Source organism: Thermobia domestica, chromosome 1 (genome assembly GCF_964235325.1).
Source record: "Thermobia domestica chromosome 1, izTheDome1.hap1.1, whole genome shotgun sequence".
Lineage (NCBI taxonomy): Eukaryota > Metazoa > Arthropoda > Insecta > Zygentoma > Lepismatidae > Thermobia > Thermobia domestica.
Window position 1 is genome coordinate 352662461 of NC_137454.1, and position 72089 is coordinate 352734549.

A 72089-nucleotide genomic window follows, 5' to 3' on the forward strand; every position below is an offset into this window, starting at 1 on the left:
CCAGATATTGTAACATGCTAATAATGAAACTCGCAAACACAAGCTAAGTTATCAACATTTTTTCATTAAATAAAAAAATGATTCCAGTGCTCAAAACGAAAAATTCAAACCTGCGTTCATGGTGTTCAAATAGGTGGGTACACGTTTCTGAAGTTAATCCAAGATTTATCTCAAACATAGTAAACCGTGGCTTCTCCGCAGATTTGTCCAAAAATCAGTGACGACGCTAAAGGGTGCGAAGTGTCGGATCAGGCCCATATCCAGGGAGGGTCTGGAGGAGCCGCCCCCTAAAATTTTACTGGCCCTCTAAAATTTTTACGGTAGGCTTGCAAATGAACTATAATATGGTTATAAACTACAATATGGCAGATCGCCCCCCCCCCTAACTTTTAACTGCTTCCCCCTACATTTTTTGGGCTGGCTACTGGCCTGCGTCGGATTGCACCTGAGCGATTGTTTACTTCCCGACTTCACCCCCAGGCATGATGGATTGCAGTGTACAAGTAATATAGAACTATTATTTCAAGAATACAACACAATAACGGCCTAAAACAATTTCTCTCCGCTTCCACTTCCCCCTCCAAGAAATTAAAGCTAGCGTCCTTACTGCAAAAATTTTATCAGAGCGTAACTTTTTTTTTACTTTAAGAAAAGTAACATTATAGAATACTGTTTCGAAGAGAAGGATGCAAAGTGCAATAATCAAACGCTATTTACTAATATAATTGTACCAAAGGATCATAATTACAGTTCCTCATTTTTTTTATTTGTTGTTAAATTCACGCCTATGGAAGAGCAAGTGATGCCAGTAAAAACGTTAATGTCGATAGACATACATGTTTTGGAGTAACAACAAGTCGAATTGGGAATGTCTGGAATAGAATGAATAAGAATTTTTTTTGCGTACCATACATAGACATTCTTACATCCTTCAACATTCCTGAAAATATTAAGACAATTAATTTCCCTTCTCTACTAGGCATGACTATCGTAATTGATACGCTCTGCAGATGGAGGCAGAATACCTGCCATTGACAAGTCGAAATTCGAAACATATTTGAACTGAAAAGTGGAAAATGTTTTGTGGCTGATACCTACGGACATTCTTACATCCTTCTAGATTCTAGAAAGCTATGATTCATAATTTATTTCACTTATGTAGTAGACGTAACATTATTTCAAGTTACATTATTTTTAACTCGTTTTGCGAGTCATTTACAATAAGAAGAAAGTAATTCGTAATACGTAGTAACCGGCCGTTCGAACACGAAGACCGCAATTATAGTACTTAATTTTGAGAACTGGCAGTATATTTTACAATATGAAAATATGTTCTATTTTAGGGTAGGTGTGCGACTTTTATTATTAGCATGTTTACAATATGTGGCAACCCTGAAGTCACTACATTTTAACTCACGATGCCAAAGGCATTTTTGCCAAACGTTTCAGTATTCGCGCGCTACCCTAGAAAGCTGTTTCATGTTGTACGGAAAAACTTGGGCAAGTCTTTAATTTGCCTACTTGATGTCGAAACAGAACCCAACCAACTACTGCGGGGCTACCACTACTACTGCTACTATTACAACAACTACTACTACTTTTACTATGATTTCGTATAGTAAAACTGCATGATTTTAATGAAAAAAGGGTTATGAAAATTTAAAAAATAATCAATAAATTACTTTTTTGACTATTATTTTTTTCAAACTTATCTTAATGAAAAAATTTATTAAAATTTAAAAAACAATTCTTGGACCGTGTTTGACCCCGCGCCAAAAACGATTTTCATTACTAGCACGTTGCGCTAGCATGCTCATTTGCGAAGGGCGACAGCTCTTGATCTTTACTTTCTGCTATATAGCCCTATATCTCATGACTCTTGATATCCTACCTGTGTCCGCCAATAAGATCAGAGGATAGCTGAAACGTTTGGGATCCGCAAATATGCATGCCAATGCAGAACTAACTTTTTGAATTAAGATATTATTTCCATTGTTTTCTGGGTACAGTTTTACAATAAGCTGTCAAATTCAAAAATATATTTTACTTCACTTTTCATGCTTGGAATTACTTTCTAGGACATCATCTGTTTTTATTTTAATGACACATGCGTAAATAGTCACGTACAGATTGATAATATGCGAGCAAATTACTATGGCATAAGAACATTATTCTTGCAAAAACACAAACCATTCTGTGCTTTTCTTCTATGAAATGATTCCTTAACAAGCGCTACACTTTTATTTTCGTTCATAATACACAAATAACTCCTTGCCGATTGATAATATTCGTGCAAAGTGACGTGGAATGTAAATTATTATTCGCATAAATAACACTACACACCAACATCTTATAAGGTACAACAGAATAGGGTAGAGTAGGGTACTACTATCGGGTACCTTAGTGGAGTAGGTTAGGTAACGTTAATAAATCAGATTAATAACTTAGATTTATAATAGTAAACTAGGTTACTTTAGTTACTGAGTTAAAAGAGTAAGTAAAGTTATCTTAGTAGAATAGATTGGGTAAGTTGGTAAGATTATATTATGTTAGTATCACTGGTAAAAATGGGGGCTAACGCGGGAGGTTGCCGTCCCCCACCTCGAAAAATTATGTAAGGCGTCCCCCCAGTTTCTAAACATATTACAATGGGAAAAGATAGGCAGGGGGAACGGCATGATTTCATGCCGCTACCTACCTTCCTCCTACCTTTTCAGGTCTTTTCAGGTCTGGTTACTATAGTACATTGCAGGTGGAGTGCATCAGTGGGTCAATTTTTCAGAGTGGGTCAGTTGATCGTGGGTCAACATGTGACCAACTATGACCCACTGCGACCCACCACCCACCGTGACCCACTGCAACCTACCACCCATCCTGACCCACTGCGACCCGCCGACTCAGTCTGATCTACCGACTCACTCTCTGCCCTGTCGCGACAAAACGCTGTAACTTTGGCGGAGCAGTTTTGAGAAAAAGAGCCGTAAAGTCGCTACAGACCGGCTAATGTCCTACTTACATCGAAATTCTCTTTGGTATATTTTCAAAAGTATTTGACTCAGCTCAATGGTGGGCCTGGTGAACATAAGTATCGGTGGGGCAAATTCAAAAATGCTTATAGCGACAAAACAATGTAACTCAAGTTACAGCGTTTTGTCCCGACACGGCAGCTCTGCTCACTGCATTGTAGACAGTATCTTCTGAAGACTGGTAAATTTGTCTTCGTTTTACCTTCAAGACCTTCATTTCCCTTCCTTTTCCATTTGTTTTGTCTACTTACCTGAGGTGAGTATATCTAACCAAGTGAAAAAAGAACTTCAGGCACTTTTGGATATTGATATTTGTAATTGTAATAATAGCAATAGGGCTTATACTACTACTTCGCTTTCGAGACCTGTAAGTTTTTAGAGGAGCTAACTACTGGAAAAATACATTTTGGAATCACTGTAATATATAAATATTATATAAAAATTGAATGTAACTATTTGTGCCTGATCATCACGGTCAAATTGCAAAGTCAAATCAAATTACTTTTGGTATATAGTTAGGCCTTAATCCAAACTGGGATGTTATTGCTTTCATTATAATGAATAATATCCTAAGGAGGTAGTGAGGATTCGAATTTTGCGGTAAAAAAATGAGTATCTCGCAAGCAGTTAAACTTACGAAGCTGAATTTCAGTGTATTAACTCTTTATTGAAAATAAACAGAATCCGCCTTATGCAGAGTCGTTTTGACATATGATTAGTGTCATGCTAAAGAGTTGACTACTGCAGGAAACATATGTTACTCGAACTCTTTAGTATGTCACTAATCACACGTCAAAACGACTCTGCATAAGGCCCAATGTGTCCTAGCATTTTTCTCAAATTCTTCTTTATCGAGGGGGCCACTTTCTATATATGGAACATTGGTAGTGAGTTGGTTTGTAAAAATTATCGAAAACTATCAATATTAGTTTAGAAAAAAATCAGAAACAAAAAATACAGTACTTTGCTTCATATATCCATTGCTTTTTACTATAATAATTGCTGAATCATCTATGTTTATTATATGGAGCACTTACAGCACAGGACAATCAACCCATAAAGTTGTGAGAAAAATAGACATGAAATTTGTACTGTAAGCTTAATTACACGGAAATTTTAAGTTTGGATTTTACGCATAATTATATGGAACATTTTACTCCTTTTTTTTCGTGTACGTTGGTCTCTTACCTTGATTTGTTTCTTTCAAATTTCATCCTTTTTTCCACTGAAAAGTATCGATAATTCATCAAGGAAATAATTATACTATGATAATTTAATTGAAATTAATCGTAATTTTCCTCATGGCAAATAGCAGTGTGGTAATTGAAGGGGAAGAAGGAGGTAAATTCCCATTCACCTCTGAACACTTTCCAGGAGCCTCGTTCCCTTTTGCTTTCTAGAGGGGGGAGGAAACTTGGTAATGGCATCAAACCTTCATGTGTAATTACAAAAATTAAATTTATAAACAAATAAGAAATCATTAGTTTATCAGGCTTTAATTGATAATTTATGCACAAGATTCCCTATCGAAGGTGTGATAGATGAGGTTTCTGTTCTCCATGAGTCGACATTGCCAAATAGAGAGATGATACTTCTTGCTGAGTATTTCAAAACTGACCGAGAAAAAAAGGTTATCAGACTTAAGTCTAACAAACTTACTGACAAGCTGCCAACAGATTGTCGATGAGTAGTTGCATAATCGGGTAGAAGTATTATCAATTTCCACGACAGAATGCGAACGGGGATTTCCCCTTATGAATTTACAGATGACTGATATTAGAAAAAAACTAAGTGCCCAAACATTGTCTAACTTGTTGTTCATCAATGTTAATGGCCCACCGCTATACAAGCTCAAAGTAGACGAGCTAGTTATTTCTTGGCTGAAGGATGGACATCATTCCACTGCGGATGATTTACCACGACAAAGTTCTGGAGGCCAACAGGAAACAAACCCGATTTCAGATTTGTTTTAAAGTGGCAAATTACGAGTTATGGAAAATGTATACTTGTATTACTAATGGCTTATTTGTGTTATTCAACTTTGTAGCTAATTTTTAATAAGTCTCTTCTTTGCTTTAGGTAAACTATTTTGAATAAATATTCATAATAATTGCAATTATGCATATTTGTAACTTAAATTTAACATATTGTTTTAGTGTTTACACAAATTACAATTATGAGCATACTTTATGGAGATGCTCTCACAGAGGATACCCGAGCACCTTTATACACTATGAAAAACTCATTTTTTAAGTCTTTTGGAGAAAAATACTGTGAACTGAGAAACCAAACCTTTTCCATATTCTACAGGGGTATTTTCCTGTGAATAGAAGTTTCTTTTGGAATGCGTTGAGAAATTAACACTTGCAAGAATACTCTTTTAGTACGAGTATATTTTAGGCACACACTAATATCCCCCCACTTCGGACTGTTTCAATTTCCTCACTGACAAACACTTTACCATATTATATCGTAAAGGTCAGATCCACCGTTATTGTAACAGAGTGGTGCTTGAACGATTGACTAGAAATTCAAACTCCGATTAGTGACAATTTTACAGTCTTGTTTTAATACAAGTGTAAACTCTTTAGTCAGTACAGAAGAGACCGTCGATCGTCTTCAGAGTTGATGACGATGGATTTTGGTGAGTCAGAATATGTCACAGTGGATGAGAGTGGTTGGTGATGGGTCACGGTGGGTCAGAGTGGGTCATGGTGGATGGTGGGTAAGAGTGGGTCAGAGTGGGTCATGGTGGATCGTGGGTCAGAGTGGGCCATGGTGGGTGGTGGCTCAGTGGGTCAAATTTTCACTGACCCACGCCAACTCTGGTGCAGTGGCGTATTGAGGAGTGTGGCTATTGTGCTCAAGACCCCGGAAATAAATTTGTTATATGCTAAACTTCATTAAAATTTTTCGTTAAAAAGCAAAAATATAAGTGCTAATTCACATGTTGTGCACAGTCCTCCGGAAACAAAATACTAAATACTAAACTGGTACGTTGTATTTTATTGTATTGTGTTAAAAGTATCTAATGTTGTATTTAGAAGTACCTTAATGTGGGCTTCGCAGTGATACGAGTTCCGGTAGCACTTGAATGATTAACTATACATCAATAAACATAAAACATAATCTCTCTATACACTGTACAAAAGTACTACGCCTTAAGATTCTCTTAAGTTTTCTTAGATTTTCACCAGACCAACAATATAGTTTTGTTGAAAATGAACTCGAGGTGTTTTCAGTTTCCTCAAATAACAATAGACACTTCTTCCGTCTAATTTATGCGCATCTTTACGTTTCGTTCGAACAGCCTGTTGTCACACATTGTCATTTTACAAATTATTCAATCATCATTCAATTGTCTTAATCAGCCGTCTCTCTTAGCCAAAAAAGCATAATCATGGATGTTAAACTGAAATATTTCTAGTTTTCCTTTTTTGTAAGGGTAATCAGAAAGTAAGGTTACAACGTGTGTATTGAGACGTGTATATATTAGTTCATACAACCAATACAGTCAACAGATAGTGCATACATTGGGTTATTTTTCGTCAGTCTCCACATCGGTTGAGGTGCTTATCGCATATGAAGATTCCCTCCTGATAAAAATCCTGTTCTTGCATTTTCAGCCACGTTTTCACGGAGTGTTTCGCCTCCCCGTCTGAAGTGAAGCGAGGGCGTCCCAGATGCTCCTTCAAGTGTGGAAACAGGTGAAAGTCACTTGGAGCAAGGTCCGGGCTGTAAAGAGTGTGGTTGATGATGTCCCAGTGAATTTGCTTGAACAGCGTGGTGGTCCCCTGGGATGTATGCAGGTGCACGTTGTTGTGAAGGAAGATGCCGTAAACTTTTGATACCATTCTGCGACATGCTGACGAAACATTAGAATCTCTCCGTAAACCTCAAGCAGATGCTGGTGAATTTCAGCCACGGTTACATCTTTCGCCCAGAGAAACCAAATGACTGAGCGGGCTTCTTCGCGAGACCAGTTTTCCAATCAAGTCGCCATTTGTACTTACCTACAACTACTGCCGTAAATGGCGGCTGGCTGAAAATCTGCACAGTTGCCACCTCAATATATTACAATTACCACACATTCCTCATTCCTCTGTAATCGACGAAACTCCAGAAATATCGGCATTGTAACCTTAGTTTTTGATCCTCCCTCGTATCTTTACTAATAACGAAGATGGCCTATGGCCCCGGAGTTTTTATACATCAGACGTAGCTATCCCAATGATCGCCTTGAATATCACCTCATTTTATATAGTAATATACATGGTTATTAAAATAATGGAAACACTTGGAATTGAAAGCATATCATATACTTGGGATGGCAACGGTCAGTGACCAACCGCAGCCCAAGTCAACGTTGAGCTAATTTCAAACTACGGGCCATGTTTATGTGCTCATCAGCCAACGAATTCCCACGTCCGGTTTTGTAACTAAAATGTAAATAGCAGTGTTATCATCTTGTTTACTTTCTCTTGTAGATCAAATTTCAAATGGTTTGAAAGTTATTTACAGAACGTTTGAATTGTACTCTGTATATTATAACCTACGAAACTAATGTTAAAGTACAAGTACCTCGGCGTTGTTTAATAATTCGTTTCTAACAATATTATTAAACTGCTTAAAATAGTGAATTTCTACTTCTTTTTAACAAGACCTTGCAGTTCCTTTTGGAAAGTGGTTCAGTCCTAGAGTGTTCTCTTCTGGTGCATGGGGTCCCGGGTTCAAACCCTACTCCTGCCAATTGAACTTTGTGGTGGAAAAACACCGTATGGGTTTCCTCGGGGTACTCCCGTTTCCTCCTACTTTCTTCATTTCATTCATTTCTCATAATCACTGTCTCCTTTAGCCTAACCGGCATAACCGTGGGACGTAAAACTCAAAGATTCCATTCCAAAAGTTTGGTATGTACATTTTCATTGTTGACATGTATTTACGCTGATTAGATTTAGAGCTATAAAGATGTCTTCTAACTTTTGATTAATTGTCTAAACCAGCGATGACTAATTTCAAACGGCCAGAAGAAATAAGGAGAAATACTTAAGGAACATTTGCCCTTCCTCCTGTCGCTGAGCCAGGTTTTGCTGTATGTGCGTAACTCATACATTTTCTGAATCTTCGCTGTATTATCCTTATCCTTCTTGTTTCATATGTCTAGGGCAGGGTCTGTCAACTTGAGGTTCGAGAAAATAAGCGGAAAACATAAATGTAATTAGAAAATAATATTGGAAAATATTTTTAAATAGCTATTATTTTAAATTTTCTTCTGATAGGCATATTTTTATTTTCCTGGTTACTGTTAAGAACAACAAAATTATGAATCCACTAAACATTTTCAACAGGTGCAGACTTGTTTAAAAACAATTTTAATGAAAGAGTTATGGTATGAAACTAATGAGAACTCGATATTGAAATAGCAGAAAAATTCAAATGCAACAAAACATGCATATTGAAGTACAATTAAAATTGAAAGCTAATGAAGTACCTGAGCATGTGTGATTTCACAAGTGCGGGAAGGTCCGGTTAAATTTTTGTCACGCACATTGCCATGTCATTTAAAATACTCAATAACTTTTTTTACCAACTGTTCAAGTTTCTTTAACCAAAAATTAGAAATCACTTTATTTTTGTATCGTATGACCCAAAATTAAGGGAGTTACGAAGTTTTGAAATTTTCAAACGACTTCCATTGTGAAACAGTATGAAGAATCGGAAACGATATGTGTAATATGAATGAACTGACCAAATTTGGTTTTAATCCATTCGTATTTAAAGAAGTTGCTGTATCCACTATATACATAAATTTGGATTCTATTATCATAGAAATAAATCTATGTCGTGAGATCTCTGCAATAGGTAGACCCATTAAAAATCTCACAGAGGCTTATTACAAACCAGAAATTATAAGGAGGGTCTCTGGCAAGAGGATGTGATAAAATGTGGCTCGTGATAGGAATCAGCTTGACAACGACTGGTCTAGGACAATTAGAGCCTAATGTATGATCAATTAAAAGTTACTTCATGATTTTTTTTCTAATAACCGATCCACTACCAATGGCATCACCTTGGAGACTGGACTTGGTAACAGAATGTTAAGAAAACACAGTGATAGTTTACAATACTAAGAAAATTCATTGGAGCATGTTTTTTCTCTTTAAAATGATAGAAATGGGTGATAGGTGATTAATCCGTTCCCGGAGGCTAAGAACTCAAACTATTTCAATAGCGAATATACTGTGTACGATTACTTTACAAGCAAATAGAACAAAACAGATGCATAAAATTACCACTGAAAACCACACGAGATGCTTTTAGTCCAGCTTCTAACAACGAACGGAACAACAAGGTGTAGGGGAAACGTACTCAAAACATATACGAGATATATAATGAGCGTTCATATTCCGGGCCAACATTTGCTCGTAGTTTCCGTTTGTATTCGAAATTGTTCAAGTTCTGGGCTGTTCGGATAACGAGGGCAATTTTGTATTATCACATTTAAAAATCAAAAGAAGAAAGGAAAACGGACGTTATTCATTCTAATTCGCGGGCCGGGTGAAACATAGTTGCAGACCATTATTTGAGAATTATTGGTCTAAACCATAGCTGTTGAACTCAAATGCATTTAAGGGTGAGTCCTCTGAGCTTGTGTGAGATAGCTGCATTCTTCATTTGTTTTGTGCCGGTGTTGTTTGGTTGATATTAAACCAAATCAAATAAATAGCTACGATTTTGTTCCATTTTTAGTTAAATAACACAATTAAATTTTTAAAGGTACTACGAGAATTAGATACATAGGTTTCCGTCATTCATGACTATTTTAACCCTCGCGTGTGAGGGATGACACTTTTCCGACCGAATGCCCCCACCGGGAAAATTCTTAAAGACATGGCAATGTGTGAATTAACGATTCCTAAGCTTGTGGTAGCTCTAAACTTACGAAAGAAAAAAAACGTCCTTTGTACACAGAGTTAACTTCGAACCTACCCAGGTGTATCATAAACATGCAATGACATGTATGTGTACAGGATATGCACTGAAAAAATGCTTTTACATGTATGAAGAAAAGTTTGTTTCTGACACTGGAAAACCATACCAGCTGTTCAATGGAAATCCTCATTAATATTTTACAAATACGTAGTATAAGATTGCCCACTGACCCACCACCCACCAAAATTCATCTTCATCAAATCAGACTCATGATCCACATCCTCTTCTCCACAGGCTAAAGAATTTACACTTGTAATAAAACAAGGCTGTAAAATTATCACTACATAATCGGAGTTTGAATTTCTACAGTCAATCAATCAAGCACCGCTCTGTTACAATACAGATGGGTTTGAAACTTGAAAGACTCAATTCAAGATAAAGTAGCCTAATGTAAAGGGGGGAAAGCAGTGTGAAATTCAACTGTCCCTTGAAAAACCAAGAAGTAAGTCCTATTGCTATTATTACAATTACAAATATTAATATTAGAAAGTGACTGAAGTTCTTTTTTCACTTAAATATACTCATCTCAGGTAAATAAATAAAAACAAATGAAAAACGAAGAAAAAATGGACGCCCTGAAAGTAAAACGTAGACAAATTTACCAGTGTTCAGAAAATGCTCTACAACGCTTTGACCAGAGTGGGTCGATGGGTCATGGTAGGTCGGTAGAACATGATGGGCCAGAGTCGGTCGACGTGAGTCTCAGTGGGTAACGTCTTGTTGGTCCAGGACCCAATTACCCACTCAGAAATCTAACCCGTTTGAAACACTGACCCACTCGCAAATCTGACCCACTTCATCCATGTATGATTGTACGAAAACAGAACTGACTTTTAATTTATACTTCCGAATAGTAAGCAATTCACAGAAGAAGCATCTAAATTTGATAGAAAAGATCCCAGTTTTGTCCATGAATGTACATATACTACCCAAAGCGACTGCTCAAATTTTGACTGCCTAAGGAGTTGGGTCGTAGTGGGTGTACTTGCACAAACTTAATTTCAAATTAGAATGTATAAGTGGGTTTAGTTTAAAAAAATGAAGCTAATTAATGATAGGTTATCTGGAAACTAAGAATAAATGAATAGCTATACGTCGACTTCATCTTATCACTTTCTCCGTTGAGGAAGCATTTCATAAAAGAGAAATAATCCCTGACTTTCTAGTCTCTGACGTCACAATAAGAAGATACTCCTGTATCTTGAAAGATAATTTTGATGAGATAAAGATCATGATAACTTTGAGTAAACAAAGTAACAACATAAAATGGCTGGCATTTAGAAAATTAAAATAAAGAATAATTTACGAAAATAAAATTTTGAAATCTATATGACTTCCTGTTTCGATTTTCCTCCAAATTCAACAGAAAAGCGATGGAAAATGATAAAATACACCCTTAAAAATTTAGTTCGTCCCCCTATAACTGGTGCCAAGTAGCAGTTTGAAATGTTTGTTGATGTATGCATTAAGATAGACTATAGTTCTATCAAACCCCACTAAATGGTTTTGTTTCTTTCCGTAGGTAGCACATTGTAGCAGCAGTTGTTCCAACTTGCCAGGACGCTGGTGGACAGCCAAAAGACAGTATGGAAGCAGACGCACATGGGCAACGGTGGACAGTGTGGTTTCTCTGGAAGGAAGGAGTGAATACTTCAGACGTCCACAACAGATTATTAGGCTATGTGGGGACACAGCACCAAGTCGCATATCCGTGTTTCGTTGGGTATCCAAATTCAAAGAAGGCAAAGACAGTGCTGCAAAGAAAAATTAGCACTGGGCGTCCTGCAACTGCACGCAGACCAAGCAATGTCGCGCGAATGAATGATCTGATAATGAGTAAGGAGAATCACGTTTGATGAACTAGAGAAAGAAATAGGTCTATCACGGGTTCCCTCTACACTATCACTCATGAGGATACGAAGCTGCACAAGGTGTTTGCACAATGGGTGCTTCATGACCTCACCGCTGCACAGAAATAAAAGCGTGTGGAGATTTGCCAGCAGTTGATGCAACAGTACAATGAAAATCCGACCGAATTCTTGGAGCGGTCTGGTCACCATCAACGAAACTTTATTCCTCTACGAGGCTCCAGAAAAGAAACGCCAGTCCATGGAATGGAGGCATATTGGAAGCCCTCGTCCCAAGAAGGCACGGATGGGACTATTCGTGCGGAAACAAATGGCGACCGTTTTCTGGGATCAGGAACGAACACTGCTGGTGGAATGGCTCCCTCCCAATACGTGCATCGACAGTGAGAGCTACTGCAGTTCACTGCATAGACTCCGCCGACGCCTCCAACAACGCCGACAAGGAAAATGGGGCCGTGGCGTTCTTCTTCAACAAGACAATACACGTCCACATGTTAGTCGCCAGACAATTACCACAGTGCATGAACTAGGGTTTAGTGTACTGCCGCATCCTCCATATTTGCTGGATCTGGCTCCTAGCGACTATGCTTTATTTGACACAATGAAAGAGAGCATGAGAGGTAAAAAGTTCAACACAAATGATGAACTCCACGCATTTCTCCAGGGCTCCTAGCGACTATGCTTTATTTGACACAATGAAAGAGAGCATGAGAGGTAAAAAGTTCAACACAAATTATGAACTCCAGTGGAAGAGAGATACCCCCAAAGAATGGTTTGCGACACAAATAAGGAAGCTTCCAGAACGGTGGCAAAGGTGAATAGTTCCATCACAACCGGAGAATTTCCATCAATTTGGAAACTTTCTCACGTTCGCCCATTGCCTAAAACTACAAATCCAACAAAAGCAGAAGATCTCCGCCCTATTAGTATACTCCCTGCACTCTCCAAAGCGTTAGAGCATATAATACATGACCAATTAACTAAGTTCCTCGAAAAATTAACATCTTAAATCCGTTTCAGTCAGGTTTCAGATCTCAGCACAGCACCTGCACTGCTCTAGTAAATATCACTGATAATATTCGTGCCGCTATGGATGAACGCCAAATTACACTGTTCTCCCTTCTAGATTTTTCTAAAGTTTTCCAAACTATGGACCATGACATACTGATTGCCAAACTGTCTTCCTTCTACAACTTTTCCCAGTCAACTTTATCTTGGTTTAGCTCCTATCTATCAAGTAGAAAAAAAAATTGTCACTAATAACATGTTCCAATACGAAACTTGTCCCCATGTTCCAATACGAAACTTGTCCCATGTGGAGTCCCACAGGGTAACGTCCTAGCATCTCTTCTGTTTTCCTTATGCATCAACGTTTTACGTGAACACATCACCCACTGTAAATATCACTTATATGCAGATGATATACAATACTATTTAACCACTAATCCCCTAAATTTAACCACCCCGATTGATCACTTAAACAGTGACATTGAAGTATCTTCACATGGGCACGTAACAATGAACTGCAAGTAAACCCAACCAAATCAAAATTTATCATGCTTGGTTCTCGTAAACTACTTCCCACAATCAATATTACAAGCCTACCGAATGTTCTTGTAAACAACGTAGCCACTCCTGTAAGCGATAGCGTCAATAGCCTAGGACTCCAGATCGACAAATTCTTAAATTGGTCAGACCATATTAATAGGGCCTAGAGTGTGCAAGAAAGCTTACGGCTCCTTTCATTCTCTTCAGCCTTTAAAAAAGCTTCTTCCGGAACCCATTAAAGCGTCCCTGGTTCAATCATTGGTAATCTCTCATTTAGATTATTGTGATGCAGTATATGTTGATTTAACCGAAAATCTGGCAAAACGTTTACAGCGCATTCAGAATACGTGTGTTCGCTTCGTATTTAATAAAAAGCGCTTCGACCATATATCCCATTGTTATCAGCAACTAGGATGGTGGAATTTAAACACCCGCCGCCGCATTCATTTTCTAACACTTTTATATAAAGTAATTAATTGTAAAAAAAAACTACATATCTATCCTCTAAGTTTAAATTTCTCGGCGATACTCACCCACTAAATACCCATTCTAAAGGAAACACAACACTCGCCATTCAAACGCACAAATCTGATATCTTTTCCAAATCTTTCACACTATTTGCCACCAAAGCTTGGAATGACACCTCTGAAAGCATCAGAAACTCTGGTTCACTGTTGACTTTTAAACGTCGGCTTAAAAAATATCTTTCTAATGAAGGTCTTCAGTAAAATAAAATAAAAATAAATAAAAAGTTACACACGAAACTATTCCTTGCGTTACCATTCAATTGTTCGTTTTTCTTTTTTTCTTTCTTTCTATTTCTTCTTATTTTCTTTTCTATTCCCTTCTGATACATGCGTATGAAATTATACATTATACACAATCACATAAGTATGTGCATCATTTTATCTATACATAGTGAATCATAGGAATGTATTTTATATGTTATATATAATCAAGATTGATTTCTTTGTTTCTCCTTGTCAGGGGTGTAGCCAAGGGGGGGCCATCGGGGCCAGGCCCCCCAAATGGTTTCCTGCCCCCCCCCTTAAATGACCAGCTTTTAAAACATCATAGTAAAATTATCTCGCTTCATTCATTTAAAAGTAACAAAGTTTATTGACAAATAATAATTTATGGTAAAATAGTATGGAGAAATATTGTTTTTCCATACCGATCGAAAAACAGTATAGTACTATCTCTTCCTTATACCGATCGAAAAATAGTATAATATCTCTTCTTTATAACGATCGAAAAATAGGATACTTTTTGTGACAGCAGATTACACAATTTTCTGCGATTTATATTTGACAGTTTGAAGACAAACGTTTTAACAAGGTACTACAAATACAGTCATAAAACAAAGGTACTAAACTGATTTGTACGTATAGTATATTTTTATATGCTTTAACAAGTGTTTTAAAAGACATAGAGGATGGAAAATTTGGTGAGAAACAATGCTTCTATTCAATTTGGATTTCATTTACTCTCTCTCTCTCTCTCTCTTTTATTTCTACTCAGTGTAATAAAATAATTATGTTTTTTAGTCACGAATAATAAATAAATATTTTTGTCAGGAAACCGTCAGGAAATTAAGTGAAATTTCAAAGAAAATCAATCTTGTGTAGATAGGTTCTGTATACAAGGTCTTAAATTTAAATATAAAGGTATCCAAGAAACGTTTTGTTGCTTTTTTACCCACCACCTTCGAACATCGATATGTCACCTAAAATGGAAGATCAAAAATAGTCCCCATCAGCATCGACCACCTTCTGAAAACGTTCTGGAAGGCCATGGAATCCATCACGGTAGAACTTGGTGGGCCGTGAAACGAAGAAAGTATCAGGTGCATTTTGGACTTTTACTAGGGATTTGAACTGGCGTCCTCTAAGATGATTGTTCAAAGAATGGAACAGGTGATAAACGAACGGTGCAATACCCGGGGAATATAGTGGTTGCAATATTGTTTCTCATCCAAGGCGAAAAATGGTGTCCTGAGTCATCATAGCCACGTGGGACTTAGCGTTGTCCCGTAAACGAGGACTCATTTGCAATATAGAAGTGATGACTCCAGAATTTTGAGTTTTTGTTGAGCACAGCTCAACTGCTGACACTACACAGTTGCATTGATATTCTGACCAGCTGGTAGCAGTTCCCGATGCACGATGCACCAAACACACAGAAGGGCCTTCTTCTGGTACAGTGCTGGTTTCGGCTGTTTTGAAATCGGTTCATGGGATGCTAACCAATGATGACGGCGCCGTGGAGCTTCGTATAGGACACACTTTTTATCACATGTCAACGCCCTGTCCAGAAATGGCTCCGAAACAGTAAATAAACACAGGCGACTGCCGCGTTACCTTCTGGTCCGGAGTCAAAATATGAGAGACCCATCGACCCAACTTGTAGTGCTTCCGAAGTTGATGGATGTGCTGCCGAATGGTTTCTCCACACACTGAATTGTAGTCCCAGTTCCTCTTTGTACATGTGTTGGTCTTCTGGCACGTGGTATTTTCGGGTGTTTCGTCATCGTCCTTAAACTTGTTAAACCATCGCTGCAATGTCTCCGTCGTCACGACACCCTCACCAAAGGCCTGGCATATCCTCTGTCCCGCTACAGCGTCGTTTGAGCTCCATTTGAACTCGTTCAGCATACATGCTCTTATGACGCTCTGTGGATGTCCCATGTTCCCTCTGTCTTTACGCAAGTTCACGGTGTGTCTGAATTGCCACAACCAGGTAGTATATTGGATATACCCACACCAACAACTGACGTTCACCTTATCTCCACTCGCACCAACTCACGATGTGATTTCCAATTGAACACAGACCTCCACGAAAAGGGAAAGAACTTTCTTGGTTACCTTGATAGTTATGCACAAAAGTATAGCGTTTGGTCCCGGGCAGTAGTTCTTGATTAAGCATAATAAAAACTATCTTGAATATAATTTATTGATAATAATAATAATAATAATAATAATAATAATAATAATAATAATAATAATAATAATAATAATAATAATAATAATAATATAATAAGAAGAAGCTAAAATGGTGTTTTTAGTTTTCCAGAAGGAAACCAAAATTTTTCTTTCTTTCAGGCCTCAAAAACACTAGCAGCAACACATTTTTTTGGCTTTGTACATTGTAGCTGGCCCCCCCTCAAATACGACTGGCACCCCCTACACAAACCTGCTGGCTACACCCCTGCTCCTTGTATAGTTTAACATGTCTTTAGCATTGTCGCTTGTTTATTTTAGTGTTTATTTTATGTGTAATAAGTTTCATTTGCACTTTTCATGTTTTATTATCTGTATTGTGTTGTATGTCGGTAACTCTTTAACGTACTTAAGTGTATATTCTTTTTATTCTCGTCGTTAAAAAAAAAAAAAAACTCTATTATGAGATCCGACTGTAATAGAAAAATGTAAATGTTGAGCGGAAGAAAAGGTTATGCCTTAACTCCGCCATTTTAAATAATAAATAAATAAATAAATAAATAAATAGACATTGCCGGGGAATACCTCTAAAATAAACTGTAATCATTTGATTAATAAGTGGCTCCTGTGAATACAAATTAATTGTAGTGCCAATCATTTCTGAACCCCCCAAGATAACAACCAATTTTTATCGCGAAATGCAGAAAAATAAGATATAATAATATATATATACGCAAACGACGTTACCACTAAAATTACTATCCTAATACTATTAAAATATAATTTCACATTGTTATCCACAAAATAATAATAATTTTTCCAGTATATTCGTTCATTTTGAACCAAAAGTCCTGTACAATAGGGTGGTTCGGAAACAATCCTTTTTTAGATTTCCGGAAAGCTATAGTGCGCAAAAGTTGCCGTTGATATGGACAAGAAAAAATCTTTTATTTATATATTTCCGGTCCCGCATCGCCGTTGAAATTTGAAAAATCATGTAAAAACAATTAATTTTCAATATTCTTTCTAAAAGGGGTGAAAAATGAAACGAAATCTTTAAGTTTAACGTCCCACGGTTAGGCTAACGGAGACGGTAATAATGAGAAATGAGTGAAATGAAGGGGGAGGAAACGGGAGAACCCCGAGAAAACCCACAAACACGGTGTTTGTCCACCACAAAGGCCACACGGCGCGAGCTGGGATTGAACCAGGGACCCCTAGCACCGGAGGTGAACGCTCTACCACTGAGCCACGGCCACTGATTTATGCGGAGCCAGCGGAGAAATCCCCCCCAGCGGTAGAGCTTTAACCTCTTGTGCATGGGATTCTTGGTTCGATCCCAGCTCGCGCCAAGTGAGTTTTATGGTGCACAAGTACCGTGTGGGGGGGTTTCTCGAGATTCTTCCACTTTCTTCATTCCACCATTTCATTCATTTCTCCTCATCACCATCTCCTTTAGATTAGCCGGCATAATCGTGGGACGTAAAATTTAAAATATTCCATTTTTCTGGTGTATGTGAAGATGTAGGCATGGATGATCTTGACAATAGAGTAGCTCTGATGAAGCCGTCTCCTAGCACTGTACTCACACACTACATGAGAAGCTCCCGTCACAAGCTTAACGCATCTTCCAACAGCATGAATATGACATGGGAGCTTCTTAAAATTCATAACTCGCTTAGTGTATGCTTATGAACTACCTTATTTCGTCATTAGTCAATGATCTTAACAAAGGATTAGAGGTATGATTACAAGTATCCCATTGTAGTATTTCGGTGTAATCTTTAGCTATAAAGTTCATGTTTGGTAGGAAAATTGTCTGTTAGGATCACTTTCAAAAGCTGCTTTCCTTGCCTTCAAAAGTCGCCTGTACCTTAGCTCTTGATTGTGGTTTCTGTCATCAACGACCATCGCCAAAAGCTAATTTTCGGAATGAGCAAAGCAAGCATTCCGTTCTATAACGCGGACTACAATTTATTTCTTCTCTTCTGGCAATATACCGCGTTTTCTGAATGGTGTTGTAAACATGTTATAGACTTTCGGTTAAATTGTTGGTCAACTTAATGGCAAACTACATCAACATATATAACTTTAAGATCAAGGTGACAATTTGACTCATTACGTGAAGGACTTTCCACACTAATGTATAGCCGCAGAACTATGTTAGCTGTAGTAAGCCATTTTGAATGTGATAAAGGGCGAGAGTCACGAACGGACAAGTATTCAGAGCAGTGCCCTAACTGGATGACTTTTGATGGGTCCAGTAAATACAGTTGGTCTTTGCTGAGTATCTGCCTGTCTACTTCAGGAATCACTCAATTGATAAGCTGAAATTCAATAACTGGTAGAGTATGTGGACACAATGCCAGAGATGGCTTCATCAGAGTTACACTATTGTCAACATCATCCATGACTACATTTTCGCATAAATCAGAAAAAAAATGAAAAATGAAATCTTAAAGTTTTACGTCCCACGATTATGCCGGCTAGTCTAAAGGAGACGGTGATGATGTTTTATTCCAACTGTACCAAAGGGCTGGATTTCTATAATGATCCTGAAACAAGGATGCATTGAATCAAATTTTACAAATCAATCCCGAAATGCAAGCTACCCAATCCCATAAATCTTTTAAAAATGAAGGAAAAACTTTCTTCACGTCCTTTTCCCTCAAAAGGATTCACATTTCTCTTTAAAAAATATAACGTGCCATGATTATGTTGTTTATGCTAGAGAACACAAGTCATTAATGAAAGTGAAGGATTGTGAAATTAAATTTTGGTCTCTAACTGGGAATCAAATCCAGAACCACGTACAATAAAAGCACATCCACTAGTCAATAGCCCAACGGAGAGGACTTTTAACAGTTCTCGGGAGGAAACGTATGGAAAATCCTCCCTGGCTAAAACTCGAAAAAATAATGTATTTGTCAACCGATAAGCATACACTTAAAACAAACACAAGCATAGTGAATCTTAACCTTAACCATTAATTTGCAAGGTATTTCGCAAATCTCTAAGCTATCAACTACGAATTAATCTTTTAATCATTGCATTGTCGTTCCTGCGTTTTACAGGCTGCTCCTGTTTTATAGTGAAATCGAATGAAACGTAATCAATTATTATATAATCTGCTTAATACACGGTAGAAGCTCACTGAATTGTCAATTGTGCTATGGTGTTCTTAAATTGGTAATTTCCATTCATAAATCACTACTCACAATACATCTGCATTACCGCAGGAATGGTTCACTACAACTACAAACTTATGGCTTTCTTCATTAAGCGTAAACAGATTTGGCTATGTATAACATCTAAACTGCAACTTTTAAAAACCGTTGGATACACTGCAGGGTGAAACTCCCAACTCCCCTGTCCCACTGCGTTTGCCAAGGAACTGATGTAAACACAAGAGGAGCGCCATCCCTCCCAAAACCGCACTGCTATCCTGGTCAGGTAATACTAAAACATGATCAATCTGATTATGTGTTTTTCAGTCTGGTGAAATCCAAGTGTATTTATGAACGTCGCGATGTGGGAATTTTGTACTCTTTACGATTCGGTTTTTGGACGTTGCAAAGTTCACGGGTCTAACCCCGTTGTCATTACTTTCCTTATGCAGACTTTCGTTCCCTATAGTCTGTTTGAAAATATCCTCTCGTCCTACCTTCGCATTGAAGTCCCCTAGTAGAATTTTCATATGATATCGCGGGAGTTTGTCAAATGTCCGTTCCACTTCTTCGTAAAAACTGTCTTTTATTTCTTCATCATTATCTTCTGTTGGGACATGTACATTTAAAACAACAATATCACACCATCGACCCTTAAGAGTAATTAAAGAATGTCTGTCAGTAACAAATTCAACCCGCTTAATTCCTGGTAATATTCGTTTGTGAACGAAAAACCCTGCTTCTAATTGTGATTTTCATTTCCTTTCCCATAAAAGACCGTAAAATTTCCGGAATTTACAGATTCATTTCCTTCCCACCTAACTTCCTGAACTCCTACTAAGTCCATCTTGTATTTTTCTAACTCACTCGTTACGGATTTTAACGCGCCTGCCCTATAAAGACTTCTAATATTCCGTGTTCCAAATCTCATGTCCAGTTTCTTTTGCTGATGTCGTGCCAAGTTATCAGTCCTTGTCCGAGGTTCTTCAGAATGTTTCTGAACAATTTTTTTTTTTTTTTTTTTTTTTTTTTCAGGATAAGGTTGTTAGCCTTACACAAATCCCCAAGTAGGAGGCCACTCCTTGTCGTCTGCCCGTGAGTGCTTATTGAGTATATTTCCTGCTATCTTCTGTATCTTGAGGCCTTCTCCTCGATCCGCAACCTAGGGACGCGGCATGCATGCCGTGGTGACAGGAACCCACGTTAATCATTTCATTTTACACGTTTATTAATTTTATCACAATAAAATAGTGCATTGCTTAAGCAAACAATTTTGTTAAGTATATTATGCACAATGAAGTATTTTGCGATGTGGTTGTACATTGACAATGCTATTATTGCAGTGTACTAACAATCATAAATTATAATCTTTTAAATTTAAAAAAGAAGTAGAAGAAACGAAATCTTTCCGTTTGACGTCCCACGCTTGTGCTGCTTAGGCTAAGAGAGACAATTAAGGCAAATGAATGATAATGAAATAATCGGCGGAATGAGAAAATGGAAGGAAACGGGAGGATCCCTAGAAAATCTATTGACTTGATGTCTTCATGGGGATCGAGCCAGGGACCCCACGCACCAGAGACAAGCTCTCTACCACTGAGCCACCGTGCCCTTTGAAGAAATGAAATTGTAGTTTTATCTCATAGTGTTATGTCCTGTAGGTAAAGAGAATGGATGCTTAATTAAAGTGAATAATTATGCTATAATTTGTGAAATTAGAATATGGATTAATCTACGGACAAACTCACTTGGCCTGAAATCAATATACGAGTCCTTTGTATTTATTTCTTATTTTCCTTTTAGTTTTTAAAGCATAAAAGAGGAGTCCGATTCTCTGAAGCTCCTTAATACACTGAGAAAAAAAAATGTAGGTGGCATACTTAAAAACGTAGGTTACATTCGTAATTCCTGTAGTTTCTGGACTTAACGTACAACCGTATATAACATCCTGCAGCAAACGTATAGCTGAAAAAGTATGTATTATACGTACTGTCTGCACAAGTGCAATGACGTCATTCGTGTGACGTTATCTGCAGTAACAAGTATATACGGAGGTAATATCTAGCTTTGTGACGTCAGGGTCGTATGTAGCATGTGGGTTAATAATGACGACATACACTGACTATCAGGACGGAGCATGATTTCAAGAAGTATGCAATATACGTTCTGTACGTATGTTTCTTGCGTTCAACCCCGAGACAGCATCTATATTGTACTTGTGCCCCATACGTACGACTAGATACAGTATACGTATTGTACGTATGTATTATACAGATTTTCCTTATGTCGCACACAGCTTGTCCAGATACAGCATACAGAATATCCGTATGCACCATACAGAGTGCATATATGTAGCTTACAGACTGTCTGCATGCAGCATATAGATTATACGTATGTCGCGTACAGGTTGGCCATATGTAATGTATAGATTGGATGTATATAGCTAATAGGTTGTCCATATGAAATATACAGATTTTACCTGTATCGAATACGTATTGCCTTCTTGTAATGTATGGATCGGACATATGCAGGATCTAGAGTGTACGTATAGTGCACCATTATTAAAGTGCTGCAACATACTGAAAAGTGCATGATACATTCTTACTGTAATGTTGTCAAATATTGTTTTACTCTGTATGAAAACAAAAATAGCTTAAAATATGGTTGATCTCCTTTGTGCCAATAATAATAAAATTAACAATACTACACTTTTCAAATCTTAGTTTGGAGCAGTGAAACTGTCCAAAGAAATGTATTTACCTGCAGGGTGTCCTATAAGTTTGGGCTTCCTGCTAATTCGTTGGAAAGCTACTGCAAAGTCAAGTGTTGAAAAGTGACACAAGCGTTAATTTTAAAATTATGGGCACAAAGCAGGGGCGGATCCAGGACGGACTTCTGGGGGGGGGCGGTCGGCGGTAATACTGCTACTTTTAAGAGCTCCAAACTTGTTATGGATGGGTTTATTTATATATAAAATAAGAAAGTTTCCTCTTGTGGGGGGGGGCGATCGCCCCGATCGCCCCCTCTGGATCCGCCCCTGGCACAAAGGAGGTTAACCATATATTAAACTATTTTCGTTTCCATACAGAGTAAATCAATATGTGATATATTACTGTAAGAATTTATCATATGGTTTGCAGTTAGTTAGTTGCAGCACCTCAATAATAATGCAAAATGCACAGCCTTATACAATCCTATATTCAAACTCAAACAAGATTTACGTACAATCATTTATTAAGCTGTTATCATCCATTGCTTGTACGATATAAAGATTATTTTACCTCATTCTTTTCCTTAATAGTATCTTCTACTAAAGTGCAGTTGTTACCACAAGAGGCCTGAATAGAATTTTCCAGAAATAACTTCTCTGTACATTTTAATTAACAGGTTTTTTTTTTTTTTTTTATTTTTTTTTTTTTTTTAATGTCGCAATAATTAAAAGTGTGGTGTCAGCCGGAAACGCATTCGCTTACAATATTATTCCTACTCAGTACTCGCCATTAAAAATGAAACACCAAGAAGGAGACTGGGTAGATGCGCCAAAGTTCCCAGGCCGATACCTAATAGTAAGTGCAGAATACTCTTAAACGTTCGCTGTATTCGCTGTGTGACAACGTGGTGACAGCGGAGGCGTTGTGCAGCCATCGACTAAACATATTTATTCTTCCCTGCTATAGACATTCTGCAAATTTGGACTTTCCTGGATGCATCCTTCTTAGTGCAACATTTTAAGGAAAGAGCAATTTAACAGTCTCATACATTGCTTAAAGAAAGAGCAATGATTCTCAGAATTACTCGGAAGATATATATACACAATAATTTAAAACGGTTATTTCAAACTTTGCAATTCAAAGCACGAAAAGAACTATAGATAAAGGAACACTGATTTTAGCCAAATAGTAATTAGTAAACTCAATCACACTCAGTACCATTAGTTGCTTGGTGTTATCCGTAAGTCAGAGATCACGGTATCTCATTTCGTGTAGATTTTTGCATTTGTTTAACGCTAAAAATGTATTTTATCGCTAATTGAACCCAGTACCATATATATACCGACAGGACGTACCTTAGTCACAAGGTGACATGAGTGAAACACTAAACTATTCGATTGACACCTGCGGCCTTGTCAACACTAGAGAAAGTTACAAAGTGATTAAGTAAATACGGAACATAGTTCATACAAAGTATAGCGATGTATGAAGTCTCCGTTTCATACGACTTGGATAAAGGATACATCTGAAATAGCAACAAAGAAATATATAATGATTTCTCTGGATAATTTGGATTAGTCCAGAATTCGAACACACACACGCTGGTAAGTCCAACATTTTTTTTTTTAACTTCTTTCTTCGGATTCCCAATAAAGTTGACTACTGAAAAGCTGAGTTATAGATTCTGTATTAAAACAACATCTTCGCTAGACATGTTCAGTATACACATTGTCTTACATACAGAACAATACATTAGTTATTAATGCATGTCTGAAATAATAGTGCTTCGTATAGAATTTTACTTCATCCAATCGCAATAGCACAAAGATAAAAAATATTGCTAGGGATAATGTTCTTATTACAGAGAAAAAGAATTAAAATGACTTAACATTAACAATCATTTTCTTTAAACAGAGATAATATTTTATTATAATTTATGGAAGAAAGAAATAATTTGTAGTACAGTATCTTTATTAGGGTTATATATTCGTACAAAATAATGTAAGTACAACTGAGTCTGTCTTCAGAAAGGGCGTACTTTTAGCCACAACCTACACTGCTTCTTTTGACTGTCTTTCAAGCAGAATCCTGGTTTGATGCACGAAATACCTGCAACAAAAATCAGAAAATATTTAAAATGTTATATTCAGTGTGCTTAATTTGGTTGTACTTAACAATACAAAGTATCTTAACATTTTTGAGATTAAATGGACAAAATCTGTTCGGTCAGGTATGGACTTTTGGGTTGCACTTAGAAAAACTATGAAGTGTTTATTGATGCTGAACAACAACTCAAAATGTATTACCATTCAAAAGTAAGTGGGTACCTCAATGGTGTTCGGGCTACCATGGGGTACCTAATGTCTGTATTTTTTAGATATATGAAAATATATGTCTCTAAAATGTAAGGAACTGACATCTGTTTACCGAAAACCTCAACTCGGTAAGCCTTATGGATATCGAGATATGGGAAAATAAAGAGCGACACTACAGAACTGTGGAGTTTGCGTACTAGATGGTGCAGTTTCGGAAACGTAATTACGAGGGCTTACAACAACCTCAAAAGTAGTTTCAATTAAATACACTACACACACGCCCTGATGGGGGTTTTCGGGTACCATGATATTCCCAGAACTCTCATTTCTAAATATTCTAAAATATGTCTTAATAACGTTTTAAAGAACGTTAGAGGTGTGTGTTTACCGAAACCGCAAGTCGGTACGCCTAACAGTTACCGAAATATGGTGAAATAAAAAGCGACACCATAGGTACGTGGAGCTTGCATATTAGACAGTACAATTTAGAAAATTAATTAAAATATGACTATCAAGATATTGTCAAATAAAGGGAGGATCCATATAGTTATGGGGTTTTCGTGTTAGGTGGTAAAATTTCCGAAACCGGTCATGTAAAGTTAATAAGCATCAGTAGCAATTTCATCTTAAAATAATTAGGTATTTCCATGGAGTTTAAGAACATCATGGGGTCTACCAAGATTAAATTTTAAAAGTTTGTAAAATATATTTTGACATTTGTAAAGAGTATTAGAAATATGTATTTACCTAAAAGTTCCAGCTAGTACATCTAGCAGCTAGAGAGACACCATACAATAAAAGCGTATTAGATCTTGAAATTTCAGAAAACAATTATTGATCCTAACAAAAGTTAAATAAGATGGTACTTATATGGGTTAAGTGAGAACCTCAGACTCGTCAGTACAATTTCGATCGAAAGATTAATTCAGCTCTAAATTTTCTTTGGACAATTCCAAGCGTTCATCGGGCTCTGAAATAAAGTGAACATTTTTTGTCAATATCTAATATAGCAAGCGAGATATAAGGAATTATGTATTTTATGACGTCGTAAAAATAGAGACCCACATGGATTTGTACTTTTGAGTATTTGCTGTAAGAAGAAGAAATTTCAGAAAACAACCGTATATACCTTAATAGACAATTAAATGGGCGGGGGCACAGTGGCTTAGTGGTAGAGTGCTTACCTCTGGTGTATTGGGTTCTTGGTTCGATCCACGGCCAAGTCAGTTTGTAGTGGACATCGTATTCGTGGGTTTTCTCGGGGTACTCTCCTCCCACCTTTGCATTCCATCAATTCTGTCAACAACATTCACTTGCTTTAATCATAATCTCCCTGAGACTAAAATGCATAATCGTGGGTCGCTACACTGAAATATTTCCTTTTATTTAATTTTAAAATTAAATAGGGAGTTAAGTATGATCGTATTTCTATGGGTTAAGTGAATACTCCAATAGTTTCTGCAAAAAAAAAAAAAAAAGATTAGTTAAATACCCTACCACTAAGCTACTGTGTCCCCGCCCACTGAATTGTCTATTAAGGTATATACAGTAGTTTTCTGAATTTTTTTCTTTCAGGAAAGACCCAAAAGTACAAATCCATAAAGATCTCTATTTTCACGTCATAAAATATATAATTCCTTATATCTTATTTACTATCTTAGATATTGACAGCGAATTTTCATTCTTTTGCACAGCTCGATGAACCCTTGGAATTGCCTGAAGAAAACCTAGGACTGAACTAATCTTTCGATCGAAATTGTACTGAGGTACTGATTTAACCCATAGAAGTACCATCTTATTTAATTTTGTTGCGACCAATAATTGTTTCCGAAATTTCAAGCTTTTATTTCACAGTGTTTCTCCAGATGTTAGATGTACTAGCTGGAAGTTTTGGGTAAATACATATTTCAAATACTGTTTACAAATGTCAGATTATATTTTCAAAAGCTTTTAAAATTTAATTTTGGTAGACTCCATGATGTTCTAACACCCCATGAAGATATCTAATTACTTTAAGATGAAATTGCTACTGGTGTTTATTAACTTTCCATGACCGATTTCGGAAATTTTAGCATCTAACACGAAAACCCCTTAACTGTGTTGGTCCTCCCTTTATTTGACAACATCTTGATAGCCATTAGTCATATTTTAATTCAATTTCCGAATTGTAGCGTCAAGTATGCAAGCCCCACATACCTATAGTTTATTCCCCCCCCCCCCTAAAAAAAATCAGTTCTTTACATTTTAGAGACATGTATTTCCATTTATCTAAAATGCAGAAATTAGGTACCGCATTGGAACCCCATTGGAGTACTCACTTACTTTTGCATAGCAAGGTAAAAACGCCAGTGGTTCTCACTTTAAGTTTGAAAACATACTATTTTGTCTCTTCTCTGAGCATCGTGAATCTGTCGGAGCTGTACCATAGTTGGAAAGACTCACTGATCCTTCCTATAGTGACCATGTAGTCAGAATTCAAAAAGGAGTAGCCCTTGAAGGAAAAACAATATTTTAAAATCCTTGCACCAGTAGTCGTCACCTTAAAATCAAAATGTTCCAGTAGTAGTCAGGATTTTCTACCAGTGTTCATCACTCAAATAACTTGACAATTTATTCAAAAACGCACTGTGTATCAGTTTAGGGTTGAGAATACAATATAAAGTAGTAAGCTTAATAACTTTGCATCACTTTTAGCACTCAAGAAAGAAAATAAAAACGTTTTTACATACTTTTTAAAGCAATTTCAGAAAGAAAAATGTTAACTGAATACAAAAGTTAACTGTATATCACTTCCACGTTAAGAGTACAATATTAAATACTATGTTTAATAACTATACGTCACTTTAAACTCTCGAGAATGAACATAAACAATTGTACATACATTTTAAAAACAATCTGAGAAACAAAATAAGTTAACTGAATTCAAAATTTAATTATACATCACCTTAAGCTTAAGAATACACTATAAAATGCTGAGATTAATAAAAAATGAAATCTTTAAGTTTAACGTCCCACGGTTATGCCGGTTAGGATAAGGAGACGGTGATAATGAGAAATGAGTGAAATGGTGGAATGAACAAAGTGGGAGGAAACGGGAGAACCCCGAGAAAACCCACGAGCAAGGTGTTTGTCCACCACAAAGTCCACACGGCGCGAGTTGGGATCGAACCAGGGACCCCAAGCACCGGAGGTGAACGCTCTACCACTGAGCCACCGCCCCCCCTGAGATTAATAACAATGCATTACTGAAGAATGAAAACAAAAATGTTTTAGCTACCTATATTGTATTTACATGTTATTTCTCATTAACATTTTTTTTTTTTTGATAACTCATGATCAAGTCTAGGGATGCGCAAGAGAAAAGATTTGAGGTTGTCTCCTCTCGAAAAGGTGCCGCGAAAGTTGTCTCGTCTCGAAAACTGGATCCGTTTCTATTGGAAAAGCTCTATCTTGTCTCGAATTTCGTAACAAAAATTGTCTCGTCTTGTCTCGTGCGCATCCCTAATCAGGTCCATAGCCAAAAACTTCATTTCGGAGGGTGCTCGATAGGGCTTTGGGATATCCGAATTTAGATATAGATAATCGATGTCGACAAACTATCGAAACTTGTTCGAAATATCGAAAAATACAGCAATATCGAAATATAAACAATATCAAAAATCGAAAATATAGAAATATGAAAGAGATCAAAAATATGGATATATCGAACAAAAATGGATATATGATCTTGGAATACGATTTGGTGGAATAATGAGGGAGAAAAATAGTCATTGATTAAATATTAAATTGAAAAGAAATAAGAGCCTGACGCTCAAATACTTATCTATCCGGCACCCATCTTGATCCCCATAAAATATCATGAAGTGCTTCATTGATTCTAAACCCAATAATAGTAATTTAACAATAAACACAATATATAATTTACTACGCACCTTGAAATGTAGAAATTAATGATTGTAATCCCCAGCTTTCCAATAGACCTTTGATTTCTCCAAATGAAGATTCGGATATCTTGTTTCTTCTCAAGCAATAATGGGTTACAATAATCAGTTGCAGTCCAAAGCCAAGTCACTAAGTTAAGCATAAAAATAAAAGAATTCATTAGTTAGATGCATACAAAATCCTACGCATGTAAATCCGAATCTACTTGTATTAAATTGTAAATTTAAACAAACTAAATTATACTACAGTTATAGTGACATCAAACATACATTAAATAAGGTATACAGGGTGTCTCAAAAGTCCCCTGACATAGGGTAACTCTGTTATTATCAGAGTTACAACAGAATGTAGGAGGGAAAAGCATATCCAATTATGATGTTTTCAATCTAAAGTGAAGGAATTTTTAAAATCGGATGACCCGTTTGCGCTGTACACTCTCTATGCGCCCAATGTGAAATGAAAATGCAACGTTGCCATTTACCTGGACCCACAACAGAAGTGAGTGAAGTTACTGTCTTTTACGCTAACATGTCGATGGCCAGCCCCCGTTTCAAACAGTAACTTCATTCACTTATGTCGTGGGTCCAGGTAAATGACAACGTTGCATTTTCATTTAAAATTGGGTGCATAAAGAGTATACAGCACATTCATCTTGTCCGATTTTTTAAAAAAGTGTTCACTTTAGATTGAAAACGTCATATTTCGAGATGTTTTTCCTCTTACATTTTGTCGTAACTCTGATAATAACAGAGTTACCCTATGTCAGGGAACGTTTGAGACATCCTGTATACATCATAAGAGGTTCCTTTCTTAATTCTACACGGATGTGGTTTCATTGAATGTGAGGTGGGTGATACACATTAGGCCTTTTGGGAGTACGTCACACGGACGACCGTAATTTTGTGTTCAAAATTTTTATGAATTGATGGGATATGTGATACATATGGCCACGGACTAGAATTTTCTCAGTATGTCAAATATGCAATCAGATTTCATGCAGCTTAATTTGGTGAAAAGCTATTGCCAATTGAACGTTACATTTACCTCTTTCTTGCAGATGTTGAACCATGCCGTTAGCACGTGAGGAATGGATCGAAATAATCAAACTGTGGGGCGGGAGGAGTATATGTGCAGTGGTTGCCGATTGCAGTCATCCACAATGTGACTCTGTGTCACATGTTTCAGTGTCACAGTAATTAACTAAATTTGAGAAGACGGGGACATTCGTGAACATACATCGTAGCGGTTCAAACTCGCGGAACCTTTTTCCTTCCCCATTTTGAACCGGTACATGAAAATGCCATTTTCTCCATGTTTGCCTGCGCCGATTTTGAAAATTCCTTCACTAATCGATTTCTCTCGTCGAGTACTACAAGAATCAGTTAAAATCTCGCGGTCCTTTTTTCTTCCCATTTTGAACCGGTACCTGAAAATGCGATTTTCTTCATGTTTGCCTGTGCCGATTTTGAAAATTCTTTCAGTAATCTATTTCTGTCGTCGAGTACTACAAGAATCAGTTAAAATCTCGCGGGCATTTTTTCCTTCCCCATTTTGAACCGGTACATGAAAATGCAATTTTCTCCATGTTTGCCTGCGCCGATTTTGAAAATTCCTTCACTAATCGATTTCTCTCGTCGAGTACTACAAGAAACAGTTAAAATCTCGCGGGCCCTTTTTTCTTCCCCATTTTGAACTGATACATGAAAATGCCATTTTCTTCATGCTTGCCTGCGCCGATTTTGACAATTCTTCACTAGTCAATTTCTCTCGTCGAGTACTACAAGAATCAGTTAAAATCTCGCGGTTCTTTTTCATTCCCCATTTTGAACTGGTACATGAAAATGCGATTTTCTCTATGTTTGCCTGCGCCGATTTTGAAAATTCCTTCACTAATCGATTTCTCTCGACGAGTACTACAAGAATCAGTTAAAATCTCGCGGAACCTTTTTCCTTCTCCATTTTGAACCGGTACATGAAAATGCCATTTTCTCCATGTTTGCCTGCGCCGATTTTGAAAATTCCTTCACTAACCGATTTCTCTCGTCGAGTACTACAAGAAACAATTAAAATCTCGCGGGCCCTTTTTTCTTCCCCATTTTGAACTGATACATGAAAATGCCATTTTCTTCATGCTTGCCTGCGCCGATTTTGACAATTCCTTCACTAGTCGATTTCTCTCGTCGAGTATTACAAGAATCAGTTAAAAGCTTGCGGCCCTTTTTTCTTCCCCACTTTGAACCGGAAAATGAAAATGAGATTTTCTCTATGTTTGCCTGCGCCGATTTTGAAAATTCCTTCACTAATCGATTTCTCTCGACGAGTACTACAAGAATCAGTTAAAATCTCGCGGAACCTTTTTCCTTCCCCATTTTGAACGGGTACATGAAAATGCCATTTTCTCCATGTTTGCCTGCGCCGATTTTGAAAATTCCTTCACTAATCGATTTCTCTCGTCGTGTACAAGAATCAATTAAAATCTCGCGGTCGTCTTTTCTTCCCCATTTTGAACCGGTACATGAAAATGCGATTTTCTGCATGTTTACCTGCGCCGATTTTGAAAATTCTTTCAGTAATTTATTTCTGTTGTCGAGTACTATAAGAATCAGTTAAAATCTCGCGGGCCCTTTTTTCTTCCCCAAGCCAATATTTTTGTATATTTTGAATGTATTCAAGTATGGAACAAAAGTATTATATAATTCCCTTAGTAGGTTTCTCAACTTCATATTTTTCAACTTAAATTTTATTTATTTTAATTATTTATTTTCTTGTGACTCAATATTTAATTGCAATCGTTCATTGGGGAGAAGGGTGGCCATTCTCAAATATATAAATATAGTATTCTTAAAATTTATGTGTTCTCGTACTATTAGTTTCTTCCACTAGACCTGGAAATTGAAAAATTAATACCTGGAAAACCTGGAAAATTCAGGGAAATTGAGTTCCATATTTATATATGAACACTGCTATTTACAATTTTTTTTTTCGAATAGGGAGAACTGTACAAAAGGGTGTTTTGGGAATGGTATAACAATAGGTTTCTGGGAGTGTTGTTCGAAATGAAATCTTTAAGTTTTACGTCCCACTATTATGCTGGCTAGGCTAAAGATAACGGGGTGTTGTTCGCAGTGTTGAATTCAGACATTTACACCCGGGGGGGAAAGGCAACTGCTCGGGGGAGGGTTATTTTTCTGTATTTTTTTCAAGAAAGCAGCATATTTAACAATTCCATTCACATACACATCTTACCTAATATTGAGACTAATTGCTGATAAATATTCAATGAGATTATAATTTTAAGAAAACAATCGTTTGATTTCATCTAAAACATTAAATAAAGACTGGCAAACATAGTTTACACTAAACTTTAACTGCTATTTACAGTAACTATTTTTATTATTTCCTATATTCAGTAATTACTGTTTGTTACTAATGTAAAAATTTTTAAAAAGATTTAAATTAACTGAAATATTTTTTCTCCTAAAACAAACATACTTAGGAATATCTTAATAAAAAGTTATCATTCTTTCTCACACTTCTGATTCTAAATCAAACATATTAGCCTTGGTTTCTTCACTGCATATACATCAATAGTTTAGTTGACGAAATCTTCAGTAGGATTAGTGCCGTGTCGTGGAAAATCAGCGCTTGGCGCGAGAGTATATGACGGCATCCCCGTATATATGAGTGAGGTCGACAGACCAGCCGCCAAAGGTGGGAAAATTTTAAAAAGTAAACCCTGCTTTTCCTTGATTTTGAGCACTTTTCATTACTTTTTTCCTTTCATTTTATATATGTCCACATGTATTTCATTCCTCTGTTTTTCTTTCCTTCTTTTTTCTTTTTCCCTCCCGAATTTTTCACCCCTTACTTCGGCGCCCGGGGCCGTCGCCCCGCTTGCCCCTCCCCCATGGAACGGCACTGAGCAGGATCTTGGCCACCTTCAATAGCAATCTTTCACTTATATACTATTATCATATTGATAAATTCTATATAAGTCTCTAATCAAGGAGGGATAACTGTTCCTCCCTGATCCCTCTAAATGACGCCCACTGAATCTCACCCTTTAACTGAATTATTTTTAATTAAAGAAAGATGTGTTTACTTTAACAATCGTAAAACACATTTACGTTACTTCCGATGCGAGAAATGGGATTTAGGCGCCCTATTTCAAATAATGTAGGAACTGTATATTTTCAAGAACTGAAGTCTGCTGACATGAGAGATTATATGGAATGATCGAAAGATCTTCCCTATCTTTCCTTTCGTATCTCAACCTGTGCTAGTGCTACCTACTAATATATAATATAGGGCGAGAGTATAGTACCTACTAAAATACAAACCTTTCTTCAACAGTTAACAATTTCATGTTCTGCCAAACTCAGTCATAGCGTTAAGAAATACAAGTTTTATTCACTATTTGGTATTCTATCTTAGATGTTACATGTTAACATTTATATAGAATGGGTCTGCGTCATTTATATGTATATTGAGAGATCGGATTTCGTCTGCACGTACACGGACAGAAAAGCAAATAATTGGGTGAAGTAATTTCTACATTTTGTGACTGAAATTTTGGGAGTTTCTCCGGGGGGGAATGAATTTTCTTCGGGGGGGAGATTCCCCCCGGGCTACCCCCTGAATTCAACCCTGGTTGTTCGGTGGGGGTCAATGTTGCCAATTTTGGGTAAAGTCGCTAAATAAGGGGAATTCGACCTCAACGATAGCGTAGGTTGACCATAAAATTTTCAGTTAAAAACGGGACAGGTTCTTGCAACCCTAGACTTTTAGATCTACCTTTGTTCTTATCAGTGCCTTGATATCAGATTTCCTCCTCTCTCTCTTTGTTACAGAACGGGTACTTATGAAAAAGGAAAGACACGTTGAAATTTGTTCAACACACAACCAACTGCTAAAACCTCTGCTGCCTTTCGAGCAGTACTGCGAACTATAGAGTATGTTTAATATAGGGAATTTCAGTTCAATTTTTGCCTCTTTGTTATTATTAATTATTAATACTTTTAAAAGGAGTAAAGATACTGGGTTTGTTATTTACTTCTTTCATTTACATAGAATGGGACGAATACTACTTTTTCCATCTACTGACGGGACGGCCGGGACACGCCACTAAAACGGGACTGTCCCGGTCAAAACGGGACGTATGGTCGCCCTACGATAGCGACAAAAAATATTTTTTTCCGATTGGAGACTTTTTTGGGTGATTTTTAAATGACGATTTACCTACTTACACATTTAGCGACTTTCTGCTCCAAACAAAATGTTCATCTGTAGAGAAGCATTATTAGTTCAAAACAGTTTTTACGTTCTTTTTTTCTGTTTGTTTGTTTTAATCAGCGCAACTGATGAAGAGTTTGGAAATACAGCATACTCACTGCCCCACAATCCTGCATTGTTATGTTACCCTTGCCCTCTAACGAAGAACAACTACAAACTTGATGTCCTTTAGTTCGCAGAGTTTCCGTTGAGAAACACACGTAATACATCATTACCGATAGCAACAAGATTAGCTATAGATTGCGTGAATAAAGGCGAAGAAGATGTTTGTTATATTTGTCCTTTGGGGTCTTTTAATTATTCTGCACTTTTTCTTTTACAAAAAAATGATCCCTGAATTAAAGGATTGGTTGCGCCCTATTTACAAAGATGTGAGTAGAACCAGCGGCGCATATCTGTCTTCAACATTGGGAGGGGGGGGTAAGACCGTTACCATACTTTTTTTGACGATGTCCAAAATACTTATGAAGTTGAAAAACAATGTTGTGGAGGATCAGAGTTGTCTTCAGCGTTGGGAGGCTGCAGATTTGAGGCTTATTCTGGGGGACATCTATTTTATCTCACGTTCCTTTGTAGCAATCGGACAAAAATAATCAAATTTCTCCCAAAAAACACATTTCAAATCGGATTATTGGGGAGAAGTCCCCCTCAGTTCCAAGATTGGAGGGGACATGTATCCGTCATCCCCCCCCCCCCCCACGGATTTGCGCCAGTGAGTAGAACATATTGTTTAGTTTACATCTACAACTTTAAAACAATGCTTATAGACAATGAATTTCTCTATTATTTTTTATAGCGACTTTTCACCCAAAATTGGAGTCGTCATATCCCGTTTCGCAAACTTATTGCCAACATTTTGGAAACTGGTTGCGAAGAGAGCTACAATGGATGAGTCGAGTTATTTCGTCGCTTCCGCTGTGAACCTAAATACAAGATTCCAAAGAGATTAAGAAAAAATGAAATGAAACCTTTGAGTTTTACGTCCCACAGTTATGCCGGTTAGGCTAAAGGAGACGCTGATGATAAGCAATGAATGAAAGGTGGAATGAAGAAAGTGGAAGAAAACGGGAGAACCCCGAGGAAACCCACGCACAAGGTGTTTGTCCATCACAAAGTTCATTTGACGGGGGCTGGGATCGAACCCGGGACCCCAAGTACCGGAGGTGAACGCTCTACCACTGAGCCACCGCAGCTCTTAAGAGATTAAGAGTCACAAACATAGTCACTTTCAATTTTGTAATATATATAGGTCTATATATTGCATCACTGACTAATAACTAAAATCCTTGGATTGTATATATAAAAGTCGCCCCCTGCCCGTAAAAAGCTTCATTCGAACTCGGAATCGAACAATTGCATCTGTAAAACAGTGCTGATTTGATTTTAACGTTCCTTTCAGCAGCAAGGCTGTATGAGACGTGGACCTACAGATTAACGTGGAATCCGAACCACATAAGCTCCGGCCGGGAATCGAAAAAATGAAATGAAATCTTTGAGTTTTATGTCCTACGGTTATGATGGTTAGGCTAATGGAGACGGTGATGAGTAATGAATTAAATAGTGGAATGAAGAAAGTGGGAGGAAACGGGAGAACCCCGAGAAAACCCACGCACACGGTGTTTGTCCACCACAAGGTTCACTTGGCGGGGCTGGGATCGAACCGGGGACCCCAAGCACCAGAGGTGAACCTTCTACCACTGAGCCACCGCGGCCCCCGGCCGGGAATCGAACCCGGGTGTCCCACGCCAAAGGCGTGTTCACTAACCACTTAGCCACGAGGGAGCTCATCTATAAGGCAGTGTAAGCAAACAAAAAAACGCACACTGGATGTTTGCGCAACTGAGGATCAAAACATTCTCAATGGAGTATGAGAAATAGTTAACGCCAATCAAAGTGTGCTTTTGCTTATTTATTACTTCGTTAATACTTAATTCCTTCTAGAAATAGTGAAACTATACTATGAAGAAACACTAATAAACTAATAACAATTACGTTGTATTTCTTACCACACCACGACCATTTTTACCACCCATAGAATTTGAACCTAGTACTATACTGCATTAGTCACGCCGTAACGAAAGATGAACATCTGGCACTCGTAGCTGTTGAAGCTACCTGTATATCACGCGGCCTGCGTTGGTACTCCTCAACATAAATACCTCACAGCCCAAAGCCAGGAAACATCACAGACAGAAGACAGGGGCACAAGCAGTGCCTGACACTTCACGAACTCTAAACCCGCCAAGACTCAACTCAACATGACCTTCAATTACGTTCTAGAAACCAAACCAATGCTAAGGCACAAACTTACCAACTTCCTATATGAAAACACAAGAAAAAAATCTAACTTTTTTGGTTCCAAAGTGATGACATAACAATAATACTAAAAAGGTTTTAATTTTCAGTAACCCAAACATTAATTAACTAGGGAACATAACAAAGCAAAAATAAATAAAAATAAAAATAAATTAAATTAAAAAATAAAAATCTGACAAGTAAACTCTCCCTGACTACTTTTTTTTTTTTTTAATTTCAGTGAGGCTGTAAAATATGTTAGTATCTTCGTAAAATATATATATTTCAATGTAAACAAGTTCTTTAAACAAAAGAAAGCTTTGTAGTAGAGCGCTTACCTCTGACGCGTTAGGTCCCTGGTTCGATTCCTGCTCCCGACAAATAGCCTTTTGGTGAACACTGTAGGTGTGGTTATTCTTAAGACTTTCCAGTTTCCTTACATTTTCTTGATTCCACCATTATCATGTATCTCATTGTCACCTTCTCTCTTACATTGATGTACAATCATGGGGCGTTAAACTAAAAGCAAAAAAAAAAAAAAAAAATTGCAAATATCCTAGTAAAAATGAGTTTTCTAGACTACACAAGTGGCCCCGCGTAGGGTAGTCGCTAGCGCTCTCGCCTTCGGTGCGAACGGTTCCGGGTTCGATCCCGGGGGAGAACTCGGTCGAAAAAGTATCAAAAGATTTTAAGTCCAGCCATCCTGAATGAGGTTTCCTTGGGTTTTCCTCATTCACAGCAGGCAAATGCCGGAGTGGTACCTAACATATAGGTCCCAGGCCGTTTTCTTCCTTCCCCAATCCTTTCTTCCCTTCCTTTCCCCGGATAGTGTACTCGCCGAGGAAAGTCATCCCTCATATGGGGTAACAAGGCCATTGATGCCGAAAGCCCAGAAATCTAAATCCTAAATCTTCACTACACAAGGAAATTTCCGCGCTGAAAACGGTTTATTAGCAATTATGTTAAGCAGTCCTGTAGTAAATCTGCACCAAGTAATAAATCGTCACATATAAAATGGAATGAATAAACACATAACATTCATTTTGCTACCTTGAAACATAATATGTTTCAAAACATTAATATTCAAAGTTTTTTCAAAATTCAGATTCACCCATTCCATTCTCCTCAATCATTTACGAGTTACAATAGTAAGAATTGTAGTCATAAACTACATTACTTACTTAGTACTATATTAAAGCAAGTTACACTAAAAGAATATATAATTAATGGGAATATTTAACTAAAGTAATAGTTAACTATTGTACTTACCCAGGCTTCCCAGGTTTCCTTCCTCTCTTCTGTTCCGTTTGTAAACAACCTCGTTTCGCAAGCAAAAGACGGTAGTTCAATGACGTCAGCCATGGCGAAAGAAAGAGTGTCTATAGGCGGTCTGGATCTTACACACAGATGGACGTATATAACGTATAGCTGAAGTATTTAACATACGTATACGTATGTAAAATACAGAAGATTGTTAGATATCAGACATCCTGCAGAGACATGATGTAATATCTAAGCGGGTAAAAGGCAGTACCTATGTAGTATATGGATAAAGTACGCTCCGTACAGATTTCCTTAGTAAACATAACGAATCCTTGTATTTGTACAATATACCGCTGTCCGGATAATGGATTTTTCTCAGTGTACCCGTCACTACTCCCCTCCATAAAAAGCAATCTTAATTTTACAATACTTCAATATTGCTGACCTCGAATATGACACACTATGATCGTGGTTAAACTTTTATTTCTTACAGATTATTTCTGTTTAATACAGAAGTTTAGTTGCTAACGTTTTAAACTTTCCTAAGTATACCTCCCGAAAATTCTAAAATTTCAGCCAAATATTTGTATCGTAACAATTTACTGGCACCGTTGTTACTTATACGTAACCAGGATAAATTATGTAAATAGTAATAAATCAGTCAGCAATAAAATTAATTTATATCTTGGCAACCCTAACAAAAATTTTCATATCTGACTATCCACGTACAGTTTCTCTCTTGTTGATAAACTTCTGTGATTTTAACTTGATTTTCAATTCAGTTTCCCTTTCAGCAACGAGGCTATAGGAGATTTGTACCTAGTGCTGAACGTGAGAACCGAACTTCGTGAGTTCCCTCCAGGAATCGAACCTTGGTCTCCCACGCCACAGGCCACGAGGGATTTCTTAAGTGTTCTTAAAGTAGCTGAAAAGACTGTTCTTGAGTGGCAGAATTCTTTTGCACTGAGGTAACTTCGTCTCTTTCTAATGTTGTCAGTTTCCACAGTGAATTACAAATAATAATAATAATAATAATAATAATAATAATAATAATAATAATAATAATAATAATAATAAGTAATAATAATAATAATAATCAATTCGTTTTACCACATTTTCCAAGACCGGTTAACAGAAACTGTTCTGAAGGCGGAAAATTAATAATCTAGCGAAGAACCTGACCCTTATAGACACAGTGAAGTTCACTTAGTTTTCTCTGGATTATTATATATACTCGTAAATGAACTAGAGAATATATTTTCAGGAATAAGAAAAGTCTCACAGATAGTTAGACTGTTCTGTTAGTTCTAATTCAGAAATTTATTATATAGATAATGTAAATGAAGGACAAAGCCATTGACGTAGTTTTTCATCGAAAATTAATCGGATTGTTAATCACGCCAGATGCCAAAAAGGGGATAATGCAGCTGAATGGTAGAGCGCTCACTTCTGGTGCAAGGGACCGCTGGTTCGATCCCACACCATATGAGTTTGTGGTGGACAACATTACTTTCTCGGGTTCTCCAATTCTCCCCACATTCTTATTCCACTAACTCTTTCATAACCATTAACTTTAATTATTAATCTCTCCCTTTAGCCTTAGTCTTAAAGTGCATAACTGTGTCATGTTAAACTAGAAATTGAATTTAGAAGTAAATAAGTTTAAGTAAAAAGCATGTTTATTTTCCTTTATTATTTTATTGGTTGAACCATCCTTTATTATTTTATAGCGCTTATAAGACAATTGGTCAGAAACCATGATCGCTAATACCTAAATACACATCAGTTGAGAAGAACTGGCCACCCATACTCTCGCAACGGCATTCTATCACATTTAACCTTATTTTGACTTAAACATCACAATTGACGTTTGGCGATTCACCTTTAATTCAATTATTCTAATCTAAAGAATTGAAATACGAGGCGCATTCAGAAAGTAAGTTTCCCACGCGTCACATAGCTAGGAAACCGTATGTTGCACGAAGCGACTGCGTGTACGTGAGAGAGTAATGTCCTAACATGGCGCATGCGCTAGCAGAACTTTCGCGGAACATACGGTTTCCTAGCTATGGGACGCGTTGGAAACTTACTTTCTGGATACGCCTCGTATGTATTTCCCAAATTGATTATTTTTCAATGAAAAACAAGATGGCGATGATTTGAGAACGAGACCGTACATCTAGTAAGTTTACAAGGAGGTCAGCCTACACATAATTCTTCCAAGTCAGTTCAATGGAATAACATGCTACCGTTATTATGTCAACAAACCCGGATATAAAGATAACGCTAGGCTCCTAAAAAGTGGTGGTGCAGCAGATTTTGCCCTTTCCAACAAAACTATCAAAAAGAAAGAAAGGAAGAAAACAGCCTTATGTAAATGGAGGCTACCGCTTCGCGAATTCTGTAATACCATTATTGCCGCCACTATGTAGTTTTAAAATTGCTGTCATTGTATGTGAAAGTAGAGAGGACAATGAGTTATTTTGCTACCTGAGTACCGTACTAGACTCAGGGAATCAACAGAAACTTTATATTCTGAAGCAATGATAATAATGCCCGAACTACCCATAAAAAATATTTTATCTAATACTTTCATTGCAACTTAACCAAAAGTTTGGATTTTAATAATGATCCTAGGAGAAAGAGATAATTTAATCAAATTTTACAAGTCAATCCCGAAACGGAAGCTCTCTAATCCGATAATGCTTTGCAAAGACTAGGGCCGCGATGACTCAGTGGAAGACTGCTCACATGTGGTACGTAGGGTCTGTAGTTCGATCCCAGCTCGCGGAAAGTGGTGAATAGACACCATATGCGGGATTTCTTGAATTGTTCCGTTTCTTCCCACTATCTTCATTCCACTATTACATTATCATCACCACACCTCGCTGCATAATCGTGGACAGTAAAACTAGAGAATTCTTTTCAAAAAAAATCTTTAAGATTTATGTTCCACGTTTATGCCGGCTAGGCTAAAGGAGACGATAATGATGACAGATAAATGAAATGGTTGAATGATGAAACTGGGAGAAAACGGGAGAACCCTGAGAAAAGCTACGCACACGTGTTTGTACACCACAAAATTCACTTTTACGAGCTGGGATCGAACGAAGTACCCCATACACTAGAAGTGGGCCACGGCTGCCCTCTTTTCAAAAACTAGAGGAGGAAATTTCTCTCTACTCCATTTCCCCCGAAGACTTCATATTCCTCGTATGAAAAACTCTGAATTCCCTTGGGGCTGAAAATAGAGACATGTGTAAGAAGCAGAGTTGACGTGGGTCAATGAAAACTTGACCCACGACCCACTGACCATCCATCCATCGTGGCCCACGACTCACTGACCCACCACCCACTGTGACTCCCTGATCCACTGTGAACCACGACCCACCGTGACCCACTGTGAAACATCATGACCTACCACCCACCATGAACCACTCCCTTCCACTGTGACCTACTCTGACTCACCAAAATCCATCGTCATCAACTCTGACTCATGATCTACGTCCTCTTCTCTACTGACTAAAGAGTTTACACTTGTAATAAAACAAGACTGTGATATTGTCAGTAATCGGAGTTTAAATTTCTACGGTCAATCCTCAAGCACCACTCTGTTACAATAACGGTGGATCTGACCTTTACAATATCAAATGGTAAAGTGTTTTTCATTGAGGAAATTGAAGCACTTCGAGGTGGGGGAAAATTAGTGTGTGAATGAAATATACTTGTACTGAGAGTATTCTTGCAAGTGTTAATTTCTCAACACATTCCAAAAGAAACTTCTATTCGCAGGAAAATACCCTTGTATATACAATATGGAAAAAGTTGATTTTTCAGTTCACAGTATTTTTCTCCAAAAGACTTGACAAATCAGTTTCGCATAGCATGTAAAGGTGCTCGGGTACCCTCTGTGAGAGCATTCCATAAAGGATGCTCATAATTGTAATTTTGTAATAACTAAAACACCACGTTAAATTTAAGTTTCAAATATGCATAATAGCAATTATTATGGATATTTATTCAAAGTAGTTTACCTTTTAGTTTATAAAAAGGAAAAAAGAGACTTATTAAAAATTCGTTACAAAGTTGAATAACATAAATAAGCCATTAGTAACAAACATTTAACATAACTCTAATTTGCCACCTTAAAACAAATGTGAAATCGGGTTTATTTCCCGTGGCCTCCAGGACTTTTTCGTGGTAAATCATCCACAGCGGAATGATATCCTTCCTTCAGCCAAGAAATAACTAGCTCGTCTACCGGTGGCCATTAACATTGATGAACAAGTTAGAACTTGTTTGAGCACTTTGTCTATTTCTAATATCAGTCATCTGTAAATTCATAAGGGGGAATTCCCGTTCGCACTCTGTCGTGGAATTTTATAATACTTCTATCCGACGTAAAAATTTCACCATCTCCTCATCGACAATCTGCTTGTTAGACTTACGTCTGATAAGGAATTTTCTCGGTCAGTTTTAGAATACTCAGCATGAAGTATCACCTCTCTATCACCATGCATCTTTTCCATAATGACTGGTAGTTGGTAATGTCGACTACGGAGAACAGAAACTTTATCTATCACATTTTTGATAGGAAATCTTGTGCATAAATTATAAATTAAAACCTGATAAACTGATGATTTCTTATTTGTTTTTTAAATTTAATTTTTGTAATTATATATGACGGTTTGATGTCATTACCAAGTAACCTCCCCCTAGAAGGCAAAAGGAAACGAGGTTGCAGGGAATTGTTCAGAGGTGCCTGGGAATTTCCCCCTTTTCCCCCTTCAATTATACAACTGCTGTTTGTCATGGGCCAAATTACGATGAGTTTCAATTAAATTATCATAGTATAATTATTTCCTTGTTGAATTATCGTTAATTTTCAGCGGAAAAAGGGATGCCATTTGAAAGTCCCAAATTAAGGTAAGTAGACCAACGTAAAGGGAAAAAAGTGTAAAATTTTCCATATAATTATGCATACAATCTAAACTTAAAATTTCCGTGTAATTAAACTTACAGTACAATTTTATGTATATTTTCTCACGATTTTATGAGTTGATTGCCCTGTGCTGTAAGCGCTCCATATAATAAACATAAGCTTCAGCAATAATTATAGTAGAAAGCAACGGATATATGAAGCTGTATTTTTTGTTTCTGAATTTTTTTTCTTAACTAATATTGATCGTTTTTGGTCATTTTTACAGACCATATAATAAACATTAGCTTCAGCAATTATTATAGTAGAAAGCAACGGACATATGAAGCGAAGCACTGTATTTTTTGTTTCTGAATTTTTTTTCTTAACTAATATTGATCGTTTTTGGTCATTTTTACAGACCAATTCACTGCCAATTTTCCATATATAGAAAGTCCCCCCCCCCCCAATAAAGGATAATTTTTAAAAATGCTAGGACACATTCTGGTTATTTTCAATAAAGTGTTAATACACTGAATTTCAGCTCCGTAAGTCTGACGACTTGCGAGATACGGTACTCAATTTTCTTTTTTTTTTCCGCAAAAATTCGGATCCTCACTACCTCCTTAGAATATGTATTATAATGAAAGTAATATAACATCCGAGTTTGAGTTAAGGCCTAACTATATACCAAAAGTAATTTCATTTGACTTTGCAATTTGGCCGTGATGATCAGGTACACATAGTTACATTCATTTTTTTTATATATAATTTATATATTACAGTGGTTCAAAACTATGTTTTTCCAGTAGTTAGCTCCTCTAAAAACTCAGAGCTCGAGAGCCAAAAAGTAGTATATGTCCTATCGCTATTATTACAATTATAAATACCTATCAATATCCAAAATTGCCTGAAGTTCTTTTTCACTTGGTTAGATATACTCACCTCAGGTAAGTAGACAAAACAAATGGAAAAGGAAGGGAAATGAAGGTCTTGAAAGTAAAACGAAGACAAGTTTTAAATCTTCAGAAGATACTGTCTACAATGCAGTGAGCAGAGTGGGTCAGTAGATCAGACTGAGTCGGTGGGTCGCAGTGGGTCATGATGGGTGGTGGGTCGCAGTGGGTCACGGTGGGTGGTGGGTCGCAGTGGGACACATGTTGACCCACGATCCACTGACCAACAGAAAACTTGACCTACTGACTCACCGATCAACTGACCCACTCTATCTCTGGTAAGAAGATGAACCTACGTTAAGAGAATACAATGGAAATTCTCATAATGTTTGTTGAGCTAATCAACATATTTAACCCTAACTTGATTTAAATTTACATTTACAAGATATAAAGTATGGAACCTAAATTAATTTCTAGTAATTCACATCGTCATTCCTGCCTTTCACAGATTTCCAGTTTTATAGTAGCTATTTAATGAAATCGAAATAAAAGTAATTTTATATATACAATCTACATAATGAATGGTAGAAGTTCACTGAATTGTGGATTGTGACAATAATAATAATAATAATATGTTGTGAGTTACTTTTTGGAATTTCTGTCTGATTTATTAGTACATTTCGGTCTTCCACGTTTATTTGAATAACTACTTTCCTTAATCGAAACTAAGTATATTTTCTTATGTTAGAAATGCAGTGACGACATTGTACCAATCCCTAGTACTCAGCCTAATGACGCTGGAAAAGTTTCGTTGTCCCTACACTTGGTTTAGAACACTTAAAAATTCATTGATTTGTTTCTCGTTTGATATTTTACATTTCTTCATTCGTTTGCTATTTTATTTTCCTCTTTTCTCAAACTAAGATCACAAGTTTCGTTTCTAAGAACTTAATTTTTAAGAATCACATATCATTACGATTTTGTTTCGGGAGAAAGCTTTGCCTGAAAATGTGAAAATTCTGAAAGATATTTCATATTATTTACTATAGTAAGTAAGATTTCGGGGTTGGGCTTAAGCCCGGAAGCTCCCCCCCTAAATACGCCACTAATTAAACCACTCCTCAGTAAGATAGACTTAGCCGAAAACAAAAAAAGAAAAAAAACTTCAGACTAAAAGCTGGCAACACTATGCTTATTGTTGACTCGGTATATCTTCTTTCAGCTTCTAGAGAACTATGTTGGCGTCGATTATACTTAGACCTGTACTCAAAAAATCCCATATACGTTGCCAATGTTGACGAAAATTTCACTTATCTCATCGCAAATTACTAATGTCAAAAAAATCACACGAAATAGCATTTTTAGCACGGGTTGTCATCACTGAGTGATTGCAGTAAACACAATACCGAGCCCACCATCCAAATAGCCACTGCTATCCTAGTCAGGTGGTACACTAACTAGTTGCTAACATTGAAATCAAGAAGACACTTCATCATAATTTGCTTGAAAACAAAATTAAGTGTTTTCCAGAATGTAAAGTTTCAGTTCTTGAGACAAGATTTCGTTGCATCATTTGTCTCTGTCACCTATCTGAACGTTCCCTCATTATTGCTCTATATTGAAATACATTAAACGTTACAAAGAACCCATTTTGAAACAAGCAATAAATAAAGTAAAAGATCACAAAGGCTATGGATTACTGATATGATGAGCGCGGGTGAGTGATAACGAACATCACAGGTACGAATTACATAAAATCTTTCCTTTAAAGCTCACTAAATATGAATTTACAATCACTTGCACTTGACATATTAAACAACTCTTTCACATACACACTAGCGCAAATCCCGGGGGTATGAGGGAGACATATACCCTCCAACCTTGGAACTTGGAGGACTGTGCCCCCAATAATTCGATTTGAACTGTGTTCTTTGGGGAGAAATGTGATGATTTGTGTCCGACTGCCACAAAGAAAAGTGAGATGAAATTGATGTTCCCTCAGAGTAAGCCTCAAATCTCCTCGCCTCCCAATGTTTAAAGACAACTCTATCACCCTAATCCTTCACAGCATTGTTTTTCAACTTCATAAATATTTTGAACATCGCTTAAAAAAAAAAAAAAAAAAAAAAAAAACTTATTTAGGCGGTCTTAACCTTCCCTCCCCAACCCAATGTTTAAGACAGATTTGCGCCCCAGCACATACACATTCAAAGAGAATATTGGGGGGACGTTGACTCAGTGTTAGGGCGCTTGCCTCTGGTACGTGTAGTCGTTGGTTCGATCCCCGGCGAAGTAAGTTTCTGGTGCACAACATGTCCATGGTTTTTCTCGGAGTACTTCCTCCCACATTGTCATTACACCAGTTCTTTCATCTCCTTTATCATTTATCTTCCTTAGCCTAAGCGGTATAAACGTGGGACGTTAAACTGAATGTTTTTATATGTAAAGAGAATGTAATGAAAAGAAGTTAGACACTCAATATGACAGATACAAATACAGAATCAACTAAGACCATGAATATGAAATTCACTGTACCGTATAATATTAATGGTGTAAACACTCATTACATAGCATTGTACCGAATTCTAGCTCTGCACCTGAGATTTGGATATCGAGATGAAATTCAAAGTGCGACACTTGTACCGGTATGTCAACAAATAAAAAAAAAAAACGGGTTCGATGTTCATAGTAGGGTAAAGCCGACAAATTAGTTTTAAAATTTCCCATGGCATAAAAACATATATTTCGCAAGCCGAGATAGTTACGGTACGTTAAGATATTAAGTTAAGCTAACAACTACATTTATCATTTGTTATATTCTGGTTTCTCCTATGGGTAAAATGCTACTATATCCTTTTGGAGTGGTCCCTACTTACCGATACTCAGCTGGACCGTGCATTGTAAAGTTTATCCCCTTCAATTTGCCATGCTGTACTGTACGAAACAGTGAATAGGCTATAAATTATAAATACCGATCGTTGAAAATAAAGAAAAAGTAGTTACCTTACCTGATGTTGACAGATGAAGCATCTCGAAATGCATCAATAATCCAGAGGAAAACGTCCAGACAGTCAAAATGGTGGGGGGTCGTGCTTGACATCCACTATCTGCCGTGCTTCCAATATCCACTATCAAGGTCATCAAAGCATCGAAATAAGAATTCTACAAAATCCTAAATAAACCTGCCCTTCATGGATACATATATCTTTAGACATAGGTCTAACTTTGGCTAGTAAACCAACATCCTTGAATCAACGTCACTTTCTCCAATGATGTTTATCTTAATATGGCAGGCAGGTTCTTAGCGGGTAACCCGACACCGTTACGAAACTTACAAATCGCACACACGCACACAGTTGTATAATTTCCTCACTCTACCAAATATCAAAACTTTAGTAGTAGTTTACCGTATCACAACTGTTTTCTTAAAACAAATTAATAGCACTAAATATGTTCTCCAATTATAGCTCTAATTCACATCACTTACTGTCCACTTTTGGTTTAAAACTCAACTGCAACGCCACTTCCCTTAGTAGGTGGAAGGGGTAATTTTCAGACTACAAATTAACAATTTATGTGTTTAATTAATAGGTCCAAAGGAAGTTTAGTTTTAAACCATATATTCAATTAGAAAACTAAACAATATATATTAAGTCAATAACAAAATACAATAAACTACAGAATTTGGAAAAGTGATGTAGGAAATTTGAGAACGATAGAATATTATTATAAAAATAGGTTACTTTTTGACTAAATACATTATAACCTACTAAAGGTGAGAGTGCTATTGACAGAGATGATAATATCGACCTTATAGACAAAAAGAGGGGAATAATTATTAAATTATATACCGAAGAAAAGAAAAAAAATATGCTCTTATCTGAGACCAGTTGCCTACTTAGAAATTAAATAGGGTTTTGTGCAGAAATTTAATGGAAGTCATTTTGATCCCAATTAAAAGAGAATGAAATTAAAATATGTAAATACCATGCTATCCTATTTTAGATCCAAATACATGATTGCATTATTTATGTAGTTCTTCTATCAGGAAATGTACTTTTAGTAGCTCATTAGTTGTCTCTTATGGGAGAAATTGCACTGTTAGGCATGTCCGATGCAGATACATTTTAGGAGGAAAATACCGTCATGGGTATAAATACAGCATCAAAAAAACAACTACAAGTCAAAAAACACAAACCAACATGTCCTAGGTTTCCACTGAAAAGCACGAATACTACTATCTCACTTAGCCAGCGCAGGGGCGGATTAGAAGGATCTGCACGGAATCACGGAGATGCGCCGTAGGGAACAGGTGCGCCAGGATAGAGAGTTCTTCGCGTAAAGGAGCATGATGCAGACTTTATACAGGGTGTTTCAAAACAACATCGACAACAATTGGAAAGTGATTCCTGACACCAAGATAAGACAAAATTATAGACCAACCTGGGAGCACAAATGCTTCCTTTCTGAGGTACAGGCTGCCGAAAATATGAAAAAATGAACTTTAAAAGTCCATAGCTCCGAAACTACCGGACCTACCGTAGTCGGGTCAAGACTTCACTTAGGAATTAGTATGTGCTCTATGCAAATATCCAAGTTTCAGAATCATGTGGTGCTTACAGAACAATTTTTACAGAGATAGTTTGTGAGTGTTTCAATTCATATGCCAGTAGCCAACCTCCCTCTATAAAAATTCTTGCGTGAGCACCTTAGAATTCTGAAACATGTGTTTATGGAACACAGATTTCAACGAGTTAACTTTTATGGCCCCGTGCTGAATCTGTAGAAGAAGAAGGAATTTTGTTTTTAAATAGATTTTTGTTTCTGGAAATTTGTGAGTGACTGGCAACACTTTTACTTGTGCAGAAAGAAATATTTTCACCTTTACGTTAAACATTGGGTACAATCATGTAAAAAATGATAGTCAAAGGTTCAATATCAATTGAGAAAAAAATCCGAACGTGTTTTCTACGAGATTCATCTTGTATATGTTTTTTGAAATATTTTGGTCTACCCTGACGACAGCAACCGTAATTGACACACACATATAAGCCATACCTCGTGGGAATGCTTATGTGTCCAACGATGTAACTTTTGTCCACCCATGCCCAACCCGTAAAGCAAAATCAACTACTTTTTAACATTTTTTTCGAAGTTCGTGGTGCTATGACAACACTTATTTTTTGTACGCAAGAAAAAAGTTCTTACATATACGCCAGATACTGGTAACCAACGTACAAAAAATTGAAAGGTGTAAATGCAAAAGCAGGGGAGAAAATTGTTTTGGGAACATCCTATCTACGTGAATCATCCTGTATATTTTTCGATGGACTGTCGTCTAGCCTGACGTTTGCAGCCCTAACTGATATGCAGGGTGATTACAATTAAAGTGCCGTTATTGACGACAGTTCAGCGCGGAGTATAATCAACTTATTACATTGAAATTTGGTAAATATGCTAATGAGATCATACGGAAGCGAGTTAGGATGGAAGAAATATTCGTTCCACTTTCCGCCACCAGGGAAAATGTGGCACTGTATAAGCCGTAACACGCAAACTCACACTTCATACACACGATCGCGTGAGAATCAACTTTTTTATTGATGAGAGAAATCTTACACTGTTAGTAAAATTTGGCTATCAGAACAGGAGAAATTATAGTGCAGAATTGAGGAAACATTGTCGTCAGAAAGGAACGAGAAGAGGACCGCTATCAAGGAATGGATTATGAAACATGGTATTGAAATTCGAGACAACGGGTGAATGGTGTATAGTACCCCTTCCAAAGGACGTATCGTTGTCGATTTTGGTTTGGCTGTTGTGAACCACGCAGCAAGTGCTCATATTCCATTATCAGTGCTCTGGCGGTATTACGAGAATTGACCATTCCATGGTCAACAGTGAAAAGAGTTCTTAAGGACATTTTACACTAGTATCCTTATGAGATTCTCACAGTACAGTAACTGAAATTCCAAGATCATCCGCAAAGCCTGGTCTTTGGTTTTTAGAACGGATGGAAGTGGATGATATGTGACATCGGGGTATCTTGTGGACTGAAGAGGCGCATTTCACTCTAGAAGGGGCAGTGGACATTCAAAACTGTCGGATATGACTCAGATAATCTGCATGTTGTGCAGGAACAGCTATTACAATCTGCGTTCGTGACTGTGTCGTATTCACAGGCACGTTCATTATTGGCCCACTTTTCTTTGAGGAAATGACACCCGAAGAATTTGTCACCTGTACCATGACATCAGCACATTATAGCCAGTGGTTTTGTTCTAATTTATGTCTACGGATGCTGGCCAATAGTGACGTTCTGAGTATTAAGTGTAGCGAATTTGTAGTCGCATGCTCAAGAAAGATATCTAGAGTGTCGGTAGAGCACAACAGATGAAGCAGGGTGATTCACATGTGTGGAAACACATAATGAAAACTGCCCAGAAATGCATTCCCACTTAGAAAAAGTGAGTTCAAAGCGTCGGAAATGTAAGGAATGGCATCAAGAACGTGAAAATCATTGCCAATTCACCAATAATATTCCCTCAAACAGATACAATATGATGTGTACGGTTGAATACCAATAAGGATACAAGAACTGAGACCAATTTGAAATTGTGCAAGGGGACTCGCAAAGGAAGTGGGGAAACTAAAGGAATGTCACTAGTAGAATCGCATGATAAATACTGAAATGTGGCAAATGTGAATGTTGATATCGACATGTAGGTAATGGACAAATAGCAACATGTCCCACTACTGCTGGGACACTGTCCCACGTGTGAAAAATAGGAAAATAACGTTGTACATTCTGCTATTACACTTGGTTCGTGTTATAATGCAACGTAAAAAGCACACAATTGTATCCATGCCCCACCTCTGCTGGAACACTGTCCCATACTCGAAACAGGAGAATAAGTGTAATATGTTCTAGTAGACATGGATCACATTCCGGTACAACGTAAATAGAACACAATTGAATCCATACTCCTTTCGTCTGGAACATTGTCCCAGACTCGAAACATTGAAAATAACTCTCTAAATTCTTCTAGTAGACATGGTTAAAATTCTGATACAACTTGAAAGTAACAGCATGTTAGCATGTCCCACTTCTTTTGGGACAATATTACACACTCAAAATATAGAAAAATAAAGCCGCAAATTCGTACAGTGCACATTCCAGTGCAACATAAAACAATTCGGCACAGGTTCCACTACCGTTGTAACAACATCCGAACGAAAAGAAAATGCTCTGAAGAAAGGGGACACACAGAACAATTAACAACTAGAGAAAAATTAACAATAAGCTTCAGAATCTACACTATTTGTAATTTGTACAGCGCACTTACAGACACTATGCAGTGCGAATAAAGAATCACAGACACTGTAATATACAGAGACGTTGTTGGAAATGTTCCCCATTAATGTCAAAACAAAGATGACATTGGCTAAGCAAAGCCTGTGTGGTAGGTGCAAATCCATGTGGTATGTCACTAATAGTCCCGGCAGCGATATTGAAGCAAGCAATGAGGTCGTCAGCACTTTCCACGGTGGTGTCATACACAACCGTTTCATTTCCCCCCACAAAATGAAATTCACCGGTCTGAGGTCAGGTGACGAGGGCAACCCCTGCCAATTCAGCAATCCTCGAAAATGTTGTTGAGTACGACCCTGGTTCCCCAGCCAAAATGCGCGAAGGCACCGTCGTGCTGAAACCAGACACGTTATCTATGTGCTAGCAGCACGTTTTTAAAAGTTTTGGCAATACGTCCTGACAAAACACACAATAATTACCAGCATTCAATGTAGTAGACAAAATAAATGATGTAGTAGACGGGCCTGTCAACTGGTCACCTACTATCCTTCACCGCATATTCACTATGAATCTGTGTTGATGATGGCGCACAAGTATTGCGTGGAGATTGTTCACACTCCAGACGTGACTGTTGTGTCTATTGAAGATGCTATCTCTAGTAAACATGGACTCAGCCGTCTACAACACTATTGTTGGAAAATCATTAATGGCATGTGTTTGTTGCACATACCGCTGACAAAAATCCATCCACTTGAGAAACCCCGCAGGTAGTATGTGTTGCATCTGCATCTTCTGCAATTTTAATGGGTAAAATCCCTCTCCCTGAAGAACGTAGAACACATTAATACGATGGGTTTGTTGCGGCTGAGCAATAGTACGTGTGCTAATGCCAGAATCGTCCCATACCGCATCCAACACCTCCTCTTTAAATTGCACAGTGCGCACAGTTCGAGGTCTTCCACAGTCCCACTTACGAGGCAATAGCGACCATCAAATCGTGCAAAGAGTGTATGTGCTGGTAGCTGCCTATTTGGAAAGCGTTCGTGATACATACGCTGTGCTTGGCGGCTCTTTTGGTGTGCCTCTCCGTAGATGAGATGCATATTGGCAATCTCGTTGATAGAGTATTCTGCCATTATAATATTACAGAGCTGATGAACACGGAGGGAGTGGAGTTACGTCCCAGCGACAGATGACTATTTTTATTCGCACCCATGTCACATAGGTATTCACCCTGAAACCCAAAATTAACACAAACTGAAGGAAGAATGCTCCTAGGCACAATTCAATGACACACACAAGCCAGACTAAACTCAGAACAGCAAAACGAAGGACGTACAAGACGATCAACTGTTGACTAAAACAATTGCTAGGTATATTCACCGACGATAATACGTCACAACAGACATACGTACACTTCCCACGCCTCTAGTGACGCTTTCTGTATTACATAGCTGAAATTGTTATCAACCTACTCTGAATATATAGAATCATTTTCGGATATTGTTCTTCAAAGATCCTATTATGATTATTATTAGTATGTTTAATTTTTATTATTATTATTATTATTATTATTATTATTATTATTATTATTATTATTATTATTATTATTATTTGTTCCTGTGGTCGTTCCTTTCATGGTAGCAATTTCACACCAAGCTGTCATTGAGTTGTACAGGCCCATAGAAAGGATGGTTTTTATTCCTTCACTTGTTTGTGGGATGACTTGTCTTGACAATCACAACAGATGGTGCTGAAGCTGATATGAAGTTCTTAAAGTAAGTAAGTGCTCAATTCGAAGATTTCTGGACAAGGTGAAGCTGATAGTTTGCCATTGCCTTCCACGGGATGATAATGACGTTCTACAGTTGACATAGTATCCGAACCACTTGTGTCCCCACCCCGGACTACTTGATTACAAGAAAGAAATATCCCTGGAAATGCCTGGAAGATCTTCTATACCTAGAACCGTTGTCTGTCATCATGCATGTTTACTCCACTTTCTTCGTTTGGTTTTGTTAAGGCGTTTAGCATCTCTTTCAGCGACAAGGCTAGGCTGAGACGGAACTTACAGTTTAAAGTGGGACCCGAACCACTCCTTGGATCTTGAATCTGAGGCCATGGGCTCACAGCAGTATTTGAAACTGCGACAACACGCACGAAAGAGAGCGCTCTAACCGTGATTCTACGAGGGAGCTTCAATCTTTTTGTATTCATTCCTTTGACGAATACCCACTTTCTTTGCCAAGCGCTTTTGTACCGTCTTCTGACATGCCTGTGTGTTTCGTTTTGTTATTCCTACTGCACAGTTGTAAACAATCCGAGCTTTAAGATTCGTCCTGTTTGTCATGTCCTTATATTTTAAAATTGTATGGTGTTCCAGCAGTAAGGTTACAAGTGCTAAATTGGTTCATTTCCTCTTTTCCTAGCACTGTGCACTGTGTGCAAGATACGAATTTCTGGAGGTATTTTCCTATATTTCGAGTACGTCATATGTCCCAGATGAAATGGGGCCACATGATACAAGTTTGTTACTTTCAAGTTCTGTCAGAAATTAAACCATGGATTAAGAGCTTTCTTTTCATATGTGTCCCAGACAAAGAGGGACATTGATACAATCGTGTTCTAGTTACGTTCTACCAGAGAGTGCACCAGGTGTAATAGGAGAATTTACAACGTTAATTTCCTATTTTTTCGCACGTATGACGGTTTCCCAACAGTAGTGGGACATGCTGCTATTTGTACACTACCTACATGTCGATATCAACACTCACATTGGCCACATTTCAATTTCGATCATGCGATTCCACTAGTGAAATTCCTTTAGTTTCCCCAGTTTCATTGTGAGTCCTCTTGTACAATTTCAAATTGGTCTCAGTTGTTGTGTTCTCATTGGTATTCAACCGTGCATATCATATTGAATCGGTTTGAGGGAATATTGTTGGTGAGCTGGCACTGATTTTCATATTATTGATGCTATTCCTTACATTTCCGAAGCTTTCAACTAACGCTTACTGAGTATGAGTGCATTTCTGGGCATTTTTCATTATGTATTTCCACACATTTGAATGACCCAGCTTCATCTGTTGTGTTATACCGACACTCCAGATGTCTTTGTAGGGCATGTGGCTACAAATTCGCTACACTTAATACTCAGAACGTCACTGTTGGCCAGCATCCGTATTTGCGATTATGCAACGGGCATGAAGTTGTCCGCCATTTTGCATTTTTTCAAGATATCGACTTAATACAAACGATTTGTAGTTACCTGGTGGAAACCTATCAACTCATATCCATTTGGAGCAATTTTAATTTGGCAGATTATCTGGGACTCCCTACGACCCTTTGGGGAATCCCTTGCGAGTGCATGGTATGATTGTGAAACACGCATAATTCAATGCAACAAGTATGACTTCTTGAGTTAATTTTTTACCCGCCCTCTTTATGTTGAATAGTTTCCGAGCTCTTGGCATCCGAAATTCATTTTCCCAAGCTTTCTGCAGCTCGTAGGTCCAAAACCATGTCCGATAGCCGAAAGTTTAAGAGGACTTTTTCTTGTCTTAGTGGCAGGATTCACCTCCCAAAAGTAGTAGCACTTATTTTGCAACACGCGAACCTTACCGTTTGTAGGTGTAGTTCATTAGCACCCTATACATACATACATACACGCACACACACACACACACACATATATATATATATATATATATATATATATATATATATATATATAGACCATGTTTGAAACGATTGATGGCCATCGACACGATAGTGTAAACTACAGTAACTTCATTCGCTTACGTTGTGGGTCCAAGTAAATGGCAACGTAGCATTTCCATTTGACATCGGGCATATAAAGAATGTGCAGCCCAAACGGCTCGTCCAATTTAAAAATTTCTTCACTTTAAATTGAAAACATCATATTTAGAGATATTTTACCCTTTTACATTTTGTTGTAACTCTGATAATAATAGTTACCCTATGTTAGGGGACTTTCAATACATCATATATCTATCTATCTATCTATCTATATATATATATATATATATATATATATATATATATATATATATATAGATAGATAGATAGATAGATAGATAGATAGATAGATAGATAGATAGATAGATAGATAGGTAGATAGGTAGGTAGGCAGGTAGATAGAGGGAGACAGAGAAAGAAAGAAAGAAAGACAGAAAGAACTCTCTTAGGAAACAAAGAAACAAACCATACAATATAGACAAAAGCAAGTTTTTAGTGGATACCACAAGTGACAAGATACCTACACAGCATCCTAATAAGGTGGTGTGACAAAATTAGATAGCACTGCGAATATCTTGGAAACAAATTATCCGAGATAGGTGATTGTCGAAATGAATTGGAAAGATCATAATAAAGTATTGGATCGACAATTGCTGATAATGGTATGTATACGTTTAAAATATAAATAACCGTCACCACTACACTCAGGTGATCCCAGTTCTCATTTTTGATATATGAGCACTTGGATTAATAAATAAACATTTATACCTTGTTCTGAGGTTTTCTTTGTTTAACCCTTAAGCTTTAAGGATTTCTAAAAACGAAGATAGTTAAACTTTACTGCTCGTATGTATAATTGGCAAAATTTAATATATAGTCTTGGTAAAACAAACGGTTCTTCGAACTCCAAATTTTTTAACATCTTCTGAATAGAACCACTGATTATAGGAACCTTTTAGTGCTACATGTGATTTCTGCGTTACATGCATGAAACTGCTTGAACACGACTCTTTTCATGCAAGAAGGGGCAACATCGCACATCGGTCACCACGTGAAAAATCTGTTTCGTGAAACCTTCACTGCTAATCACATAATTTCCCGAAGTTTTCCAGATGCGTAGCCCACAAGACCACTCGATCTAAATCCGTGTGACTTCTCACTGGGGGATACCTGAAAGTTGTGATTTACCAGGGATATGTCCAGTCGCTGCCAGATCCCAAAGACAGCATAGGTGACATGTCGCAATAATTCCGCTGAAACTACTGCGAGCAACTGTTGCGATCGCCATTTTGCGGATGCAAGGATGCATGTCGTCATTGTGTCTGGCGACCATGTGGTGCGTGTTAATTGGTTAGTATAACCGCAAATGTTTAAAAAAGCTATTCCCATTGCACCTTTTGTTAGCATTAAATGGAAACAAAGTTTCACTTTTTGTGACCGTCACATTGTTCCTAAAGTTGTTCCTTTTGCACCATTTGTTATAATCAATTCACCTTGATTGCAATAAAAATACCTCACAATATCTCACATGTTTGATATCTTGAACCTAGATAAACGTCTTACTCATACATTCATGAACATTTTCACGTGTGTATTCAAAGAATACAAATTTTCATGATCTTTACGAAATGAATCCTTAGCTTTTTTTTTTTTTTTTTTTTTTTAAAGGTTAAGATTAGCATTACCTAACGGAATAAGTAAATCCTTCGAGGGATTTAAACGACATCTGTCTTTACTATTGCTCTGTCCCTGCGGAAGTTCTTATTTCAGAATCGCTACCAAACTTTGGTATCACTCCAGGGTGAATTTTCCAACCTTCACCCATGTAGGTAATTGATCCGCAACAACTTGTGGAAATTTCGAAGATGGAATTTCTTCATTTTGTATTGTATTCAGAGCAAGGTTAAAAATAATCTCACTGTTTTCTTTACTATTGTCTTCTTATCTTTGCAACAAATATCTCTTCGCGTCATTTACCACTTACCTTTGACGTGATTTTGCACTTCGTGATTCTCCTTGCATATTTATTCAGATGTTGAACGGCGATGGAATTGTTCTTGTAACCTCCATAGGCAGTTAAACTTAACAAAATATTATTTGGGATTGTCGATATTTTGTATTATCCCTGGACCATAATATATCCCGCTAATGGTCAAGTAAAAGTTTATTGCACTGTCTTTTTATCCGAACTTTCACTTATCAGTATTGTATGTTACTTGTGACAGTTTGCGGCTTGTAAGACGTACATGCTGATGCGGTATTATTACGGTTTTACCATCTGTCGAAAAAGGGATATGACTGAGTGGCAGAAGGGAGCCTCTCTTCACTACATTTGTATACCCTATTTGAGGTTCACCCTTTTTGAATCCACGGCCAGTACTGTCCATGCTGAGTGGAAAACGTCTAGGAGAAACTAATCGTCTCGAAGTAACAATAGAAGAAAATTTATCATGTCCGACCACGACTGTTGACGTCTGAGGAGGTTAGCGTCCTTGAAGTGGTTTCAAACCCAGCAGAAACTGCTGCAGGACTCATTCAGCAAGTCTTTTTGCTTATCGTGCCACGAGAACTACATGGTGTAGGCATATTCAGACATGTTACCACCCAGGCTTAGTGGTACACAGAAGAAAAATTGCTTATCGTGGGCGAGAGACACCGACACTAGACTAGAAACCAGTAGTGATGCATCCTTTGGCCAGATGAATTCTGGTTCTGCCTCAATTCCAATAACGCACTCTAGGGTGACGTGGCGGGCAAGAGAAGCCTACAAAGCTGCGAATTTACAAAGGGTTGTACCAGATGAATGGTAATGTCATAGTGTGGGGTGTTTTCCTGTGCTTGTGTGTGTCCCTTAATAGAACCACCCACTGCATGAAGGATGTGGATTACGTATGCATTTCGTTTAGTGAGGTGTTGCCATTTGTCCAGTTTCTGTAAAATGATCACTTCTCGATATCCTAGCAACAAGACGGAAACTGCATTGTTCACTGAGACAGAGTCGTGCAAGAATGGCTTGCTGAACATTCCGCATCTCACACAGTATTTCCTCCAAACATGACTTTTGGGGCACTGCCCAATAGTACCGTCCGAAAAAAAATAATAAATAAAATTACACTTTCTACTACAGCGGAACACAAGGAAAAACCGGTCAATTTGGTAAAACTTGATAATTAAGGATATCAGAAATAACGTACTGCAATTTACACCCATAAACGAGAGAGTAAGAAAACTAAGGATGGAAGGAAGATTCTGAAACATTACCATCGCTCAGCACATGCCCTAAAAAAAGATAAAGACATGACAGTAAAGGAAGACCTCTACGATAAACTAGAAGAGGCGTATAACAAGATTCCCAGATACGACATAGCAATAGTAATCGGAGACTTCAATGCAAAAGTAGAAAGAAATGATGCACGAATCAAAGTTACTGAAAAACATTCACTGCACGAAGAAAGTAACGACAATGGTATTCTGCTCATTCAGGTTCCAATAGAGAACAATCTCACAATTAAAAAAACGTGCCTTCCTCACAACAGAATACATCTAGGAACGTGGACGACACCGGATGGCACGTCAGTCAATCAGATAGACCATGTTCCCATAAACAATAGACACTCGTCATCTATAATGGACACAAGAAGCTATAGAGGATATAACTGCGACACAGACCATTATCTGGTCAAAGCTAAATTTAGAGAGAAGATTAGTAGGAAATTGCTATAGAGGGAAAATAAGAAAAAAACATGGGACCTAGACCAACTAAAAACAAGGAAAGGGAAGAGGAATATAAACGCAGGATAAGGATAGAATTGACAGAAATCAAGAGAAGAAAGAATACCAACAGTGCAAGGACAATGGAATAAAATTCAAAAAATAATAACGGAAACAGCAGAAGAAATGGTAGAACGACAGGGAAAACCAAAAAGACAACAGTGGTTCGACGAGGAATGCCAAGAGATAATGTTGAAAAAACGAAGAAAGAAAGAAAACGGAACAAAGATCAACAAGAGCAAGCATAGAAGCGTACAAAAAATGAGAAGGCAGGTAAACGACGGGTGCAAGAAATTGAAGAGATGAGTGGAAGAAAAGAAACAAGGAAATTACATAGCTGTCAAAAACATGAATAAAAGATTCCAGGAACAACCGATTGGATGTAATGACGAAAAAGGAAACATAGTATTTGACGAACAGGGTATCACGCAAAGACGGACAGAGTACTTCAAAAACCAGCTAAATCCAACATCAGAAGAAAGAGAAATACTACAGTTGGAAATAATGTAGAGAGGAAGTAGAGTATTAACAAGTAGAAATCCCAAGATGAAGATGTAGAGAATGCTATCAGAAAACTTAAAAACTATAAAGCCCCTGGAGAAGACAATATAACAGCGGAGCTAATAAAATATGCAGGTACAGATATGATAAAGGAAATAGGAAACATGATCAGACATATCTGAGAAGAAACAATACCATCAGACTGGAAAGTGGGGATACTACACTCAATATACAAGGAAGAAGACAAAACAGATTGCTCAAATTACAGAGGAATAGTGCTGCTGAACACAGTATATAAAATATCCACAGGCATACTTAATAACAGAATAAGGAGATTTACAGAAGGAATAATCTGAAAGTACCAGAGAGGATTTAGAATAAAGAGAGGAACAACAGATCACCTATTTGTGATGAAATAGGCAATAGACAAACATGGGATAGATATACAAATTATGTTCATAGACTACAAACAAGCATTAGACATCATAGATAGAAATGGTCTTCTACAAAGATTAGAACACTTCAAGATTCCCCCCAAAATTGGGTAACTTAGTTAAAATAATCCAGGAACAAACTACAGCAAAAGTGACAGTAAGACACAGAGTAGGAGAAAAATTCAAGTATGAAAAGGGAGTAAAACTGGAAGATGGGCTGTCCACAATTTTATTCACAATAGCCTTGCAGATTGCAATATGAGAAATAGATAAAAGAGGCACAATTATCAACAAAGCCAGCCAAATATGTGCCTATGCAGATGACATCTCCATCTTCACGAGAACGGAACACAACTGTCGGTTTAAAATATTGAATCATGGTCAATTCTCGGAAATGCAGTGGGGATCATGAGGGCTTTTAAGTATCATTAAGAAGTTTACTTGAATCCATTTATGTAAACAGATTTTGCGTATCTGTTGTCATTTGAGATTATCTGTACGGAGACTGAACAAGTCTGCTTTCTTACAAATAAAAAGAGACTCTATTAACGAGGGACTAAGGGATAAAAATAATTCTACAAATGTGTGGGTAAAGGAGCTGCCACTTGCTGAATTTCACAACCCCCATAGCATAGGCCACAATTTACAGGCAAAACACCTGGATTATCAATAGCCAAATTCAGTAAAACAGGAAGTGTTGCTACCAAGCTTTGTAGTCCTAAGCCTAAAACAGTTCCCAGCAATGAAATTATAGACAAAGGTTTTGGACAACATTCACAAAGACCCAATGCACAATACATGTTATCACTACAGCCAGGAGTCAGACAAATATCGATGTATGGATTCTAGATGCAAGTGATATCCATTTAAAAATAACTGTAGCAGAAGCTCACCGAAACTGGCTTTGGACAAATATGACAGAGATAGCTTCTTTTCCCTAAGCACACTCAGTTCAGTGATAAGATTCTATATTTTGTCAGTGAGGAGGTTAGCGGCCAGAATAGGTATTGGAGTGACTGTACCCCTCGCTAAACGGACGTCTCAACTGCGTTTTGTTCATAGGAACCCGCTCCCCCCTATTTGCCCAAAATACTTACACTCTGTCGGTCTACATTCTACCGGACCGATATTTATCGATACTACCCTTAATGCTGAGCAGTATTTGCATATGCTGAACATATGTTTCCCTCCTTGTTAAATGAAGATAAGAGCTTGAATATTTCTCTCACTCGCTGGAATCCAATAATATGGCCACTTAGGTCACTTGACTTCACCTCCTTGACTGTGATCTAGGGGTATCTTATACCAGTGGTATAAAACTTCGAAAGACATCAAGCATGTGAGATTTTGGCTGAGGCTCTCCAGCGAGTAGAACTCGACTAAAAGCAACGTCTAGATTTATGTGTCATACATGAGAACAACACTCCAAACATATTCTGTAGTTATGCACATATGTACGGCGATGCTTTATTCTGCAAGCTTGTGTGCAATGATATTTAGACAATAGGTGAGTGTTATGTTCAGTGTGAGAGCTTATAACTCTCAAATCACAAGATCTGAATACAAAAATGTATTCCATGGAAATTCCTAGTATTGTTTAAAACCGCACAAGGCCCTTCTTCCATTAAAAAAAAAAAAAAAAAAAAAAAACTCGGCGTCCTTGAGGCTGAAGTAAAATTAAACATAGGGGCTGTTATACAGAATCGTTCTGACTCGTGATTAGTGTCATATTAAAGAATTAGACTAACATGTTTCCTGCAGTAGTCAGGTCTTTATTATGGCGTTAATAATGCGTCAAAACGACTCTGCATAAGGCCCAGGGTCTCTATCTTCAGTTGCAATGGATCACCGAAATAGCTAACACATCACGATATACAATACGTCCTCCGTAGCTTGCTAAAAAGTATGCCTTTAACACACTCTTTAAATAGAATTTCCTTTGTGTGCTATTTCAAATTACATCTAAATCAATGTTCTACGTCTTTGCAGAAGAGGAATATATAACCACTAAAGTAAATAAATATATATACGTTCTCACTATCGATGGACATATATCAGCATTTCCGACATATGTTCCATGGATAAGAAAACCATCCATATTATTTTACACCATTTTTTCGAAATTCTCACCAGAATCCTTTTGCTTCAATTATGACCTTCTATTTAACTTAGTTAACAGATGTAGTCCCGCTCTTCCACAGCATCGTTCATGAAACCTTTAAGAATATTAATCTTGCGAAGGTTGTTTAAAAAAAAAAAAAAAAAAAAAAAAAAAAAAAAATCAGAAGTAATATGGGAAAAATGTTTGTTTAAAATTTCGGTTTTTGTCTCTTTAAAAATTAGTTTTTTTAAATATCTTTCTACCTTTCTATACTACGTTCCACGAAAACACGAGAGGATGGAGTGTACACAACTATCTAATGTGAAATAGGATAACCCTATTTAAAAATGTCGAAAATTTCCGAGACGAGAACGTCTTTTAAAAAAAATAAATAAAAAACAAAATAAAAGAATGAGAATTGGTTATATTTTATATTTGTCAGCAGTAAATTAAGATGATGTGAACTTGATTTTCAATTTTCTATTTTAGTAATCTCTTACAATCGGTAAACCCAATATTACCAATGAAGGAGGTAATGGAATGTTCAAAGAAAAATCAATCTGTGATTTTGATTTCGCTAAAGAAATTTGCAATAATAACCTTTAAAAATTTGAAAATTGTCTAAGTACATCAAGTGGCTTAAGTTGAGACTAAAAGCAAATGAGAAGGGGTAGGAGGAACACTTCTGAAATGAATTCTACAGTTAAAGATGCAATTTCGGGATACTTTATACAAAAAAATTAAGTATACGCAGAACATTATCAAGCATCGTGTAAGGAAAATATCAATCATGATGATTTTCTCTTTAATTCATACTCGGTGTTATGAATCAATTAACCAAACACCAAAACATGGTTCAGAGATATTAAAGAAAACACTAACACGTTACTATTACGATCCAGTTCTTGGAGCTTGGTCGAATAACTTTCCCTGAACGTTTAAGCAGATAGTAAGGTTTCAATCAAAGTTTTTTAAGTTATTTACATTCTCTCGTACACACTGTTGTACAAATCTTGAACATCGAGAAATGGCGCTTGTTCAATTGATGCATAGCACCGTCCAATTGGCGCTGAGGAACTGTATACATTGGAGCATGAAAATTGAATTAGAATACAAACCGTAGTATCATAATATTAAGGATTTAGTAAATGAGTAGTGGAAAATCCTACTTTTTCTATTGAACGATATATGTTATATATATTAGTATATGTATAAGACGTGTTGATCAAAATTAAACATACAAAATTCACGGTTGACAATTCTTTCCCGCATTCCTCGGATCTAACTGAAATGTTTTATTTCTAATAATATGTTTCCTTTATTTCTAAAGTAAACAAAAATATTTCAATTTAAAAATTGATTTCAATTAAAACGGAAACTAAAGAAAACTATAATGACTTAAAATAAATAACACGTTTGAAGTGGTTTAAAATCTTTAAGGTATAAATTACAAAAATAATAATAAAAAACTATGAACTTAAACTTTTTAAAAATATACAGTATACTCAAAATTAATGAAATGAAACAGTTTCCAGAATCATGTTCCTTTGAAATAACCTAGCTGTATCTGCTCCATTTCTATTAAACCAACTCCTATATTTCTTGTAATGTTAATATTATTATACCATATTCGCTATTTCAATAACATTCCAGCTACTCCTAGAAAGAAATTCTTGTAATTAGATACAGATGGTTATTGAAATAATAAAAACTCCTGAAGAAAATGCAACTTATAGAATTATTATGGCGTGGGAACAATGCTACCCTATAGACAGATCTAATTCTTTGTAGAACTGAGGCATGGAAGACAGAAATAATTTTCCAAGCGAAAGTTGTAAAATTTTCGCACTCAGATTTATCAGCGAAGATGGAGTACTACGAAATCTACTTTCAGATTGTTATCTTGGAAAAGCGCATCATTGGAAAGAAAGATCTTTACCATAGAATGCATACTGTCATCTAAAATGTCCGTGTAATGAGTTACACAGTAATGCGTCCTGTGAGTATAATCATATTACCCATAAAATACTTAAACTGGTGGTCAGCACTATATTCCTCAGTAGGGAAGATACAGTTCTAAACATTAATATCTTTTGGCGTCTGCCACACACTGATACAGGTAGTTGTTGGAAGTAAGAGTTAAAAAAAAAAGAAAAGAAAAGAAAAAAAAAAGATTCACGACCACATTTTGTGTTTCTAATCATTGGTTATCTCTCCCTTTGCATGCTTCTCGACACTATTTTCTTCGCGTTAAAGCGCCTCGGTGATTGAAAATTGAATCTTTAAGTTTTTCGTCCCACGGTTATCCCGGTGAGGCTAAAGGAGACGGTGATGATGAGAAATGAATGAAATGGTGGAATGAAGAAAGTGGGTGGAAACGGGAGAGTCCCGAAAAAATTCACACACACGATGTTTCTTCACCACAAAGCTCACTTGGCACGAGCTAAGAATGCACCAGAGGTGAACGCTCTACCAGTGAGTTGTTGGCGGCGATTATCAGCAGTTTCAAAATTGCACTCGGAGTACGGATGTTTAAGTTATGCAATTAGCGTTAGACTGTAGTTGTTGCAGATTGTCCTTTCCACAGTCACTTTTCCCTCATTCGCTCTAAAGTTTTTGGCGACAACCCTCAATGGACAGCTATCTGTATCACTGAGGCTTCTCTTTCATCTGATATTATTCTTCGTCGATGTTATTTTCCTTTCCGATTAGTTCTGCACATCTTAGACACTATTCCTTTTGACACACGTTAACCCTCTGACACTTTAGATACATTTGGGCCAGGCATCGTGCACAAGCCATTGTGCCTATTTGAAACTTCCCTTTTGCATCACCACCATCTGCCCACTACAACACACGCCTCCGCTCTACCCTGACTGACTTACTACAAATATAATATAACACAGTACTAACAACGGTCAGACGCTGGAATCGTATTTTATGTGTTACCACCCCTACACACCTTAAGTTCTGTAAACTATTAGTTTCCATTATTTTGATAAACTCCTGTATCAGTCATTGCTTATATTCACAATAAAGCGAAATTTACGTCAATGTTATAAAGAAACAATATATTAAATAGCTATACATCTGAAACGGCTACAACTGAAGTAGATACCCTTATAATTTTATCAACATCAGTAAAGCGTGAGACGTCCTGAAAACAAAAGAAAATATTTGTGTGTAAAGGAAAGACATTAACTTTCGAAACAAATAAATAGAAAAATAATAATATAAAGTGTCTTACCAATTTTATATAGAATTAAAAAAGATTTAAACGCATTACATGATTAACCACGCTTGTTCCTTATTCTTACTTTCTTCCTATGTTTGTTGTGGATCTCTATTTTTGTTATGGAAAAGCAGATTCATGAACAATCCCTTTGCATGATAGTCAAAGAAACTTTTATAACTGAATACACTATAACATTGAAGCATTTTATTAGTCACTACAGCAAGCAAAGCAAAGTGATGCCTATCATAAATTATTCAAAAACCAGAAGTGATCCTTATCTCATATGTGAATTCAGTCTCTAAATGATTACAAAACACCCACCATTAAGCTTCTCAGCTGTTTTTCTTTCTTTCTAAATATATCTATTGTTTTCTTTTTATGTCTTTCCCTACCTACCTGACAACGCATTTTACCGAAAACGCTGATAGTGTGTATTTTCCTATTTTCCTATTTTCCTATTTTCCTATTTTATGTTTTCCTATTTTCTGATAGCCTTTGGTGCAAGTGATCCCGAGTTCGATTCTGATAGAGGCACATCCGTCGAAAAAGTGTTAAAAGCTTTTACATCCCAATCAATCTGAATGAGGTATTCTTGGGTTTTACTCATTCACACAGGCTAATGTCGGAGTGGTACCTCATATATAGCTCCCAGGACGCTTCCTTCATTCCCTTTTACCGATGCTTGTCATCTCTTATACGTGACGGGCTAACGTGGCCATAGATGCTGAAAGCCCAGAAATCTAAATCCTAAATCATATTTTTTGATAATTCAATATATATATATATGGAATGAATTTCCACGCAGGAATAAAAATTAACTATGAATTGTTTTCCACAAAATAATTAAAACTATCAAACAACTTTAAAATATAAACTTTCACTATATCCTTCATCAGATAGAGAATGCAATAAAATTGAATATTAGGGTAAAAGAACAGGGGATAGTTGATATATTGTACTAAGAAAAAGTTGGGAAACGTTGAGCTGGTATCATGTTTGAACGTACGGTTATATGAAGCTATTACCAGGTTAAGTTCGAGAATGTGGCACACCCCCAGAACAGAATCCCAGTTGACAGACTGATAGACAGAAGCATTACATCTACTCCACAAAGGAAACTCACAATGAGTAGTTAATGTAAATTTGCTGCATTTGTCAATGCGGTGGAGTCCATTAAATCTTCTGAAGAAGATCACAAAGCCCATTACATAGAATTTATGCTTTGGTTTGACCTTTAGAAAAGCTTTCTACGATCCGAGATTTCTTTTAAAGAATACAATACACTTTGAAACAGACTATACCGAATAGTACGAATATTGTTGATATCAAAATAATAGTAACAATTCATGTAATTAACTAATTTAGTGAATAGGTAAAAATGCGGGGAAGAGGTTAATTTGAAACAGACGTTCATAATTAACAAAATTAGTTGCAATTATTTGAAGGAAAAAAAAGTAAAATTTTGATCTGAAAAATGTGCAAATTTCAAACATAAATATTCACACAAGCAGTACGAAAACTAATTAGGTCACTTATAAAGACTCAAAATTTACTCATGTATTAAAATGTCTGTCTAAAATAAGTGCCTGTGGACAAACACCGTGTGCATGGGGTTCTCCCGTTTCCTCCCCCTTTCTTCATTCCACAATTTCATTCATCTCTCATCATCACCGTCTCCTTTAGCCTAACCGGCATAATCGTGGAACGTAAAACTCGAAGATTTCATTTCATTTTTCTAAAATAAGTGCCAGCATCACACCTCCAATGTTATTGGAATCACAATTCCAGAGAACTGTTACACTGAATAACTTTTAACATTTCATTTTTTTTTCACTCAGGTTGAATCTTTGGCTATTAAGTAAATGTTTACATGTTGAAAGGGAATGTTCAATTTCAACAGAGGAAAGTACTGCTCATTTAGTTTGTAGTTGGCAAAAATTCTCGTTTGTTGCAACATTTTCAATGACAAGGTTTCTGGCTAAGCTCTGTACTACCTTTTTGTTTACAATAACCTACATTGCTCTGTTCACATCCATCACAACACCCCATTGCACAATATTCCTTCTTTGATGTAATGACAATTACCAGTAACGAGTAACAATGCACAGTAAAGAGTTAATCTTGCAACTCTGTTTACACACGTTATTTGTTACATTGCACTTCTGAACAGATCCGTTACTGAATATTATTGGCACTACAGTGTATAACAATATTACATATATTCCCGTCCTTCACTTTCTGCTTAGCCATACTAGAGATGTGCATGGTCGAATGATGGATATAGTCGTAAACCAGTCGAATATTCTTCAAATCTTTCGAACAAATTATTCATTTTGAAAATGTCGTCGGAAAAGAAGCTTGTGTCAACTGATGGATTATTAGTTCATATTCCAGTCAGGCTAAAGTCGATAATAGATACTGAAGCATGCGCTCAGAATAAACTTTCTGCCAACAGGCCCTTACGTAATGGGATATATTACTTTACATAACAGTTCGTGCCATTTTCCAATTTCTAGGTATGAGTGAGGAGTTAGAGAGAGAGAGAACTAATGAAACACTTATTGCCGAAGAAAGAAACCCTTCTTCCTTATTTTTTCTCAACATTCCATGAACAAAATAATGACACATTCGAAAGAATAAAGTGACTCACTGCTATGTGAGAAATTTTCAACAATACAGATGAAGAAATGTATTGCTCGTTCTGCTCCTGCCTTTCTTTCTTTCGACGAAGAGACGACATTACTTTTATTGGAAGAAAGAGAACCGTTTCATTGCTTTCGCGAACATGAAAATGCTTTCCTAAATCATTATATTGACACCAATGAGTTACATCGTCATTATCAGTATAAAATAGAGTTTCACACACATACAAAGTGTGATATGCATAGGCATAAATAGACTCTCCATAATACACGAGCTCCAGGGAAGGAAAATGTAAAGAAAATGTTTAGAAAGTAAGGGTGAATAAATAATAGGGAAGAGGAGCACACTGAAGCTTCATGTTACGCCACTGGCGATATGGGTTAACGCCCTTGATCTTTTTGTTAAATTCGACCTGCACCTTTTAAACTTTTGTTAGAGTTATGTGTGGGATTACATGCAAAAGAAGTGTGTCTTAGAAAAAGTCTTGTCGAATCTGCGAGTATTTATTTATTTTTGGTTATTTTTTTTTATTTTGATTCCGTGCATACTTTGAGTTAGAAACAGCATTTGAAATTAAATGAAATTTGTAGTTTTATGTCCCAAAGGTGTGCCTCTGATAGCTAATGAAGACGTATGAAGCAGCAAGTGAATGATGGTAAAATGAGAAGTAGAAAGGAACTGGAGAACGTCGAGATAACTCCAAGCACAATGTCATCAACCACGAACTCGCGTGGCCCGACATCGAGCCTGCGACCTCTTGAGTCATAGGTGAGCATCATTTAGCCACTGTGACATCTAGGAAATGTGTTTCTTTCAGGCAGTGATGGGTCTAGTTGGTATTTAAGTCTCTTCGGCAAACTGTGTTATTAATTTTATAAAAGAAAATCATCCCGCCCCCCCCCCCCCAAAAAAAAATCCATCTCGAAAATTATCACTTATCAAATACCATAAAATCAGGAAATTTTGTTTTGTGTGCATTCTAGTATCATAACCTTGTTTCTTGTTCATTAGTGATGTCAATGTCACAAAGCGAGACACACGCGATTTTCGAGACGGGACAGCGTTTTCCAGAGAAGAGTCGGGACAGACTAAAATTTTATCTCGTGGCAACATTATTGTTGATCATGCTTAAACCGAGCTGAATGGGAATCATGTTTACGTTACATGGTATTGTTCTCATGCATACTGACAAGTAGTTTAGAATTGTAAAAAAATGGCTTTCGTCTTTGCACTGTTTTAAAATAACACAACCATGTACTCAGAAATGACACATTACATTGTTTAATACAGAATTCACTCCTAGAAATTCTTTATTTCATTATTATAAATGATTTTGTCTGTTTTGTGAGTGGGTTGGTGTTATGAACACCCCAAGAGACAAAAGCTTGCTCAGTAGTGGTGTATTTTATACTCCCTTTTATAACACTCTTCAAATTGATTTTTCTTGTCTCCCTCTCTCCCTGTTCCTCGTCGCAAGCAATAAGCATAACAGAAAGACAGTGACAGAGACATGGACAGACAGGATAACGATTACAAGAACCTAATAAAAAAACTCTAATAGAGAACTTCGCCATGCTGTGTTCAAAATGCATTACTTTACTGCAATTACTTTCTCTCTTCTACTAAATTTCGCCTATTCAGATTCAACGAGAACGTGCTGAAAGAATTCAGCTATTTTGATTTAAAAAATTAAAATAGCTGAAAAATTTTCAAGTACCCAATAACACTCATTGGTGATCAAAAGTGCAGAAAGATGGTGACGTTGAAGAAAAATGCAAAATGATATTTGCATTAAAAAAAATATAAATAAATAAAAAGGAAAAAGTCGCAACGGAAGCTGATTGTCAGATCCGTTGATGAATGTTTCATAATTTTATAGTAAATTCCATGGTACTTGAAGCGAAATAATAAAAATGATGGAATCAACAGTTCTCATATCTTTTGGCTAAAAAATCTTTGAAAGAACTAGCCCAAACAGAAGTCATTTTCAGGAATTAGAAATTTTTCTTTTCCTCTTTATGGTGTTTCTCAATACAAGTATTCTGGAGAAACGTTGGATAAATATTATCCCACCAGTGGACCGATAATGTTAAAAAAAAAAAATATTTTTCCACATTTAGAATAATAGTTTACCTCATTTAGAACAAACAACGTTATAAAAGAACTAAACAATGTAAATTGAACTTCTGTTCTTCTCTTTTCCAATTTCTTCTACTCTCTGTACTGTTTTGCTATATTCTATATTATTATTTCTTCTTATGTTATGAGGTGTGTTAGAAAAGTAATGAGACTGGCTTTGTACAAACAAAAGTTTTTATGTTTTTCAAACAACAATGTTATCACTTTCAAAGTAGTTCCCTTGGGCAGCTGTACACCAGCGGAGTCGTTCCTACTCTTGATAACAGTGCTTGAAGTCTTCTACTGGTATGGCTTTTAACTGGTTGGTCAGTCCCTTGAATGTTCTCCATAGTTCCAAAATGACGTCCTTTTAGGACATGTTTCAGTTTCGGGAAAAGGAAAAAGTCACATGGACCCAAATCAGGTTGATAGGGGGTTGAAAAACAAGAGTAATGCGTTTTGAGGTCAAAAATTCACTGATGGAAATGACCGTGTGCCGCGGGGCATTTTTATGATGAAGCATCCACTTGTCTGCAATGTGTTGTCTCACACGAACCACTCTTTTCCTGAGCCTTTCAAGGAAACTTTTATAAAACATTTCGTTGACAGTTTGTCCTGGTGGAATAAATTCTTTGTGCACTGTTACCCTTACGCTTCTTTCACATTGAGGCAGCGATTTGCCGCGTGAGAAGTGTACCCTTTTATATTACCCGGCATTTTGCCGCGAATGAAAAACATGCGAGAAGGGTTGCTGTGCAACTGAAGAAACAAAACCTTGTGACTCTTGTCGTGTTGTAGTGGTTGCAATGGAGAAAAAGTGTCTTCTACTGGCCTTGATAAGACAGACAGAAAGCAAAACAAACAAACAAACAAACAAAAAAAGACACATTTACCCTTTTTTTAGAGAAGTGGTATCTTGAAGGAGATTTTTCTGCACTGTTTTCACAATTGATAGACTTGAGCAAAATAGCGGCAAGGTCTGGATATTTAAAATACCATCCCGATATTCAACTATTGTGACTGGGAAAACCACGATAAAGTCTAAGAACAGTCGGTGATTGAGATCTATCTCAGAATCCCATGTCAACACTCAACCACTGAGCCCAAGGCTGGTTTTTATTATTATTATTATTATTATTATTATTATTATTATTATTATTATTATTATTATTATTATTATTATTATTTTATTATTATTATTATTATTATTATTATTATTATAGTTATAGTATTTCGGGTTTATTCGTTTGTTTTAAACGTTCCGACTTTTGACTCGAGTCTCTTTAAAGCACTGCTCTAGTCCTTGAATTCAAAGGACTATTCAAAGAATTACACCCATAGAAGTGTTAAGAGTTATAAAATATATAAAATACGGTATATTTATCAAATATCACATAATCAAGGTGATGCTGAGGTACATTGCTAAGGTACAGTATTATTACTAAAATCCGGATTACGAATTTTTATGTAACAAAATATATATAACAAAACAGTACATAAATATATAGCAAAAGACTGTAAAATATGGAGTATTGTTGAAATATTTGATAGTATATATTTGGTCTAGGAATTAATTCGTGCGGTTGGTACGCACACATTGAAGCTGTAGTACAAACACAAAATACATAAATACCTTAAGAAAAATATTGTCCATCGCTAGCCACCACTTTCGCCCATCTGTCAGGCAATGTACGGATTCCGTGGCGAAAGAAGTCCTCATCCTTGGAAGCGATCCAGTCAGAGACCCATGTTTCGATATCTTCTGAAAAAGTAAACCGCTGTCCAATCAAATCGTTGTTCATGCAATCGAACAAGTAGTAGTCCGAAGGAGCAACGTCTGGTGAATACGGCGGGTGGGGTAAAACTTCCCATCCGACATTTTCTAAATAGGTTTTGACCGGTTTTGCGACATGTGGGCGAGCGTTATCATGTTGAACAATAAGTTTATCATGTCTGTTCTCCCATTCTGGTCATGTTCTGGCCAGAGCTTGCTTCAAACGCATTAATTGTCGTCGATAACGTTCTCCATTCATAGTTTCACCCGGTTGCAGCAGCTCATAGTACACCACACCTTTCATATCCCACCATATGCACAGCATAACCTTTGCACAGTGAATATCTCGTTTTGGTTGTGATGGACCTGGTTCACCTGGTTTCACCCAGGCCTTTTTTCGTTTAGGGTTCTCGTAATGGATCCACTTCTCATCGCCCGTAATAATTCGATGCAGAAACCCCTTTCTGCTCTGTCGTTGAAGCAGCAATTCGCAAATGGTTTTTCGTCTTTCAACGTCTCTGTCTTTCAATTCATGTGGAACCCAATGTGACATCTTTTGAATCATTCCCATGGCTTTCAAGCGTTTGGAGACTGTTGTTTGATCAACGCCTAATGCTGCTGCAAGTTGTTCCTGCGTTTGACACGAATCCTGCTCGAGCAATGCTGTCAATTCTTCGTCTTGAAATTTTTTTGGCTGTCCAGCTCGCTCTTGGTCTGCCAAGCCGAAATCACCACTTCTAAACCGTGCAAACCACTTCTGACACGTTCGCTCAGCTAGAGCATGGTCACCATACACTTCTACCAAAATACGATGACTTTCAGTCGCACTTTTCTGCATGTTAAAGTAATGCAGCAGGACACCCCGCAAAAACACTTTATCAGGCACAAATTGCGCCATGTTCACTTAACTACAAACTGGTGTTGTTGACGCTTTAATCCACTGCCCTATACTACGAACGATACGCGATGACAGGGGTTTGCAACACATGTGTGGATACACGGAACTGTGGGACGCTCCGTTCGTTGCGCCATCTCTTGTCCACCCGCACGAATTAATTCCTAGACCAAATATTTCAATTTTAGAGCTCAAGAAATTTATAGAATTACAAGCTCATTTGCCCAGCCCTGCCCTCACATATATCCCAATCTTGTATTAAATAAAAAATAATAATTTGTATTGACTTGGACTATTTTTAATCAACGACCTATGGATCCGACACTTCAGTAGTATCGGTAGTTTTTGATTATTTTTACATATTATCTCTTTC

At 37.0% G+C, this 72089-nt stretch overlaps 1 protein-coding gene across 1 annotated transcript; it reads left to right on the forward strand.

Annotated features, from left to right (window-relative positions):
• Positions 1–12038: 12038 nt before the first annotated feature.
• On the forward strand, positions 12039–12560 carry LOC145681897 (histone-lysine N-methyltransferase SETMAR-like). Its single transcript, XM_081753500.1, has one exon. It carries the CDS (start codon positions 12039–12041, stop codon positions 12558–12560), a length of 522 nt encoding a protein of 173 aa, XP_081609626.1.
• The last annotated feature ends 59529 nt before the right edge of the window (positions 12561–72089 follow it).

What these genes read in the sequence shown, in the direction of transcription:
- LOC145681897 (XM_081753500.1), top strand. Translation starts at nt 12,039, where the DNA reads ATGAAAATCCGACCGAATTCTTGGAGCGGTCTGGTCACCATCAACGAA.